Source organism: Lepidochelys kempii, chromosome 3, assembly GCF_965140285.1.
Source record: "Lepidochelys kempii isolate rLepKem1 chromosome 3, rLepKem1.hap1, whole genome shotgun sequence".
Classification (NCBI taxonomy): Eukaryota; Metazoa; Chordata; order Testudines; family Cheloniidae; genus Lepidochelys; species Lepidochelys kempii.
In genome coordinates, this window is record NC_136382.1 from 12,244,702 (window position 1) to 12,305,649 (window position 60,948).

Consider the following 60,948-nt stretch of genomic DNA (forward strand, 5'->3'; position numbering starts at 1 on the left):
CTGTTGGGGGAAGACTTGGCCAATCATGTGAAGCAGGCCAAGAGGGTGGGAATGGTCACCCGCAACCAGGCTAAACAAGCCGTGAGGCCTAGCTCTGTTCCGGAAACTTCTATCAGGACCCAGTCAGAGGTGATGGACCTGGACCCCAGGCCAATGTCTGCAACAGCAGTAGTGGATCCAGTCCCAGAGACCCAGACGGAACCAGTCCCAGAACCGGAACCAGCCGAACAACCAACACCAGACCCCGTGTCAGCACTGAATCCAGTACTTGCAACCTCAACACCAGAGGGCCCCACCGAACCTGAACTGGCAGCAGCCGATAACCCTACACAAGAGGCTCAGCCGGAGCCTGAATCCCAACATAGTGCACCAGCGGAGAGCGGTTCACAGTCAACAGAAACAGCTCCATCCCCTATATCGCTTCCAGAGGGACCAAGCCTAGGTCCACAATCCCATGAGGAACTGATGTCTCCAGGATCAAGGGAACAGTTCCAGACCGAACAGGAAGCAGATGAAAGCCTCCAGAGAGCTTGGACGGCGGCACGGAGCAACCCACCGCCTCTCAGATCTTCTAATCGATCCAGGTTTGTTGTAGAAAGAGGACTTTTATACAAGGAAACTCTTTCTGGGGGACACCAGGAAGACTGGCATCCTCAGAGACAGTTGGTAGTTCCAACTAAATACCGGGCCAAGCTCTTGAGCTTAGCCCATGATCACCCTAGTGGCCATGCTGGGGTGAACAGGACCAAAGACCGTTTGGGGGGGTCATTCCACTGGGAGGGAATGGGCAAGGATGTTTCTACCTATGTCCAGTCTTGTGAGGTGTGCCAAAGAGTGGGAAAACCCCAAGACCAGGTCAAAGCTCCTCTCCAGCCACTCCCCATCATTGAAGTTCCATTTCAGCGAGTAGCTGTGGATATTCTGGGTCCTTTTCCGAAAAAGACACCCAGAGGAAAGCAGTACATACTGACTTTCATGGATTTTGCCACCCGATGGCCGGAAGCAGTAGCTCTAAGCAACACCAGGGCTAAAAGTGTGTGCCAGGCACTAGCAGACATTTTTGCCAGGGTAGGTTGGCCCTCCGACATCCTCACAGATGCAGGGACTAATTTCCTGGCAGGAACTATGAAAAACCTTTGGGAAGCTCATGGGGTAAATCACTTGGTTGCCACTCCTTACCATCATCAAACAAATGGCATGGTGGAGAAGTTTAATGGAACTTTGGGGGCCATGATACGTAAATTCGTAAATGAGCACTCCAATGATTGGGACCTAGTATTGCAGCAGTTGCTCTTTGCCTACAGAGCTGTACCACATCCCAGTTTAGGGTTTTCCCCATTTGAACTTGTATATGGCCGTGAGGTTAAGGGGCCATTGCAGTTGGTGAAGCAGCAATGGGAGGGATTTACACCTTCTCCAGGAACTAACATTCTGGACTTTGTAACCAACCTACAAAACACCCTCCGAACCTCTTTAGCCCTTGCTAGAGAAAACTTACAGGATGCTCAAAAAGAGCAAAAAGCCTGGTATGATAAACATGCCAGAGAGCGTTCCTTCAAAGTAGGAGACCAGGTCATGGTCTTAAAGGCGCTCCAGGCCCATAAAATGGAAGCATCGTGGGAAGGGCCATTCGTGGTCCAGGAGCGCCTGGGAGCTGTTAATTATCTCATAGCATTCCCCACCTCCAACCGAAAGCCTAAGGTGTACCATATTAATTCTCTAAAGCCCTTTTATTCCAGAGAATTAAAGGTTTGTCAGTTTACAGCCCAGGGAGGAGACGACGCTGAGTGGCCTGAAGGTGTTTACTACGAAGGGAAATGTGCTGGTGGTGTGGAAGAGGTGAACCTCTCCATGACCCTTGGGCGTATGCAGCGACAGCAGATCCAGGAGCTGTGCACTAGCTACGCGCCAACGTTCTCAGCCACCCCAGGACTGACTGAACGGGCATACCACTCCATTGACACAGGTAATGCTCACCCAATTAGGGTCCACCCTTACCGGGTGTCTCCTCAAGCTAAAACTGCTATAGAACGGGAGATCCAGGATATGTTACAGATGGGTGTAATCCGCCCCTCTGAAAGTGCATGGGCATCTCCAGTGGTTCTAGTTCCCAAACCAGATGGGGAAATACGTTTTTGCGTGGACTACCGTAAGCTAAATGCTGTAACTCGCCCAGACAACTATCCCATGCCACGCACAGATGAACTATTAGAGAAACTGGGAAGGGCCCAGTTCATCTCTACCTTGGACTTAACCAAGGGGTACTGGCAGGTACCGCTAGATGAATCTGCCAAGGAAAGGTCAGCCTTCATCACACATCTCGGGCTGTATGAATTTAATGTACTCCCTTTCGGGCTGCGAAATGCACCCGCCACTTTCCAAAGACTTGTAGATGGTCTCCTAGTGGGATTAGGAGAATATGCAGTCGCCTACCTTGACGATGTGGCCATATTTTCGGATTCCTGGGCAGACCACCTGGAACATCTACAAAAAGTCCTTGAGCGCATAAGGGAGGCAGGACTAACTGTTAAGGCTAAGAAGTGTCAAATAGGCCTAAACAGAGTGACTTACCTTGGACACCAGGTGGGTCAAGGAACTATCAGCCCCCTACAGGCCAAAGTGGATGCTATCCAAAAGTGGCCTGTCCCAAAGTCAAAGAAACAGGTTCAATCCTTCTTAGGCTTGGCCGGTTATTACAGACGATTTGTACCGCACTACAGCCAAATCGCTGCCCCACTGACAGACCTAACCAAAAAGAAACAGCCAAATGCTGTTCAGTGGACCGGAAGGTGTCAGAAGGCCTTTAACAAGCTTAAAGCGACACTCATGTCTGACCCTGTACTAAGGGCCCCAGACTTTGACAAACCGTTCCTAGTAACCACAGATGCATCCGAGCGTGGTATGGGAGCAGTTTTAATGCAGAAAGGACCTGATCAAGAATTCCACCCTGTAGTGTTTCTCAGCAAAAAACTGTCTGAGAGGGAAAGCAACTGGTCAGTCACTGAAAAAGAATGTTATGCCATTGTCTACGCTCTGGAAAAGCTACGCCCATATGTTTGGGGACGGCGTTTCCACCTGCAAACCGACCATGCTGCACTAAAGTGGCTTCACACCGTCAAAGAAACTAACAGAAAACTTCTTCGGTGGAGTTTAGCTCTCCAAGATTTTGATTTCGACATCCAACACATCTCAGGAGCTTCTAACAAAGTGGCTGATGCACTCTCCCGTGAAAGTTTCCCAGAATCAACTGGTTAAAATCGTCCTTGAGATGTGGAAAATATTGTTAGTCTTTATGTACTTGGTAGTATATTTAGAGATGCATGTGTCTTATTAACTCTGTTTTCCTAGAGCTCCAGGAAGAAATCCCAGCCAGTGTTTCACCCTAGCTGAGATTTGGGGGGCGTGTCATAAATATAAAGGGAAGGGTAAACCCCTTTGAAATCCCTCCTGGCCAGGGGAAAGCTCCTCTCACCTGTAAAGGGTTAAGAAGCTAAAGGTAACCTCGCTGGCACCTGACCAAAATGACCAATGAGGAGACAAGATACTTTCAAAAGCTGGGAGGAGGGAGAGAAACAAAGGGTTTGTGTGTCTGTCTGTAGTCGTCTTGGCCAGGGACAGAACAGGAATGGAGCCTTAGAACTTTTAGTAAGTAATCTAGCTAGGTATGTGTTAGATTATGATTTCTTTAAATGGCTGAGAAAAGAATTGTGCTGAATAGAATAACTATTTCTGTCTGTGTATCTTTTTTGTAACTTAAGGTTTTGCCTAGAGGGGTTCTCTATGTTTTTGAATCTAATTACCCTGTAAGATATCTACCATCCTGATTTTACAGGGGGGATTTCTTTATTTCTATTTACTTCTATTTTTTATTAAAAGTCTTCTTGTAAAACACTGAATGCTTTTTCATTGTTCTCAGATCCAAGGGTTTGGGTCTGTGGTCACCTATGCAAATTGGTGAGGCTTTTTATCCAACATTTCCCAGGAAAGGGGGAGTGCAAGTGTTGGGAGGATTGTTCATTGTTCTTAAGATCCAAGGGTCTGGGTCTGTAGTCACCTAGGCGAATTGGTGAGGCTTTTTACCAAACCTTGTCCAGGAAGTAGGGTGCAAGGTTTTGGGAAGTATTTTGGGGGGAAGGACGCGTCCAAACAGCTCTTCCCCAGTAACCAGTATTAGTTTGGTGGTGGTAGCGGCCATTCCAAGGATAACGGGGGTAATATTTTGTACCTTGGGGAAGTTTTGACCTAAGCTGGTAAAGATAAGCTTAGGAGGTTTTTCATGCAGGTCCCCACATCTGTACCCTAGAGTTCAGAGTGGGGGAGGAACCTTGACATGGTGGCACAGTGGTGGGATTAACCTGAAATCATTTTGAGATCCAGTTGAGATTTTTTGAACTAGAAATACAGATTTTAAAAAGGAATTTTTAGGAAGTCCAGAAGGCAGCTTTGAAACTGAAAGCAGCTTGGTTTCTCTCTGCTTTGTGGCCAAGCAGAGACAAAAGGGGATTATCTTGTGAATTGCAGGTTTCATTTGCCTGGAGGCAGGGTACTTAACTCCTGCAGGGAAATTCACAGTCTTCCAACCCAGAGGTTTGTTTTTTTTTTCTTTTCTTCCTAAAAGTAAATAGGGGGTGTGTGCTCTACCCATTTGCCTGGAGACAAAAGTGGCAGGGTTTTTTTTAGGATTTTGATTTTTTTTTTGTTTTACAAGGAGCACAGGTTTGAAAAGAAATTTTTTTTTTCTTTGGGCTGGGTAAGCAGGTTTCCAAGTAGTTGGAGGTTTTTTGCTTTAATTTGGGCCCAGAGCAGAGACAAGGGAATTGTCTTTTTCTGTAGGCTGACAATCACTATCAGAGAATAGGTATTCTATTCCAGCACAGCAAAATTTTACAGCCAAGTTTTGTTTGTTTATTTCTAAACCTCGGGTGTAAAGTTAGTTAAAAACAGAGAGGTTAGAATGACCAAATCCTCAGCTCGACTACAGCTGGAATTAGCCAAATTTCAGGCTGAGGAAAAACAAAGGGAACATGAAAGACAGATAGAACTCATGCGGCTGGAGAAGGAGGTACAGGAGGCTGCCCACAAGAGGGAAATGGAGGCGAGGAAGCATGTGGAGGAGATGGAGAGAATAAAGGCCCAGCAGAACATACCAACAAACCCTAACAATCCTTCTCCAGGTACCACTTCCCATCCCAGAAAGTTCCCCACCTACAAGGCAGGTGATGATACCGAGGCCTTCTTAGAAAACTTCGAAAGGGCCTGCCTTGGGTACAACATCTCTACTGACCAATACATGGTAGAGCTGAGGCCGCAGCTCAGTGGACCCTTAGCTGAGGTGGCAGCTGAAATGCCTAGAGAACACATGAACAAGTATGAACTGTTTAAATCCAAGGCGAGAGTCAGAATGGGGATAACACCCGAGCAGTCTCGTCGGAGGTTCCGAGCCCTAAGGTGGAAACCAGACATGTCATTTACCCGACATGCCTACCACATTGTGAAACATTGGGATGCCTGGATATCAGGAGCAAGTGTTGAATCTCCAGTAAATTTGCCCTTCCTAATGCAAATGGAACAATTCTTAGAGGGTGTTCCTGAGGAAATAGAAAGATACATCCTAGATGGGAAACCCAAAACTGTAATCGAGGCAGGAGAGATTGGAGCCAGATGGGTGGAGGTGGCAGAGAAGAAGAAAACTGGTCGCAGTTGGAGCGGAGACCAGAAGGGACCACCCCAGACCACACCCTATTACCGGGGGCCGCCCAAAGCCCCACCTACCTCCCAAAGAACCCTCCAGACCCCTTATCGTCCCACCACCCCGTTCTCCAGCAACCCTCCTCGTCCCAGTGACCCGTCAGCTGGACGATGTTTTAAGTGTAACGAGCTGGGGCATGTAAAGGCCAACTGCCCCAAGAACCCCAACAGATTACAGTTCATTGCACCGGAATCACACCAGAGGTCCACAGGCCCAGATACCTCCCAGATACCCTTGGAGCGGAGGGAAACTGTGAGTGTGGGCGGGAAGAAGGTCACCGCGTGGAGGGACACCGGAGCACAAGTGTCAGCTATCCATGCTTCCTTAGTGGACCCCAATTTAATCAACCCAGAGATCCAAGTGACGATTCAACCCTTCAAGTCCAACTCTTTCAATTTGCCTACAGCCAAGTTGCCTGTCCAGTACAAGGGCTGGTCAGGAATGTGGACTTTTGCAGTCTATGATGATTATCCCATCCCCATGCTGTTGGGGGAAGACTTGGCCAATCATGTGAAGCAGGCCAAGAGGGTGGGAATGGTCACCCGCAACCAGGCTAAACAAGCCGTGAGGCCTAGCTCTGTTCCGGAAACTTCTATCAGGACCCAGTCAGAGGTGATGGACCTGGACCCCAGGCCAATGTCTGCAACAGCAGTAGTGGATCCAGTCCCAGAGACCCAGACGGAACCAGTCCCAGAACCGGAACCAGCCGAACAACCAACACCAGACCCCGTGTCAGCACTGAATCCAGTACTTGCAACCTCAACACCAGAGGGCCCCACCGAACCTGAACTGGCAGCAGCCGATAACCCTACACAAGAGGCTCAGCCGGAGCCTGAATCCCAACATAGTGCACCAGCGGAGAGCGGTTCACAGTCAACAGAAACAGCTCCATCCCCTATATCGCTTCCAGAGGGACCAAGCCTAGGTCCACAATCCCATGAGGAACTGATGTCTCCAGGATCAAGGGAACAGTTCCAGACCGAACAGGAAGCAGATGAAAGCCTCCAGAGAGCTTGGACGGCGGCACGGAGCAACCCACCGCCTCTCAGATCTTCTAATCGATCCAGGTTTGTTGTAGAAAGAGGACTTTTATACAAGGAAACTCTTTCTGGGGGACACCAGGAAGACTGGCATCCTCAGAGACAGTTGGTAGTTCCAACTAAATACCGGGCCAAGCTCTTGAGCTTAGCCCATGATCACCCTAGTGGCCATGCTGGGGTGAACAGGACCAAAGACCGTTTGGGGGGGTCATTCCACTGGGAGGGAATGGGCAAGGATGTTTCTACCTATGTCCAGTCTTGTGAGGTGTGCCAAAGAGTGGGAAAACCCCAAGACCAGGTCAAAGCTCCTCTCCAGCCACTCCCCATCATTGAAGTTCCATTTCAGCGAGTAGCTGTGGATATTCTGGGTCCTTTTCCGAAAAAGACACCCAGAGGAAAGCAGTACATACTGACTTTCATGGATTTTGCCACCCGATGGCCGGAAGCAGTAGCTCTAAGCAACACCAGGGCTAAAAGTGTGTGCCAGGCACTAGCAGACATTTTTGCCAGGGTAGGTTGGCCCTCCGACATCCTCACAGATGCAGGGACTAATTTCCTGGCAGGAACTATGAAAAACCTTTGGGAAGCTCATGGGGTAAATCACTTGGTTGCCACTCCTTACCATCATCAAACAAATGGCATGGTGGAGAAGTTTAATGGAACTTTGGGGGCCATGATACGTAAATTCGTAAATGAGCACTCCAATGATTGGGACCTAGTATTGCAGCAGTTGCTCTTTGCCTACAGAGCTGTACCACATCCCAGTTTAGGGTTTTCCCCATTTGAACTTGTATATGGCCGTGAGGTTAAGGGGCCATTGCAGTTGGTGAAGCAGCAATGGGAGGGATTTACACCTTCTCCAGGAACTAACATTCTGGACTTTGTAACCAACCTACAAAACACCCTCCGAACCTCTTTAGCCCTTGCTAGAGAAAACTTACAGGATGCTCAAAAAGAGCAAAAAGCCTGGTATGATAAACATGCCAGAGAGCGTTCCTTCAAAGTAGGAGACCAGGTCATGGTCTTAAAGGCGCTCCAGGCCCATAAAATGGAAGCATCGTGGGAAGGGCCATTCGTGGTCCAGGAGCGCCTGGGAGCTGTTAATTATCTCATAGCATTCCCCACCTCCAACCGAAAGCCTAAGGTGTACCATATTAATTCTCTAAAGCCCTTTTATTCCAGAGAATTAAAGGTTTGTCAGTTTACAGCCCAGGGAGGAGACGACGCTGAGTGGCCTGAAGGTGTTTACTACGAAGGGAAATGTGCTGGTGGTGTGGAAGAGGTGAACCTCTCCATGACCCTTGGGCGTATGCAGCGACAGCAGATCCAGGAGCTGTGCACTAGCTACGCGCCAACGTTCTCAGCCACCCCAGGACTGACTGAACGGGCATACCACTCCATTGACACAGGTAATGCTCACCCAATTAGGGTCCACCCTTACCGGGTGTCTCCTCAAGCTAAAACTGCTATAGAACGGGAGATCCAGGATATGTTACAGATGGGTGTAATCCGCCCCTCTGAAAGTGCATGGGCATCTCCAGTGGTTCTAGTTCCCAAACCAGATGGGGAAATACGTTTTTGCGTGGACTACCGTAAGCTAAATGCTGTAACTCGCCCAGACAACTATCCCATGCCACGCACAGATGAACTATTAGAGAAACTGGGAAGGGCCCAGTTCATCTCTACCTTGGACTTAACCAAGGGGTACTGGCAGGTACCGCTAGATGAATCTGCCAAGGAAAGGTCAGCCTTCATCACACATCTCGGGCTGTATGAATTTAATGTACTCCCTTTCGGGCTGCGAAATGCACCCGCCACTTTCCAAAGACTTGTAGATGGTCTCCTAGTGGGATTAGGAGAATATGCAGTCGCCTACCTTGACGATGTGGCCATATTTTCGGATTCCTGGGCAGACCACCTGGAACATCTACAAAAAGTCCTTGAGCGCATAAGGGAGGCAGGACTAACTGTTAAGGCTAAGAAGTGTCAAATAGGCCTAAACAGAGTGACTTACCTTGGACACCAGGTGGGTCAAGGAACTATCAGCCCCCTACAGGCCAAAGTGGATGCTATCCAAAAGTGGCCTGTCCCAAAGTCAAAGAAACAGGTTCAATCCTTCTTAGGCTTGGCCGGTTATTACAGACGATTTGTACCGCACTACAGCCAAATCGCTGCCCCACTGACAGACCTAACCAAAAAGAAACAGCCAAATGCTGTTCAGTGGACCGGAAGGTGTCAGAAGGCCTTTAACAAGCTTAAAGCGACACTCATGTCTGACCCTGTACTAAGGGCCCCAGACTTTGACAAACCGTTCCTAGTAACCACAGATGCATCCGAGCGTGGTATGGGAGCAGTTTTAATGCAGAAAGGACCTGATCAAGAATTCCACCCTGTAGTGTTTCTCAGCAAAAAACTGTCTGAGAGGGAAAGCAACTGGTCAGTCACTGAAAAAGAATGTTATGCCATTGTCTACGCTCTGGAAAAGCTACGCCCATATGTTTGGGGACGGCGTTTCCACCTGCAAACCGACCATGCTGCACTAAAGTGGCTTCACACCGTCAAAGAAACTAACAGAAAACTTCTTCGGTGGAGTTTAGCTCTCCAAGATTTTGATTTCGACATCCAACACATCTCAGGAGCTTCTAACAAAGTGGCTGATGCACTCTCCCGTGAAAGTTTCCCAGAATCAACTGGTTAAAATCGTCCTTGAGATGTGGAAAATATTGTTAGTCTTTATGTACTTGGTAGTATATTTAGAGATGCATGTGTCTTATTAACTCTGTTTTCCTAGAGCTCCAGGAAGAAATCCCAGCCAGTGTTTCACCCTAGCTGAGATTTGGGGGGCGTGTCATAAATATAAAGGGAAGGGTAAACCCCTTTGAAATCCCTCCTGGCCAGGGGAAAGCTCCTCTCACCTGTAAAGGGTTAAGAAGCTAAAGGTAACCTCGCTGGCACCTGACCAAAATGACCAATGAGGAGACAAGATACTTTCAAAAGCTGGGAGGAGGGAGAGAAACAAAGGGTTTGTGTGTCTGTCTGTAGTCGTCTTGGCCAGGGACAGAACAGGAATGGAGCCTTAGAACTTTTAGTAAGTAATCTAGCTAGGTATGTGTTAGATTATGATTTCTTTAAATGGCTGAGAAAAGAATTGTGCTGAATAGAATAACTATTTCTGTCTGTGTATCTTTTTTGTAACTTAAGGTTTTGCCTAGAGGGGTTCTCTATGTTTTTGAATCTAATTACCCTGTAAGATATCTACCATCCTGATTTTACAGGGGGGATTTCTTTATTTCTATTTACTTCTATTTTTTATTAAAAGTCTTCTTGTAAAACACTGAATGCTTTTTCATTGTTCTCAGATCCAAGGGTTTGGGTCTGTGGTCACCTATGCAAATTGGTGAGGCTTTTTATCCAACATTTCCCAGGAAAGGGGGAGTGCAAGTGTTGGGAGGATTGTTCATTGTTCTTAAGATCCAAGGGTCTGGGTCTGTAGTCACCTAGGCGAATTGGTGAGGCTTTTTACCAAACCTTGTCCAGGAAGTAGGGTGCAAGGTTTTGGGAAGTATTTTGGGGGGAAGGACGCGTCCAAACAGCTCTTCCCCAGTAACCAGTATTAGTTTGGTGGTGGTAGCGGCCATTCCAAGGATAACGGGGGTAATATTTTGTACCTTGGGGAAGTTTTGACCTAAGCTGGTAAAGATAAGCTTAGGAGGTTTTTCATGCAGGTCCCCACATCTGTACCCTAGAGTTCAGAGTGGGGGAGGAACCTTGACACCAACCTTGAGTGATGTAGCTGGGACAATCTATCTTTGAAATATTTTGAATCTTTGAAAACTCGTGGCGATCGGGGGAGGTCCCGTAGGATTGGAAAAAGGCAAATATAGTGCCCATCTTTAAAAAAGAGAAGAAGGAGAACCCGGAGAACTACAGACTAGTCAGCCTCACCTCTGTCCCTAGAAAAATCACGGAGCAGGTCCTCAAGGAAACCCACTTTGGAGCAGTTGGAGGAGAGGAAGGTGATCAGGAACAGTAAACATGGATTCACCAAGAGCAAGTCATGGCTGACCAACCTGATTGTCTTCTATAATGAGATAACTGGCTCTGTGGATATGGAGAAAGCAGTGAATGTGATCTATCTTGACTTTAGCAAAGCTTTCAATACAGTCTCCCACAGTATTCTTGCCAGTAAGTTAAAAAAGTATGGATTGGATGAATTGACTCTAAGGTGGATAGAAAGCTGGCTAGATCATCGGTCTCAACAGGTAGTGATCAATGCTTCAATGTCTAGTTGGCAGCTGGTATCAAGCAGAGTGCCCCAGGGGTCAGTCCTGTGGCCGATTTTGTTCCACATCTTTATTAATGATCTGGATGATGGGATAGATTGCACCCTCAGCAAGTTTGTGGATGACACTAAGGTAGGGGGAGAGGTAGATACGTTGGAGGGTAGAGATAGGGTCCAGAGTGACCAAGACAAATTGGAGGATTGGGCCAAAAGAAATCTGATGAGTCTCAACAAGGACAAGTGCAGAGTCCTGCACTTAGGACAGAAGAATCCCGGCTGGGGAGCGACTGGCTAAGCAGCAGTTCTGCAGAAAAGGACTTGGGGGTTACAGTGGATGAGAAGCTGGACATGAGTCAACAGTGTGCCCTTGTTGCCAAGAAGGCTAATGGCATATTGGGCTGCATTAGTAGAATCATTGCCAGCAGATTCAGGGAAGTGATTATTCCCCTCTATTTGGCACTGGTGAGGCCGCATCTGAAGTATTGCATCCAGTTTTTGGCCCCCCACTACAGAAAGAATGTGGACAAATTGGAGAGAATCCAGTGGTGGGCAATGAAAATGATTATGGGGCTGGGGCACATGACTTATGAGGACAGGTTGAGGGAACTGGGCTTATTTAGCTTGCAGAAGAGAAGAGTGAGGGTGGATTTAATAGCAGCCGTCAACTTCCTGAAGGGGGGTTCCAAAGAGATGGAGCTAGGCTGTTCTCAGTGGTGGCAGATGACAGAACAAGGAGCAATGGTCTCAAGTTGCAGTGGATATTAGGAAACACTATTTCACTAGGAGGGTGGTGAAGTACTGGAATGGGCTACCTAGGGAGATGGCTTCAATCCTGAAGCACTTACATGAAAGGAAAGTGATCAGGAACAGTCAGCATGGATTCACCAAGGGAAGGTCATGCCTGACTAATCTAATCGCCTTCTATGATGAGATTACTGGTTCTGTGGATGAAGGGAAAGCAGTAGATGTATTGTTTCTTGACTTTAGCAAAGCTTTTGACACGGTCTCCCACAATATTCTTGTCAGCAAGTTAAAGAAGTAGGGGCTGGATGAATGCACTATAAGGTGGGTAGAAAGTTGTCTAGATTGTCGGGCTCAAAGGGTAGTGATCAATGGCTCCATGTCTAGTTGGCAGCCGGTGTAAAGTGGAGTGCCCCAGGGGTCGGTCCTGGGGCCGGTTTTGTTCCATATCTTCATAAATGATCTGAAGGATGGTGAGGATTGTACTCTCAGCAAATTTGCGGATGATACTAAACTGGGAGGAGTGGTAGATACGCTGGACGGCAGGGATAGGATACAGAGGGACCTAGACAAATTGGAGGATTGGGCCAAAAGAAATCTGATGAGGTTCAATAAGGATAAGTGCAGGGTCCTGCACTTAGGACGGAAGAACCCAATGCACAGCTACAGACTAGGGACCGAATGGCTAGGGAACAGTTCTGCGGAAAAGGACCTAGGGGTGACAGTGGACGAGAAGCTGGATATGAGTCAGCAGTGTGCCCTTGTTGCCAAGAAGGCCAATGCCATTTTGGGATGTATAAGTAGGGGCATAGCGAGCAGATCAAGGGACGTGATCGTCCCCCTCTATTCGACATTGGTGAGGCCTCATCTGGAGTACTGTGTCCAGTTTTGGGCCCCACACTACAAGAAGGATGTGGATAAATTGGAGAGAGTCCAACGAAGGGCAACAAAAATGATTAGGGGTCTAGAACACATGACTTATGAGGAGAGACTCAGGGAACTGGGATTGTTTAGTCTGCAGAAGAGAAGAATGAGGGAGGATTTGATAGCTGCTTTCAACTACCTGAGAGGTGGTTCCAGAGAGGATGGTTCTAGACTATTCTCAGTGGTAGAAGAGGACAGGACAAGGAGTAATGGTCTTAAGTTGCAGTGGGGGAGGTTTAGGTTGGATATTAGGAAAAACTTTTTCACTCGGAGGGTGGTGAAACACTGGAATGCGTTGCGTAGGGAGGTGGTGGAATCTCCTTCCTTAGAAGTTTTTAAGGTCAGGCTTGACAAAGCCCTGGCTGGGATGATTTAATTGGGCATTGGTCCTGCTTTTGAGCAGGGGGTTGGACTAGATGACCTCCTGAGGTCCCTTCCAACCCTGATATTCTATGATTCTATGATTCTATGGTGGAATCTCCATCCTTAGAGGTTTTTAAGGCCCAGCTCGGCAAAGCCCTTGTTTTAGTTCATAGAATCATAGAAGATTAGGGTTGGAAGAGATGCCAGGAGGTCATCTAGTCCAACTCCCTGCTCAAAGCAGGACCAACACCAACTAAAATAGGGATCGGCAACCATTGGCATGCGGCTCGTCATGGAAATCCTCTGGCGGTATGGGACAGTTTGTTTACCTACAGCGTCCACAAGTTCAGCCGATCGCAGCCCCCACTGGCCATGATTCGCCGTTCCAGGCCAATGGGGACTGCGGGAAGTGGTGCAGGCAGAGGGATGTGCTGGCCTTCACTTCCTGCAGCCCCCATTGGCCTGGAACGGCAAACTGCAGCCAGTGGGAGCTGTGATCAGCCGAACCTGAGGACGCTGCAGGTAAACAAACCGTTCCAGCCCGCCAGCGGATTTCCCTGATGGGCCGCGTGCCAAAGGTTGCCGATCCCTGATTTAGTTGGTGTTGGTCCTGCTTTGAGCAGGGAGTTGGACTAGATGACCTCCTGGCATCTCTTCCAACCCTAATCTTCTATGATTCTATGTTTTAGGTGTAGATCAGGCCTCACATTGCATTGTTCCATCACCCAGAAACAGCCCCATTGGAATCGATGTCACAGTTCACAGAGCAAGCACAACTCGTTGTGAGGGAGGGTGGCGGACTCCTCATATCTAGTCATAGTGCATTTTTTTGTGCTGCTGTTGGTGCTGTGGACACAATCTTAGCAAATCCCAGTCTTTCCTAAGCAGAGTATGTGCTGTTAGCCACCAAAGTCATATTCTCCATAGCCCACCTAATGATTATATTATATTGTATTATTATTATATGCAGTGAAGCTACCTGGTGCAGTGATATTGGCCAGTGGGATCTTTTCCCTTCCAATATCCTCAGGAGAAAGGACATTCTTATGCAATGGGACCAGGTAGAGAAAGAGATAGAACTGGTAAGGTCAAGACACAACATCTACTAAGGAAGAGTTTAAAACTCTGTGTAGTTGTTGACTTTTAAATTAGCAAATATTTCATTCAAATGCTTTTTAAGCACTTAGTAGGTTTTTTGAAAACATTCAAGAACTCCACCTCTTCAGTTCAGAGTTAATGAACCCCACAGACATTTCCCTGAGGACCAAAGAGAATTCCAGCAAAAGAAGGAAGACCAGACTTGATTTTCTTGATATTTGTAACCTAAATAACAAGCAGAAGGAAGAAAATACACTTTAAAAACCAAAAACCCTTTCAGGTATCCTAATACTTTATAAAGGGACAAAAAAGAGCACAGACCCTTTGCTATTTTTCTCTTTGCAAGTGCCCTACAATAACCTGGGTCAAATATCGACAGTGAATTAGAGTATTAAGACATGCCTGACATTGTGCATAAACAAGGGTATCAGTAGATTCAATCTCTGAGTGGGGCTGTACAGGCCTCTAAGATGAAGGGAATGGACCACCAACCATCCCTTGGAAAGTCAGGCGGGCAATGGGACATCTCCTCAAAACGCTGAGGGGAAGATGTAGGAGGTGGACAGACCTCCCCTCAGAAACAGAACACAAAGCAAAGGGGAAGTATAGGGCTGTTAGGAGGGATGGTTCCATGATGAGAGGCCTCCGGGAGAGGAGGTTTGATGGGATGTAATAAGAATATTTAATTCCCCTATCTCCCTAAGGAATAGAGATTTGGGCTCTGTGTGTGCGAGTGCCTCTGAGTAAGTGAATCTTCCTCAAACATCGGCCAAGTTTCCCTCCAACTTGTGTTTGGCTCTGAGAAGAGGCCAAAGTGGGGTTCATTGGCAGCAGAAGGGGAAGAGGAGGCATTTATTATTTTTTGCGCAGAGGGGTGTTTCCTATCTTTTCTGGAGCAGGTTGCCCATCCCTACCTGTGACACCCACATTCTACAGCCTCTCCCAAACACAGGTGTTGTCATCAGTGTGACACCCAGCACCAATTAAATGCAGGTCCTCGGGTTCTAGGCAACAGCTGGAGGGAACAATGCTGGACCATTACCGCCTGTGAGGAAAGTGTGGTGCACTGGGACCTATATTAAAAGTGTATGTTATCGCTTTAAATGCTCAAGGTATTGTCTTGGTCCAGCTTGAAGGCTAGGGAAGTGTGTGCTCATGGCTTAGCAGAATCAGCAGCTAGACAGCCTGAAATAAGGTATAGTGAGTTGTGCTCCTCTGTTTTAGGGAGAAGCTTCTTTCTCTGTTTTTGTTTTACAGGGGTTGTGTATTGTTCTGAATTCTAAGAAACAAAGGAATGTTAGGATGTAACCTTCCACCAAGAGCGTTTTTGTTTTTATCTAACTTCTCTGTGGGTATGGTATGAACATAACAGGGAAAGAAGAGTGAGGTGACCAGCCAGAGTGACGTGCCCACTCCTTGTGTCCCCACTGGGTGGGACAGCATCTCGGGTCCCTGTCCTGTCTCTGTGGAGAAAGTGGCAGGTGAGAAGACCAGCACCCTAACAGAAACAATTGAAATACAGGGCAAAGACAATGGAATGAGGGACAAGTCCCTTCCAATGCCTCGTTTCCCTGTTTTTGTCCCACTCTGTGTGGCTGTAGGACTAGTGGATTCTGATACTTGGTCTTCTCCCTTCTCCCCTCAACTTTTTTTTATTTGCTGCCTACAAATAGTGGAAATGGAGGAAAACAGAAGGTGACGACTGGGAAGGAGATTCCAAAGCAGGTTGTTAAACTTTGTGGTGATTCATTGTTTGTCAGCTCTGAGGCTTGGTAACAATGAATTCCCCAGGAAACACTAAGGTGTTAAACTCCTCTATAGAACCCTTAGAAATTTTCCTGGCCACAATTTCAGCCCAATCACTTCTTGTTCTCTGCTCCCTAAGAGAAAGAAACAAATCTTAAAAGGAGCTTAGCACCTGCAACTGCCTTTGGCTTCCACATGTTTGATTCATCAACATTTTATGTCTCTACTTTAGACTGTTCTCATTAAGGCTGATGTTTGTTAGGTGGGGGAAATACAGTAAAGTCATGGTTTTCTCCCATCAATACCTGTACAATTCCTTACTTTAGAGTCACAGGGAAACAAACCAAAAACATAACAATACATTCCTGGCACACAGTATTTTCAGTGTGATTCTCTTTATTTCTTACTTTCAAAAGGATTTTTAACCTCTTTGTAATGGGTTTTAATGCATGAAGTTTGGAAAATTCCTGAAATACATGTAAAATACTGGGGGGGAAATGTACAAAAATATACAAACACGCACATCCTTCTGTCAATCGCTTTTTGGGTGTATTCTAGAATTCCCCTCTACACTAGGGCCCTCATCTGAAGTCAGTGGGAGGATTTCCATTGACTTTAAAGGGCTTTGGACCTGACAGTAGATGTTTGCTAGGTGTAAATATTCATATTGCAACTTTCTCAATGCAGGGATTTGTCAACTGTATTTCCCTGAGATGCTCTGTGAATGTTTATGCTGCTGTATATATAATCATTATAATTAAGAGATTGCAGCACACACTTTATAAATGTCACATGAATCAAAACAAGATTTCCACAGATCAGCATATCATAATCCTCAGTGTCCTATAAATAAATAAACTCCCAGTATCCTGTCTAACTTGCAGTTTTTTCTCCTCAGTGACATTGAGTTCCTGGCCAAACGTTAGCCATGAAGATTCTTTACCTTCTTTTTGCTGTCTTCTTCCTGGTGGCGCAAAGCACTGAAGGTAAGATTTCCATGAATGAAGGGAAAATATAGAAGGACATGTGTGAGCCTGTACTAAGGTTGCCTAAATCTTTGTATCATAGTTTTTTCCAACTCTTCTTCTAAACAGCTCTAGTACTTACAGGGTTTGAAGCAGATATTTGAATTTAGCTGGGGAATAATCCTGGGGTCAGGAAGGTCCCTTTGATATGCCTATGAAAATCTGTACAGATGTGGTTGAACTATAACCTGTAAAAACTTCACCTAAATTCTATCTAGTGGGGTGCTTCTAGGATTGGTTCTTGGTCCTGTCCTATTCAATTTTTTTATCAGTGACCTGGAAGAAAATATAAACTCACTGATAAAGTTTGCAGATGAAAAGAAATTTGGGGAGTGGTAAAAATTGAAGAGGACACAACTCTGATACAGAGTGATATGGATCGCATGGTAAGCAGAGGGCAAACAAACAATACACATTTAAATAAGGCTAAATATAAATGCATACGTCTAAGAAAAAAGAATGTAGACATAGTTACAGAAGGGGGCACTCTATCCTGGGAAGCAGTGACTCTAAAAAAGATTTGGGAGTAAGTGGAGAATAATCAGTTGAATATGAGCTCCCAGTGTGAAGCTGTGGCCAAAAGGGCCAATTCAGTCTTTGGTTGCATAAACAGCGGAATATAAAGTAGGACTAGAGAGGTTATTTTACCTCTGAATTTGGCACAGGTGAGATCGCTGCTGGAAAACTGGGTCTTGCTCTGGTGTCCACAAATCAAGTCTGTTGCACCCGTGCATGGTTTAAAGGATACATTGGGCGGAATGCTTGTCAATCAAATTTGGCCCAGACCATAAGTCATTCAGACGTGAAGGGACTCGGTCAAACCCTTCTGTTCCTAAATGTTGCAACCATCCATCCCAGTGCTGAGCCGGTTCAACCCTGCTCAGCCAACCAGCATTTGTGATATTGCCTGGAACATCACTGTTACAAATAAGAAAGAGTCAGAACCTCAGCAGCAGCCACTAAGGGAAGTTGGCGATTCAGGCAGCTACCTGCTTCCTGTGTCTGCAAGGTGTGGGGCTGTGAAGGACATCCATGCTCAGTGCTGTGGTTCTGAAGTGTGCAGCCGGGGAGCCCGTGCTTCTGCTTAATTAACGTCCTCTGTTCTCTTCCTAGGGGCAGCCATTGAATGGGCAGAGAACTACAGCCATTTAAGTATTATGAACTATCAAGTAAAATGGGGCACAGGAAGATAATTGGGTTGTTTTATCTGGGTCTCAGTGAACGGGAAATTCATTAAATGAGAAAAGCCCATCATGCTACAGCCACAGCTCTTGTTTCTCTGCTGTGTGAATGAAAATCATGATTCTTTTTTTTGTGTGTGTGCAGTTTCTAATCGTGGAATCATTGGCACTGCCATATGCCTAAGTAAGAAGGGTGCCTGCTTCCTTTTCCATTGTCCTCTCAATACAGTGCGTATTGGACGCTGTGGTCTGTTTTGGCATTGCTGTAGGTGGTAAGTTCAGGATTTTCACAAGGGAGATATTGCACTGTGAACAGAACTATTTGTCTCTCTTTTTTATGTGTCCAAGCTATTGTTTAATGCTCTTGCAGGCTTCACACATGAGGCACAGCCCAGGGGCAGAGGGCAATGGAAGATCCTGTACTACCCTGATTCTGAACTGCCTGGGTGCTTCTTTGACCCTTGTTGACTTCTCTTACTTACAGCTGCCTTACTCTGCTGGCCATGGCTGGTCCACAGCCCGGAGCATCTGTCATGCTCAGTGCTATAGAGATTGCTCTGCTGAGATCAGATAACATCCAGCACCATCTCCAGCACTAACCCTAAGACAGTGCTTGCAAGTAGGGCAGCAGAGGGCCAGTTATGTCAACCCTGTTATGCTCGTACATTGGGGTAACTCTCCATCAATCTTTTTATATCCCCTACATGTAGCCAGAACATCATTAAGCACTCACAATAAAGGCAATTTCCAATCTCTTTCCATAATAAGTCCATCCTCTCACATGCTTGACCACTTTTGGAAACACCTCCTCCTTACGGCGTACATCCATGATGTTCTACAACCAAGCGTGGAATATTTCTTGATTGATTCAGCAAAATTCATTCAGGCATTTCTGGTGTTGAATGTGTTTGACACAAGTTCTGTTCACTCCTGAGACATGATCCCTGCCAAAAACAGAGGGATTCTTTGACTTGTAGTCAAGGAATTGTGGGAAATGTTGGCTCCTAATGAAGAATTCTAAATATAAAAGATCTGTTGTCCTCAGTCTGAAGGGAATTGGTAAGACCTGCTGTAAGTCTCTCTGGCAAGCAGGAAAGTGCAGAAGAGCAGTAAGGATGATACAGAGTGATCTGGATCACCTGGTAAGCTGGGCTGAAGCACACAATATGGGTTTTAATACAGCTAAATATATATGTATACATCTAGGAATGTAGGCCATATTTACATGATGGGGTACTCTATCCTGGGAAATGGTGGTTCTGAAAAAGATTTGGGGGTCATGGTGGATAATCAGCTGAACATGAGCCCCCTGCAGTCAAAAGAGCTAATGTGATCATTGGATAAATAAACATGGGAATCTCAAATAGGAGTAGAGAAACTATTTTAACTCTGTGTTTGGCATTGATGTGGAGTCCTTTGTCTGCTTTTGGTGCCCAAAATTCAAGAAGGATGTTGATAAATTGGAGAGGGTTCAGAGAAGAGCCACAAGAATGAATAAAGAATTAGCAAGCATAGCTTATAGTGATAGCTGTAGGCGATCAATATATTTAGCTTAGGAAAGAGAAGATTAAGGGGTAACTTGATTACAGTCTATAAGTATCTACATGGGAATAAATATTTAATAATGGGGTCTTCAGTCTAGCAGACAGAGGTATAGTATGCTCCAAAGGCTAGAAATAGAAGCTGGGAAACTCAGCCTGGAAATAAGGCAGGCATAGTTAAGAGTGACGGTAATTAACCATTGGAAAAAATTATCGAGTATAGTGCAGGATTCACTATCACTGACAATGTTTAAATCAAGACTGGATGTTTCTTTAAAAAAATATTTTCAAGATAATATTTTAGGGGAACTCTCTGGCCTGTTTTATACAGGAGGTCAGACTAGATAATCATAATGGTCTCTTCTGGCTTTGGAATGTATGAAAACTATTGTGCATGAGAACAGCTGAAGGGAAGAGAAGTCCAATCAGCCCCTGAGGAAGCGCCTCTAGCCCAGAAACTTTTATATTTTCTTTTTGATTACTTTCTTGGCCCCAGATTTGGGAGATTTTGGTTCAGCATTGATGAGAAGATAAACTGCACCCTCACAGCATGGAAATCATGATGATTTTCCCAGAGTAAAAAAGTATTTTCAAACCAAATCACCCAAAAATGGCAGCACATTGAAACTCAGTGCATGGCCTAGTCCTCACTCCAGGGTCCATCCAGAATTACTCAATGTGAAAAACTGGAAAATAATGTAATTATGAAGGTGGGAAAATTGTAGCTCCAGTAGGTGCAGGGCAGCATTCTCAGAGCTGTGTTACAGAACATTTGGGTCCAGATCCTGCAAACATGAGGAGCCGTGTTGAGCATAAAGTTGCTCCCACATGACAGCAGGATGGAGGCACTGTCAAGCACCCATGTGTGATGGCTGCCATACCTTCTTTGTCTGCAGTCTGTGGTTTATGCAGAGCCCTCCAGAGCTAAAAGTACAGGTGTCAACAGCTTGAACTACAGAGCTGGCCTCTAGTTGGAGGCACAGCACTTACAGCTTGCACAAAGGGGGATGTGTGGCATGCACTGGCCAGTGGGTGACAGATGCATATCAGAAAATGCCTTCATTCTTCAATGCAATTCAGTCATCACTAGTCCATTTTCAGGATTAATGCTACTTTCATTCCTTAATGCATCTTAGTACATACTCTGAGCATTTGCAGTTCTCGTTTCAGAATTCCAGAGCGATTACAAATCTTGGTAATCTTAGCATTACCATTGCTCAGAATGTCTTTTTAATGCTTTAAACATGACGGTTCCCACAGGAAAGTTAACTTGGCAGCATTGTAGATCTGCAGCCCTTCTTATCCCCGTTCTTCTTGTGAGCTGCTGGATGTACCATAAAAACCTGTCCAGGATGCCCATTCATGTTGCATCAGGGACAGGTCCCAGAGAAGCAGTAGGGAGGAGTCAGAGATTTTTTCCAACCACAAAAACACAAGAGGGTCAGCTTCAGGGCAGGAGTTGTGAAGCTTGGAGCTGCATGAGAGCGACTTCAGCGCTGCTCGCCTGGCTGGTTCACTGGGCATTTTCAGAGCTCCATGCTTTCACCAGGCCAGGTTACTAGCATGGAACTGCCACGAGCATATGGTCAGGCTTTGGGCTGACATGACCTGGGAGGCAGAATAGGAATTGCCAGGCATTCTTGAGGAACAAATCATTGATCATGTAAATAAGTCATTATTTAATTTTTCCCATAGGCAAACGTGTGTGTGTGTGTGTAAGAAAAACTGTATGTGGATGTGAGACACATTGTGGTACACTTTATGTATTTTGATTTTATTTTTCTATATGAAAAAGAAATAGTCAAGATTTTTAAAGGTCACAGGTTTGATTAAATCCCGCAAAGGAATTCCTCCTGTCTTTTTAATTTTGATACAGATTTTTCACTAAAAGGTTCATCGTATTTACAGCAGGTCTAATATTTTTGGGTTTTTTTTAATGTCCCAGACTAATTTATTTTTCTGGTGGTTGCTTTACCTGTGTAGAATGTTAAATAGGAAGGATTTTTTTAAAAAATAAAATTGAGAATCTGCCTTCTTTACTAGAGAGTAAGGGGTAAAGGGAGGGGAAATCCATGTTCAGAAATCTAGTGTATTTACCTGGTAAGCCAAATAGGCAGCCAGTTCACATGTTTAGCTATATCTGACTATCTTCATTGAAACTCTGTAGCAGTATGTTGAATACAGAAAATGACTCTCCTGCTCTGGTGTTAACCAGGGACATCTGCACTCGCTGTTCAGTGATTTGAAAGTAAATATCATAGTTTCCTTGTTTTAATGGATTTAATCACAGAATCTGAGAGTCTCTTTCCTGTTTTCCTTTTTTAGGGCTGAGTGATGGCACCAGAGATTGTCAATGCAGAATCTCTGGGAATCTGGCAGAGGACACCTAGCTTCTAAAATTATTGAAGCCTTTTTATCTGGACTGCAAAGAATCTTGTGACCTGAAGAAAACCCACAAGGGAGCCCTAGTATTACCCATAATGACTTGTTATTCTCCTTTTAATAAAAGTAACTCCTTGTGGCTGTGTATTGTTGAAACATGTGTGAGTGTTTAGATTGGTGCACAGGGGCTGTCAGGTATTTCTTTTCTATTAAAATCCATTTTTTTCCTCTTGAAATTAGTAATAAAAAAATATAAAGGGTCACTATTGCATGCTAAATCCACCCAGTTGTGTTCCTAGACCAGGGAATATTCATATTTTTTTTATGTTTCAGTGAGCTCACATGGATAAATCTTTACCTATTCCTTACACTTTTTACAAATCCATTTCATTTGTGTTGTTGTTCGAGGAGGGGGTCCAGTCACAGTTTGATTATGTGGTGTGTTTCAGAGTAGCAGCCATGTTAGTCTGTATTCGCAAAAAGAAAAGGAGTACTTGTGGCACCTTAGAGACTAACCAATTTATTTAAGCATAAGCTTTCGTGAGCTACAGCTCACTTCATTGGATGCATAAAGTGGAAAGTACAGTGAGAAGATTTTATATATACACACAGACCATGAAAAAATATACATTGTAAGGAGGGTGATCACTTAAGATGAGCTATTACCAGCAGGAGAGTGGGGTGGGGGGAGAGAAAACCTTTTGAAGTGATTATGTGGTGTGTAACGCCCACCTCGGTACTCCATGGCACCTCGACCCTCCTCTGCTCTCTTCTGTTCTGAAACCTTCCCATCACCAGTTCCCCTTCACTTGTGGCAGAACTTCCAGACATGGCTATGTGCAGCAGGTTCTCTTGCAGGAATGAAAATGACAGCACAAATCGTCCAAACATATAATTGTGTAAGTGGGATCTGGAGGAGACTGAGACATTCCCCCAAAACAAATCCACACAGAGAAGAACAGAGGAAATCAGGCCAGGCTTCTTTAAGGGCTGGGGCCTTAAGGCTAAGGGGCAAAGTGGTGACTTAATTACAACCTATAAGTACCTACATGGGGAACAATAGTTAGTAATGGGATCTTCAGTTTCACAGTCAAAAACATAACACAGTCCAATGGCAGGAAGTTGAAGTTAGACAAATTCACATTGGAAACCAAGCGTAAATGTTTATGTTGAGAGTAATTAACCACTGGAACAATTTACCCAGGGTCGTGGTGGATTCTCCATCATGGGCAATTTGTAAATCAAAATTGGATATTTTTCTAAAAGATCTGCTCTAGGAATAATTTTGGGGAAATTCTATGGCGTGAGTAGGAAGTGAGACTAGATGATCACAATGAACTTTTCATGCTTTAGAATGTATTAATCTATTAATCTAGGCATTCTGCTCCCTGTTACACTTACAGCTTAGGTTTACTGGTGCAAAATTGGCATAAGAGAGATTGGAATTGGGCCCATGATATTCCACAAAGAATTTAGAACAGGTTTCCTAAAGGGAAATGTCTGCGCTGTTGCAGCCTCAACTTTCCTAAACGCCTTACCCGATCCTACTCCAACAGTGGTCAGAAATTAACCTCTGCCATTAGATCATTTACAAGAAGTTTAGCAGTGTGGGCTCCAAATGGAAAATCTCATCCCAGACTTAACTAGGCAGATGCTATGGCTCTCCATGATTCTCTTTGTTGCACTGTCACTGAAGTCCAGCAGGCTGAGCTGTGCTGGATCCTGTTGCAAGGCTGTTATTCCAGACGGAGGAGCAGCTTTCCTTAGTCTTGTGGTTAGCACCACCTTGGTCTTGTGGTTAGCACACAGGGATGACTGCTAGGGGTTAAGTAAAAGGCAATTTAAAAGTGTAGCTAGATTCCCCCTCCCTTAATAAGGAGACCTGAATCTCTCCCTTCCCTAGATGTAGAGAACTTCTCAACTCCCACATCGAGTCAAGGGCTTGTCCATGTGGTGAGGTATCAGGAGAGATTTCAGGCCCTGGGGTGTGTCCGCTGTAAATCAGGTAACTGATGTCTTTCCTAGGAGCTTATGTTCATTACTAAAAAAGCTGTGGATTTTTTTAGCTTGGGCTAATTAACACATGAGCTATCCCAAGATTAAACAATGTGAACACTCGGCAATATAGTCTGACCACAAGGTACCTTTGGCAAGATCAGTTGGTTTTCTCAATTGGGCCTACAATTGTACCATAATTGTGAGCTCAATTGCATAAAGTGAGGGAAAGTTTATAGTGTCACAATAACCTATAACAATAAACGTTGATGGGAAAAGCTGCAAAAGGGAGACAGAGACTGAATTAATTCAAACAAAAAGGCTTCCTGATACAACTCAACAACTGTGTTAAGATCATGCCTGGCAAACACAAGATGTCGGATTCGGGAGAGGTCTCAAGTGGGGTTAAACAGGGATCTGTTCTGGGTCTGGTGTTGTTAACATCTTTATTAATTACCTGAATATAGGAATAAAGAGCATACTTATCAAGTTTGCAGATGACACAAAGCTGGGGGTGGGGGGCTTGCCAACACTTTGGAGGATAAAGCTAAAATTCAGAGGGTTCTTGGTAAATTGGAGAACTGGGCTATAGACAACAAAATAAAATTAAATAAAGACAAATGTAAGGTGCTAACCATATGGAAGAAAAACCAAATGCACAAAAACAGAATGGGGGGAAACTGGTTTGGCAGCAGCACTGCTGAGCAGGTTCTGGGAGTTGTGGTGGATCACAACCTCAACATGAGTCAACAATGTGGTGCTGTTGCAAAAAAAAAAAAATGCAATTTTAAGTTACTCAATTAATAGAGGCATGCAAGTCACAGGATGTGATTGTACCACTCTATTTGGCACTGGTTAGGCCTCAGCTGGAGTATTGTGTCCAGTTTTCGTCACCAATGTAAGAAAGGATGTAGAGAATCTGGAATGGAAACTAGAAGTGAGCGACAAAGATGATCAGAGGGATGGAATGCAAGCCATATGAGCAAAGGCTGAAGGAACTGGGTATGTTTAGTTTGGAAATGAGGAAATTAAGGGGGAATATGATTGCAGTCTTCAAATACATGAAAGGCTGCCATAAAAAAGATGGAGAAAAGTTGTTGTCTTTTCCCACAGAGGGCAGGAGAAGAGTCAATGGGTTCAAACTACAGCAGAGCAGATTTAGATTAAATCTCAGGAAAAATATCCTCACTGAAAGAACAGTAGGAAAATGGAACAGACTCCCTAGGGAGGTTGTGGAAGCTCTTTCAATGGAGGTTTTCAAGTGGAGGCTGGATAGCCATCGGTCTTGGATGATTTAGACACAACAAATCCTGCATCTTTCACATCTGCACATTTCAGGAAATTCCGCATGACAAATCCCTGCCTTGAGGAAGCTGCACCTGATAAATTCTACTGCCTGCTCCAGTACCATTTGAAATCAAAGGTAAGACTCCCACTGACATCATTAGGGTTTGGATGAGGGCCTGATTGTGAGAGGAATGCCAAGAAACCGGTCTATCTGGGGAGAGGTATGGCAGTAAGGAGTGTGTCTGTGTGTTTATTCTGAACAAATTGTACCAATATCCTATGTGAATTTAGGATATTTTCCCATTTTTATGATTCCAAACCCAGGGAGATCAAACCTTGCTGCAAGCGTGTGTGCTGGGGGTGGGGAGGGGGACGGGTGTGGTGGGGTAGCAGGGGAAGCAAGGGTAGCTACTGAGATTCAGCAAGAGGATGGTCAGCCAACTCCAGGGTGGGAAATGGGGTCCCAGCAATTCCTGCCTGCTCCCTAGTCTGATCTTGGGTGCCTCTGCAACTGCTCCCCTCCCCCCGCCCCACCGTCCTGCTGTAGTCTCCATATCCTTCAACCCCCATACATATGTGTGGGATAATATGGGGGCAGAGCCTCCGCAATATTTCCATAATTCCAAAATTCTTAAAATGAGTGAGAAACACGTGCCATCTCTCCCTTTTTCTTGTGGTTCTGTTTTGTTGCTGGAACGACCGGCAGCCTTCACAATAGCAGTGAAAAGGGCAGACGCTTTTGGTGCGTTGAACATGTGAGAGTCAATGGCCCCTGCAGATACTAAGCACCTGTTAAGGATTTATCTCATCCACGCTATTCAGAGAAGAGAGAATGAGAAGTGACTGGGCTACAACAGCAGCCAGGAAAACTGAAGAAAATTGCTAAGGCTTCTGTAGTGGAATTGGGCCTATCAATGCAACTAGGTACTCACGGCTCACTGGGCACCCAAGTAGGATGAAAGTGGTCGAGCAGCTGTGCCCTTGATAACAGTTAGTTTTTCACCTAGTGAAGCTAACCTGCTTGTTTTGAAGGGCTCGATTCTGCCACACACAAATCGACACTACAAGTGTTAGAGTTGCTTACAGCAACAAAAGGGGATTGTCTGTCACTGCACTTAATCCACCCCCTCAAGAGGCAGTAGGTAGGTCGATGGAAGAATTCTCCCGTCAACCTAGTGGTGTCTACACCGGGGCTTATGTTAACTTATCTATGTCTCTCAGGGGTGTGAGTTTTTCATAACGTTCAGTGATGTAGCCGGGTCGACCTGCATTTTAGGTGCAGATCAGTCCTTACATTGCATCTTTCCATTGTCCAGAAACAGCCCCATTGATATTGATGTCACAGTTCACAGAGCAAGCACAACTCGTTGTGAGGGAGGGTGGCAGACTCCTCATAGCTAGTCATTGTGCATTTCGTGTGCTGCCATTGGTGCCGTGGACACAATCCTAGCAAATCCCAGTCTCTCCTAAGCAGAGTATGTGCTGTTAGCCGCCAAATTCAGATTCTCCACAGCCCACCTAATTATTATATGAAACTGCAGTGAAGATACCTGGTGCAGTGAAATTGGCCAGTGGGCTCTTTTCACTTCCGATATGCTCAGGTAAACAGACATTCTTATACAATGGGACCAGACTGATAGACACATACAGAGTGAGAGAGAGAACTGGTAAGAACCAGACACAACATCTACTAAGGAAGAATTTAAAACTCTGTGTTTATTTTTTTACAATTAGCAAATATTTCATTCAAATGCTTATTAAGCACTTAGTAGCAAAACATATTTTTATAGATTCAAGAAGTCCACCTCTTCAGCTCAGGGTAAATGAACATCACAAACATTTCCTTGAGGACCAAAGAGAATTCCAGCAACAGAGGGAAAACCGGACTTGGCTTTCTTGATATTTGTAAGCTAAATAACAAGCAGAAGGGGAAAAAAAACACTTTAAAAACCAAAAACCCTTTCTGGTATCCTAATACTTTATAAAGAGGGGGGGAAAGGGCACAGACCCATTACTATTGTGGAAGAAAACTCAGTCTTCACTCTTAGGTTATTTGCAAAAAGTCAGAGACAATTTATTCGTGCAATTGCAGGGAAGACAGCAATTGGACAGAGTGTCTTCCCTTAGGCAAATCTTCAAAGCACAAACAATATAAAACAATATTTATACCCTTTTGTTACATATAGCTGTGTCCTGTTTAAGAGTAACAGCTGTGTTAGTAAAAAGAAAAGGAGGACTTGTGGCACCTTAGAGACTAACCAATTTATTTGAGCATGAGCTTTCGTGAGCTACAGCTCACTTCATCAGATGAAGTGAGCTGTAGCTCACGAAAGCTCATGCTCAAATAAATTGGTTAGTCTCTAAGGTGCCACAAGTCCTCCTTTTCTTTTTGCGAATACAGACTAACACGGCTGTTCCTCTGAAAGCTGTGTTAGTCTGTATTCATCTGTATTGTTTCATGATCTCTGTGTGTATATAAAGTCTGCTGCAGTTTCCACGGTATGCATCCGATGAAGTGAGCTGTAGCTCACAAAAGCTCATGCTCAAATAAATTGGTTAGTCTCTAAGGTGCCACAAGTACTCCTTTTCTTTTTGTGTCCTGTTTATACATTATTCTTCCCATTATCTTTGTCAACATTGCATTCCATTCTTACCTTAAAGCAAGGTCCCTTGTAGTTTTCCCATCCACCTTGCACAAACCCCACTTCTACAAATCTTGCATTATTAGGGTTAAGGTTGGCCTGTTTCTTGCTCTGTCTCTTAACCAAACTAAAATAACTGCACTCATATGCTCTTTTCCCTTTCACACTTCCACACTATTTTCTTCTTTGCAAGTGCCCTACAATAACCTGGGTCAAATATTGACAGTGCATTAGAGTATTAAGACATGCCTGACTTGGTGCATAAACAAGAGTATCAGTAGATTCAATCTGTGAGGTAGACCTCTAAGATGATGGGATCGGGGAGTGGGCCACCAACCATCCCCTGGAAAGTCAGGTAGGCGATGGGCCATCTCCTCAAAATGCTGAGAAGATGTAGGAGGTGGACAGACCTCCCCGCAGGAACAGAGCACAAAGCAAGGGGATAGGGCCATTAAGACGGATTGTTCCATGATGAGGGGCCTCCAGGAGAGGAGGTTTGAGGGGATGTAAGAAGAATATTTAACTCCCCTATCTCTCTAAGGAATAGAGGTGGGGTTAATTGGCAGCAGAAGGGGAAGAGGAGGCTTTTTGTTTGTTTGTTTGTTTGTTTGTTTGTTTGTTTGTTTTTGTTCAGAGGGGTATTTCCTATGTTATCCGGAGCAAATTGTCCATCCCAACCTGTGACACAGTCTACAGCTTCTCTCTATGATGGTGTCCCTTGAATAGATATGTGGACAGAGTTGGCACTGGGGTTTGTTGCAGGGTTTGGTTCCTGGGTTGACAAAGGAGGTGCTGTAGTCAACATGAATAGGTCGGAATATGAATGAGAGGCTGCTAGGCAACTCTCTGACACCACATTCTACAGTCCATTACCCTTTGATCCCACTGAGGGTTACCAAAAGAAACTAAACCATCTGCTCAAGAAACTCCCTGAAGAAGCACAGGAACAAATCTATACAGACAAACCCCAAGACCCGCAACCAGGGGTATTCTATCTGCTACCCAAGATCCATAAACCTGGAAATCCTGGACCCCCCATCGTCTCAGGCATTGGCACCCTGACAGCAGGACTGTCTCCTCAGGCCCTACGCTACCAGCACTCCCAGCTATCTTCGAGACACCACTGACTTCCTGAGGAAACTAAAATCCTTTGGTGATCTTCCAGAAAACACCATGCTAGTAACTCTGGATGTAGAAGCCCTCTACATCAACATTCCGCACTAAGATGGAGTACAAGCCTTCAGGAACAGTATCCCTGATAATGTCAAGGCAAACCTGGTAGCTTTGTGTCATGGCAAACCTTTGTGACTTTGTCCTCACCCACAACAATTTCAGATGTGGGGACAATTTATACCTTCAAGTCAGCGGGACTGCTATGGGTACCCGCATGGCCCCACAGTATGCCCACATTTTTATGAATGACTTAGAACAACAGTTTCTCAGCTCTCGTCCCCTAATGCCCCTACTCTACTTGTGCTACACTGATGACATCTTCATCATCTGAACCCATGGGAAGGAGGCCCTTGAGGAATTCTAGCAGGATTTCAACAATTTCCACCCCACCATCAACCTCAGCCTGGACCAGTCAACACAAGAGATCCACTTCCTAGACATCCCGGTGCTAATAAGCGATGGTCACATAAACTCCACCCTATACTGGAAACAACTGACCGCTATACTTACCTACATGCCTCCAGCTTTCATTCAGACCACACCACACGATCCATTGTCTACAGCAGGGTTGGCCAACCTATGGCTCGGGAGCCACATGCGGCTCCTCAGAAGTTAAGATGTGGCTCCTTGTATAGGAACAGACTCCGGGGCTGGAGTTATAGGCACCAACTTTCCAATGGGCCGGGGAGTGCTCACTGCTCCACCCCTGGCTCTGCCACAAGCCCTGCTTCCACTTCACCCATTCCTGCCCCCTCCCCTGAGCCTGCTGTGCCCTCGCTCCTCTCCCTCCCCACCCAGAGCCTCCTGCACACCATGAAACAGCAGATCGGGATGTGCGGGGAGAGAGGGGGAGGTGCTGATGGGTGGGGCTGCTGGTGGGTTGGAGGTGCTGGGAGCTGATATGGGGCTGCTGACGTACTACTGTGGCTCTTTGGCAATGTACATTGGTAAATTCTGGCTCCTTTTCTGGCTCAGGTTCACCACCCCGGTCTACAGCCAAGCTCTAATATACAACTGTATTTGCTCCAATCCCTCAGAGACAAACAGCTACAGGATCTCCATCAAGCGTTCTTAAAACTACAATACTCACCTGGTGAAGTGAAGAAACAGATTGACAGAGCCAGAAGGGTACCCAGAAGTCACCTACTTCAGGACAGGCCCAACAAGGAAAGTAACAGAATGCCACTAGCCATCACCTTCAGCCCCCAACTAAAACCTCTCCACCGCATCATCAAGGATCTACAACCTATCCTGAAGGACAATCCCTCACTTTCACAGATCTTGGGAGACAGGCCAGTCCTCATTTACAGACAGCCCCCCAACCTGAAGCAAATACTCACCAGTAACTACACACCACACAACAAAAACACTAACCCAGGAACCAAATCCTGCAACAAACCCTGGTGCCAATTCTGTCCACATATCTATTCAAGGGAACCATCATAGGACCTAACCACATCAGCCACACCATCAGGGACTCGTTCACCTGCACATCTACCAATGTGATATATGCCATCATGTGCCAGCAATGCTCCTCTGCCATGTACATTGGCCAAACCAGACAGTCTCTATGCAAAAGAATAAATGGACACAAATCTGACATCAGGAATTATAACATTCAAAAACCAGTAGGAGAACACTTCAATCTCCGTGGACACTCAATAACAGATTTAAAAGTGGCAATTCTTCAACAACAAAAAAACTTCAAAAACAGACTCCAACGAGAAACAGCAGAACTGGAATTAGTATTAAGACTAGGAGTGGATGGGTCACTACAAAAACTAACTTCCCCCTGCTGATACTCACACCTTCTTGTCAACTGTTTGAAATGGGCCACCTTGTTTTACATTGGCCTCATTAGCACTACAAAAGTGATTTCAACCCCTTCTTGTCAACTGTTGAGAATAGCCCACTTCCACCTTAATTGAATTGCATCGTTAGCACTGACCCCCCACTTGGTAAGGCAACTCCCATCTTTTCATATGCTGTGTATTTATACCTCCTTACCTTATGTTCCTCTCCATGCATCTGATGAAGTGGGTTTTAGCCCACAAAAGCTTATGCCCAAATAAATGTATTAGTCTCTAAGGTGCCACAAGGACACCTTGTTGTTTTTGCTGATACAGACTAGCATGGCTATGACTCTGAAACCTGCTTCCAGGAAGAGTGTTTTTGTTTTTATCTAAATTTCTCTGTGGGTATGGTGTGAAAGTAACAGGGAAAGAAGAATGAGGTGACCAGACAGAGTGACATGCCCACTTTTTGTGTCCCCACTGGGCGAGGTAGCATTTAGGGTCCCTGTTCTGTCTCTGTGGAGAAAGTGACAGGTGAGAAGACAAGCGCCCTACATCCACACAGAGACATGTGAAATACAGGGAAAAGATGAGGGGATTAAAGGGACAGGTCCCTCCCAATGCCTCATTTCCCTGTTTTTTTCCCACTCTTTGTGGCTGTAGGACTAGTGGATTCTGATACTTAGTCCTCTCCCCTCTCCCCTCGATTTTTGTTTTTGTTTTCATATTTTCTGCCTACAAATGGGTGGAAATGGAGGAAAACAGAAGGAGACGACTGGGAAGGAAATTCCAAAGCAGGTTGTTAAACTTTGTAGTGATTCATTGTTTGTCAGCTCTGAGGCTTGGTAACAATGAATTCCCAAGGGAACACTGAGGTGTTAAACTCCTCTATAGAACCCTTAGAAATTTTCCTGGCCACAATTTCAGCCCAATCACTTCTTGTTCTCTCCTCCCTGAGAGAAAAAGACAAATCTTAAAAGGAGTTTAGCACCTGCGACTGCCTTTGGCTTCCACATGTTTGATTCATCAACATTTTATGTCTCTACTTTAGATTGTTCTCATTAAGGCTGATGTTTGTTAGGTGGGGGAAATACGGTAAAGTCATGGTTTTCTCCCATCAATACCTGTACAATTCCTTTGTTTAGATTCACAGAGAAACAAACCAAAAACATAACAATACATAAAAATACATTCCTGGCACACATTCCTGGCACAGTATTTTCAATGTGAGTCACTTTATTTCTTACTTTCAAAAGGATTTTTAACCTCTTTGTAATGGATTTTAATGCATGAAGTTTGGAAAATTCCTGAAATACATGTAAAATACTGGGGGGACAATGTACAAAAATATACAAACACACACATCCTTCTGTCCATCGCTTCTTGGGTGTGTTCTAGAATTCCCCTCTACACTAGGGCCCTCATCTGAAGTCAGTGGGAGGATTTCCACTGACTTCAAAGGGCTTTGGACCAGGCAATAGATGTTTGCTAGGTGTAAATATTCATATTGCAACTGCATGAAGGCAGGGATCTGTCAATTGTATTTCCTTGATGTGCCTTGGGAATTTTTATGCTGCTGTACAGATAATAAACATTATAATTAAGAGGTTACAGCACACACTTTAAAATGTCACTTGTATCAAAACAAGATTTCCACAGATGAGCATGTCACAATCTCCAGTGCCCTATAAATAGAGAAACTCCCAGTCTCCTGTCTAACTTGCAGTTTCTTCTCCTCAGTGACATTGAGTTCCTGGCCAAACGTTAGCCATGAAGATTCTTTACCTTCTTTTTGCTGTCTTCTTCCTGGTGGCGCAAAGCACTGAAGGTAAGATTTCCATGAATGAAGGGAAAATATGGAAGGACATGTGTGAGCCTGTACTAAGGTTGCCTAAATCTTTGTATCATAGTTTTTTCCAACTCTTCTTCTAAACAGCTCTAGTACTTACAGGGTTTATAGCAGATACTTAAAATTTAGCTGGGGAATAATCCTGGGGTCAGGAAGGTCCCTTTGATATGCCTATGAAAATCTGTACAGATGTGGTTGAACTATAACCTGTAAAAACTTCACCTAAATTTTATCTAGTGGGGTGCTTCTAGGATTGGTTCTTGGTCCTGTCCTATTCAATTTTTTTATCAGTGACCTGGAAGAAAATATAAACTCACTGATAAAGTTTGCAGATGAAAAGAAATTTGGGGAGTGGTAAAAATTGAAGAGGACACAACTCTGATACAGAGTGATGTGGATCGCATGGTAAGCAGGGGGCAAACAAACAATACACATTTAAATAAGGCTAAATATAAATGCATACGTCTAAGAAAAAAGAATGTAGACATAGTTACAGAAGGGGGCACTCTATCCTGGGAAGCAGTAACTCTAAAAAAGATTTGGGAGTAAGTGGAGAATAATCAGTTGAATACGAGCTCCCAGTGTGAAGCTGTGGCCAAAAGGGCCAATTCAGTATTTGGCTGCATAAACAGGGGAATCTTGAGTAGGACTAGAGAGGTTATTTTACCTCTGAATTTGGCACCGGTGAGATCGCTGCTGGAAAACTGGGTCTTGCTCTGGTGTCCACAAATCAAGTCTGTTGCACCCGTGCATGGTTTAAAGGATACATTGGGCGGAATGCTTGTCAATCAAATTTGGCCCAGCTGCCCCTCCATCATTTTGGGGGACCTCCACAAACTGCCTCTTTCATTCTTCCCCACCCCAGATAGCCCTGAGGAAAGACTGACCTGAATATCTGTGTGGACACAAGATATATCCTCTTCCTTTGGCCTGATCCCATGAAAATACAGTTTGTTCTAGTGAAGGGTGAACTAAGTTGGGAATCAGGAGAATATGAATTCGAGTCTAACTTCTGCTCACAAATGTTAATTATTCAGGGCTTTGATGTCCCTTATTATTAAGTGTTGTCTCACTCCCAGGAGAGAATACACAATCTGGGACTAAAACCCCAATCTTTAATGTGGCAAATCATTTTCTCAGTATCTTAGCAACACTGTCTCCCAGAAATAATCTGCTATATCTGTGTTCTGGGCTAGATTACTGCAAATGCCATTGTGCTGAGTTGTAGCAGTTTCTGAAGAAATGACATTGCATCCGTATACATTATTATTATGTTATTAATGAATTAGCACCTAGGAGCCCCTGGTCATGGATTTGGACCCCATTGTGTTAGGTGCTCTACAAAGTACAGCTAAGACATACTCCCTACACCAAACATGTATAAAATGAGAGAAATTACATACAAATAGGGGGAGCTCCAGGAAGCAATGAGACATTACTGTTTAGGTCTTGAGTTTATGCCTGTGGGGATTGGATACTTTAATGAAAGCATAGCTAAAATCCAGTTTAAAATAGTCTAATCTAAATATCCCAAAGGGTGAGGTGATGGCCATTTGGGCTACATTTTCCAAAAGTCCAGCCTCTCTCATATGACTATACCTGGCAACTGGGCAGGAAGAAACTATTCCTGAGTGCTGAGCTGTCACAGAATGTTTCTGCAGAGTCTCCCAGACCATAAGGCATTCAGACGTGAAGGAACTCGGTCAAACCCTTCTGTTCCTAAATGTTGCAACCATCCATCCCAGTGCTGAGCCGGTTCAACCCTGCTCAGCCAACCAGCATTTGTGATATTGCCTAGAACATCACTGTTACAAATAAGAAAGAGTCAGAACCGCAGCAGCAGCCACTAAGGGAAGTTGGCGATTCAGGCAGCTACCTGCTTCCTGTGTCTGCAAGGTGTGGGGCTGTGAAGGACATCCATGCTCAGTGCTGTGGTTCTGAAGAGTGCAGCCAGGGAGCCCGTGCTTCTGCTTAATTAACTTCCTCTGTTCTCTTCCTAGGGGCAGCCATTGAATGGGCAGAGAACTACAGCCATTTAAGTATTATGAAATATCAAGTAAAATGGGGCACAGGAAGATGATTGGGTTGTTTTATCTGGGTCTCAGTGAACGGGAAATTCATTAAAGCCCATCATGCTACAGCCACAGCTCTTGTTTCTCTGCTGTGTGAATGAAAATCATGATTCTTTTTTTTGTGTGTGTGCAGTTTCTAATCGTGGAATCATTGGCACTGCCATATGCCTAAGTAAGAAGGGTGCCTGCTTCCTTTTCCATTGTCCTCTCAATACAGTGCGTATTGGACGCTGTGGTCTGTTTTGGCATTGCTGTAGGTGGTAAGTTCAGGATTTTCACAAGGGAGATATTGCACTGTGAACAGAACTATTTGTCTCTCTTTTTTATGTATCCAAGCTATTGTTTAATGCTCTTGCAGGCTTCACACACAAGGCGCAGCCCAGGGCAGAGGGCAATGGAAGGTCCTGTACTACCCTGATTCTGAACTGCCTGGGTGCTTCTTTGACCCTTGTTGACTTCTCTTACTTACAGCTGCCTTACTCTGCTGGCCATGGCTGGTCCACAGCCTGGAGCATCTGTCATGCTCAGTGCTATAGAGATTGCTCTGCTGAGATCAGATAACATCCAGCACCATCTCCAGCACGAACCCTAAGACAGTGTTTGCAAGTAGGGCAGCAGAGGGCCAGTTATGCCTGCTGCGTGTTGGTCGTGCATTGGGGTGACTCTCCTCCAAACCCTTTTAGAGCCCCTGTGTGTTGCCAGAGCATTGGTAAGCCCTCTCAACAAAGACAGTTTCCAATCTTTCTATAATAACTCCATCCTCTCACTTGTCCATTTCTGGAACAGCCTCTTTCTTAGGGGAACATCAATGAATGTTCTACAAACGACAATGGGGTCTCTTTTTTTGAGTGTTTGAGCACAGTTCATTCAGGCATTTCTGGTGCTGAATGTGTTTGACACAAGTCCTATTCATTCCTGGGACATGGCCTCTGCCAAAAACAGAGGGATTTTTTGACTTGTAGTCAAGCAACCATGGGAACTGTAGGCTCCTAACAAAGCATTCTGGAAGGCCTGTTTTTCTCAGTCTGAGGGGAATGGTAGGACTTGTTGTGAATCTCTCCGGTAAGTAGGAGTGAGGGAAAGAGCAGAAGTGCTGATACAGAGCAATCCGGGTCACCAGGTAAGCTGAGCTGAAGGACACAATATGGGCTTTAATACAGCTAAATATAAATGTATACATCTAGGAATGTAGACCATACTTATAGGATGGGGTATTCTATCCTGGGACACAGTGACTTGGAAAAAGATTTAGGGGTCATGTGGATAAACAGCCTAACATGAGCTTCCACTGTGATGCTGTGGCCAAAAGAGCTAATGTGATCACTGGATGAATAAACATGAGAATCTCAAGTAGGAGTAGAGAGGCTATTTTACCTCTGTATTTGGCACTGATGTGCCTGTTGCTGGAGTCCTGTGTCTGCCTCTTGTGCCCAAAATTCAAGAAGGATGATGGGTTCAGAGAAGAGCCAGAAGAACGATTTAAAAATTAGGAAGCATAGCTTATAGTGACAGACTCCACGAGATCAATCTATTTATCTTATCAAAGAGAAGATTAAGGGGTAACTTGATCACAGTCTATAAGTATCTACATGAGGAGAAGTATTTAATAATGGGCTATTCAATCTAGTAGACAATAGTATAAGATAATCCAAAGGCTGGAAGTTGAATCTAGGAAACTCAGACTGGAAATAAAGTGGACATTGTTGGTGATGGTAATTAACCTCTGGAAAAATTTACCAAGTATAGTGCAGGATTCTCCATCACTGACAATGTTTAAATCAAGACTGGATGTTTTTCTAAAACAATCTGCTCCAGATATTATTTGGGGAAAAACGGTAAGGCCTGTGTTATATAGGAGGTCAGCATGCTCAAATTAATGTTGCGGGAAGGACAGGACCCACAGAAGCAGTAGAGTGGGGGGTGAGATCTTCCCAGCCACAAAAACACAAGGGAGTCAACTTGCTGGGAGCTACATGTGAGCAACTGCAGTGCTGCTCTCCTGGCTCATTCGCTGAGTATTCTCAGAGCTCCATGCTATCACTAGACCGAGCTGCTAGCATGGAACGGCCACCAGCATGGTCAGGCTTTGGGCTTCCATGAGTTGGGAGGCAGAACTGGAATTTCTATGCACTCTGAAGAATAGAATTGATCGTGTAAATAAGTATTTGTTCTTTAAATGTTGCTATAGACAAAGGTGTATTTGTCAGAAATATTGTACATGGATGTGAGACTTTATGTATTTTTGTTTTATTTTTCTATATATAACAAAATTTGTCTTTTTAATTTTGATAAAAGTTCAATGAAAAAATCTTTGCAGCAGTTCCAGTATTTAATTTGATGGGTTTTTTTAAATGTCCCAGATGAATTTATTTTTTCTGGTTGTTGCTTTGACTGTGTAGAGTGTTAATAGTCAGGATTTTTTAAATAAAATTGAGAATCTGCCTTCTTTACTAGAGAGTAAGGGGTAAAGGGAGGGGAGATCCATGTTCAGAAAGCTTGTTTATTTACCAGGTAGGTCAGAGAGGCAGCCAGTTCACATGTTTAGATATATCTGACTATCCTCATTAAAACTCTGTAGCAGAATGTAAAATACAGAAAACACCTGTTCTTGTGTTAGCCAGGAATATCTGTACTCACCATTCAGTGATGGACACAGTCCTGCTGTGCCTTTGATTTGAAAGTAAATGTCACATTTTCCTTTTTTAATGGCTATAAACACAGAATCTAAGAGTTTCTTTCATTTTTGCAGCAATAAGCTTAATTGATGGCTCCAGAGATTGTGAATGCAGGATCTCTGGGAATCTGGCAGAGGACGCCTTGCTTCTGAAATCATTGGAGCCTTTTCATCTGGGCTGTAAAGAATCTTGTGACCTGGAGAAAACCCACAAGGGAGCCCTAGTATTACCCATAATGACTTGTTATTCTCCTTTTAATAAAAGTAACTTCTTGTTGTGGCTGTGTACTGCTGAAACCTGAGTGGTGTGCAGGGGCTCTTTAGCTATTTCTTTTCCATAAAAATCCATTTATTTTTTTCCTCTTGAAATTAGAAATAAATAAAACAAAGGGTCACTATTGTATGTTAAATCCACCAGGGGTGTTCCGAGACTGGGGAACATACATATTTTTATGTTCAGTCAACTCACTTGGGTAATCTTTACCTATTCCGTACACCTTTCACAAATCCATTTAGTTTGTGTTGTTGTTAGAGGAGTTGGGTCCAGTTACAGTTTGATTGTGTGGTGTATGTCCACCTCGGCACCTCAACCCTCCCTCTGCTCCGAAACCTTCCCATCACCAGTTCCCCTTCACTTGTGGCAGAGCTTCCAGACACGGCCCTGGGCAGCAGGTTCTCTTGCAGGAAAATAACAGCACAAATCCTCCAAACATTTCACTTTGCAGGTCGGACCTCAAGGAGACTGAGACATTCCCTCAAACAAGTCCACACAGAAGAGAACAAACGAAATCAGGTCAGGTTGTTTTAAGGGCTGAGGCCTTAAAGTTAAGGGGCAAAGTGGTGACTTGATTACAATAGATAAGTACCTACATGGGGAACAAATAATTGGATCTTCAATCTCGCAGACAAAGCTATAACAGAATCCAATGGTAGGAAGTTGGAATTAGACAAATTTAAATTGGAAATAAAGTTTTTAAAAAGAAAAGGAGTACTTGTGGCACCTTAGAGACTAACCAATTTATTAGAGCATAAGCTTTCATGAGCTACAGCTCACTTCATCAGATGCATATCGTGGAAACTGCAGCAGACTTTATATATACACAGAGAATATGAAACAATACCTCCTCCCACCCCACTGTCCTGCTGGTAATAGGGTGAGAAAACCTGGATTTGTGCTGGAAATGGCCCACCTGATGATCACTTTAGATAAGCTATTACCAGCAGGACAGTGGGGAGGGAGGAGGTATTGTTTCATATTCTCTGTGTATATATAAAGTCTGCTGCAGTTTCCACGATATGCATCTGATGAAGTGAGCTGTAGCTCACGAAAGCTTATGCTCTAATAAATTGGTTAGTCTCTAAGGTGCCACAAGTACTCCTTTTCTTTTTGCGAATACAGACTAACACGGCTGTTACTCTGAAAGTTTTTAAAGTTGAGAGTAATTAACCACTGGAACAATTTACCCAGGGTCGTGGCAGATTCTCCATCACGGGCAATTTTTAAATCTAGATAGGATGGTTTCTAAATGATCAGCTCTAGGAATTTTTTGGGGAAATTCTATGGCCTACATTATACACAGAGCTGTAACCAGGGCAGGGTATGCGGGGCAGCTGCCCATGGCTCAAAGCCACAGGGGCGGAAAAATGATGAAAAGAACTGGTTTGGCAGGGAAGCAAATATGCTTGGTCTCCCCCTGGGTGCTAAATGCCTAGTTACGGATCTGATCGTACAGGAAGTCAGACTAGATTATCACAATGGACCTTTCTGGCCTTAGAATTCATGAATCTATTAATTCTGCTTCCCATTACGCTTGTATCGTAAGTGTACTGGTGCAAAACTGGCATAAGAGAGGTCAGAACTGGGCCCATGATATTCCACACAAAGAGGTTAGAATAAGTTTACAAAAGCGAAATGTCTGCACTGGTTCAATCTCAAATCTTAAATGCCTTACCCGTTCCTGCCCCAACAGTGGTCAGAAATTAACCACTGCCGTTAGATCATTCACAAGAAGTTTAGCAGGGTAGGCTCTATGTGGAAAATCTCATCCCAGACTTAACTAGGCAGATGCTATGGCTCTCCATGATTCTCTTTGTTGCACTGTCACCGAAGTCCAGCAGGCTGAGCTGTGCTGGTTCCTAGTGCAAGGCTGTTATTCGAGATGGAGGACCAGCTTTCCTTAGCCACCTCGGTCTTGTGGTTAGCACACAGGACTGGCAGCCATGGGTTAAGTAAAAGGCATTTGAGAAATGTATCTAGATTCCCCCTACCTTAATAAGGAGACATTAATCTCTCCCTTCCACAGATGTACAGAACTTCTCAACCCCCACATCGAACTGGACATTAGGAGGGCATGGTTGGGGGGGATAAGAGGGGCTGGGCAGTGGGAAGTGTTTGAGTCCTTTCTTAGAGTTAGGGAGGGTTTGATAGCAAGGAGGTGGGAGTCAGGGGCGTGTCCGTGGTGTGAGGACTCAGGAGAAATTTCAGGCCCTGGTTGTGTCAGCTGGAAATCAGGTGACAGATGTCTTTCCGAGGGGTTCATGTTGATTGCTAAAAAAGCTGAGGTTTTTTTTTTTTAGCTTGGAGTAATTAATGCATCTGAGCTATCCCAAGGTAAAACACTGTGAACACAAGGCAATATACTTGGACCACAAGGTACCTTTGGCAAGGTCAACCAGTTGTCTTAACTGGGCCCAGAAGTGTACCTTAACTGTGAACCCTACTGCATAATGTAGGGAAAATTCATAGTGTCACAATAACATATAACAATAAATGTTGATGGGAAAAGGTGTAAAAGTGAGATAGACAGTGACTGAATTACTCCAAAGAAAAAGACCATCTGATATAACTCAAGGACTGTGTTAAGATCATGCCTGGTAAACAAAAGAAGTGTGGGACCAGAAATCAACGAACTGAAAGTGATGTGTTGGAGACTACATCTAATTGATGGACAAAACAAAAAGGGGATGGGCTATTCCACCCATCACCATATTGGGTTTTTTAAAAGGCAAAAACTTTTGGAGGAAAATTAGCTGAAGAAAAAACAGCTGCCCGCCAACAGCCACTTCTGCAAGCTTTCCTATCTTGGCTGCCTACCCCCACCATTTCCTGGAACCTTGGGTTCGAGCATGACACCATTGTTCCTTCTTCGGCTTATCCTGAGAGATATTTTGACCAGACCAGGCCAGAGAGAGTGATTCAGATGACATCACCATCTCCACCAGCTCCAGCTAAATCCCAGATAAGAGATTTTGTCACCCCCACCTCTGTGGTTGTTTCCTTCCCCACTTTCTTTTTTCTCTTTCCTGACCCTCGTTTGCCATCTGTTTAATAAGCATCTGGCTTAGCCTGTCAAGACCGAATATTTTGCAACACAGCTTTGAGTGTGTGACCGGAAAGAGGCAGTAAATCAATGCCCTAAACAGCCCGAGGTGGTATAACTTCACCAGGTCTCTGAGTGGCTGATGAGACCATGTGTTTTGCCGATGTTTCTCTAGCAATGTAGCTGCAAGTGAAAGTCTACACCAGAGACTATATTTTTTTATCTTTACACTTCTTTGTTTTTTCCATCTTGCGTGTGTTTGTCTTTTTTTTTTTCTTTTAGGAAAAGAGATTGGAATTTAACAACAGTAACAATGACAGCTCCAGCTCATCTCAACTAACTTCTGCTTTCCCCAAAAGAGCAGTTTTTTCCATCTTTAATACCATCAAAGAGACTGTTAAACAAGTGTTTTTATTTCCTTTCTAAAGACTTTCTCCATCTAAATGGAAAGGGAACAAGGAATGTTGCTAAAATGGAAGCCTTAGTTAGTGCTTTACATTTCAAATATTTTACCTGTTTTTCCTTCTTTTCAGTATCTTTCATACTGAGTAAAATAAAATAATAATGGTGTGCTTGTCATGGTCCTAAGCAGGCTGTGATCTCTGTATACCAAATCTCAAACTTTGTTTAACAGTGTTACATATTGAACAGTTACTGGGTCATGTTAATACCTTTGTCTCTTTGGGCCCATGTATTCCATCTACATTATCCGTGACCTTGGTGAGTTTACCTCACAGTAAAATTAAAGTGTTTTGTCTTCACTGTGTTTTTTTTACCTTGAAATAGCTCATGTGCCTTCGTTACCCTGAGGTAAAATACAACTCTTTTAGCAATGAAGATGAGCCCTTAATTATATCTCATGCTGACTTTGGGGGCACGGTCAATGAATCCCAGCCCATGCCAAACACAGTGGGTACAGTTAGGTGATAACTGCATTGTTCTTGTGAGAGTTTGTTCTGTGGGCCTCTTCCCAAGGACCTGCCAGCATGCAGCTTCTTCTGCTCAAGGACTGATTTTTGTGCTGCTCCAGAGTCCTTTATGTTAAAACTCTGGTTTCCACTATTTCTTCTTCTTCTTTTATTATTAATTAATTATTAATTATTAATATTATTATTATTACGGTTTAGAGGCATCCGACTTGATAAGAGCCCCATTGTGCTAGGCACTGTACATTGTAAATGAAAGTCTCTTCCACAAAGAGCTTACTGTCAAGATTGACAAGACAGGCAAAGACAAGATCATTATCCTCCTTTTACAGACAGGGAACAGGGGCCCCAGGGAGATGAGGTGACTTGTCTGACATCACACAAAAAGTCTGTGGCGGAAGTAGGAACTGAGCCTGACTTTGTCTGTCTCAGTCTAATAGGTGAACCTTAAGATCATCCTTCCTGATGATACTTGACACTGTGGCCATTACTGTCCATGATGTCTGACCTCAACCCTGGCAAATCAAAGAATAAAAGCAGAATCTCTGTGGAGAGGCTAATGGAGCCACGGGCAGGAGCAGCACATGGGTTTGGCGAGAACAAGCCCTGCCAGACACACCCGACTGTGCTATTTGCAGAATTATATAATTAGTGGCTGAACAGCATGCAATAGATGTCACGTGGTTGAATTTCTCCAAAGCATTTACTACAGTCAAAAGGACACTGTCTTTTAACTTCGGTAGGCACTGGAACAGACCCAGATTTAGAAGGTGTAGTCAGAGTGTAGCTTGCTTAAAGCCAGGACTTGTCCAGGGTAATGATGGCACAGAAATTATGGAATTCATTAGTACTAATAATGTCATAGACATCCATGAAGAGGCCAGAATCCTTGGTGTAACTTAGGCCAAAGACTTTAAAACACAGCAAGTGGCAGAGGTTGCTTCTAAATGTATCTTTTTTTCTTCTTCCATATTATAAGCTTTGTGCCTGGAAGTTCATAATAAAGATACAGGTTTCAGAGTAGCAGCCGTGTTAGTCTGTATTTGCAAAAAGAAAAGGAGGATTTGTGGCATCTTAGAGACTAACAAATTTATTTGAGCATAAGCTTTCGTGAGCTACAGCTCTTACTTGATATGACAGTGTAATTTATCATTTTATTAAAGGGGAAAAGAAATGTAAATGTTGTCCAATAAAACGTAAGAAACTTTTTAGACATTTGTAAATATGCTGAGGGTTCTGTAAAAAGGGCCTGCAATCTGAGGAAGCCTGAAATTTACCAAAGTGACCTGGCTTTCCAGAGTATTGCAAACACTGAGGACAGGTCTGTCTCTTTAAAACACAATTGTGATTAATTAAAATATTTATGTCTGGTTAATAATTAATAAAAGTATATTTTATTTTTATATTGTTTTATATTGCGGGAGGTGATACACTCAGCTGGTATGTTGAGAAGCCAATGAGAAGTGAAAATCTGTAAGATGAATCCAACTGAAATGTTAGAAAGTCTAAAGGACCATGAGGCCTGATCAGCTGTTCATTTCCAATTGCACAGAGACAGCTTAATATATGAGTTGAACCTACTAATTTACAATGAAAGCATAAAGAGAATTACCAGGTACTAATAGAAAACTACAGGGGGGAGGGATAGCTCAGTGGTTTGAGCATTAGCCTGCTAAACCCAGGGTTGTGAGTTCAATCCTTGAGGGGACCACTTAGGGATCGGGGGCAAAAAAAAATTGGGGATTGTGCCTGCTTTGAGAAGGGGGTTGGACAAGATGATCTCCTGAGGTCCCTTCCAACTCTGATAGTCTATGAGAAGAACATACAGTTCTTTTGTCTTTGTACTCCATTAATTGTTACCCACATTACTGGAGGTGAACCGAGCCAATGAGCCAAATGACTTGATGTTGCTGCCTGATGAGCTGTGGGAAAAAATGACACAATCATCAAGGACTGTGAAAAGACTTCACCTAAAGTTTCCCTCCTGCCTTCAGAATGGACATTTTCACAGACAGTTCAAACTGCTGACAGAGAAACTCCCACTTGGGGAAGGGCAAGGGCACAGGTCTCTACAGCCTAGGGGCTCACTTTCATTTTGTTTTATGTTCCTAAAAGATCATGCTTCGGAGTTTCAGCCAGGGGTCAGGAAAGGGTTTCCCCCCAGTGTACAGTGTGTGTGTGTGTGAGAGAGGGTGTGTGTGGTGGGGGTTTCTTTCCTCTGAAGCATCAGGGTTGGCCACAGCTGGAGATGGGACATTGCGTGAGTGGGCCATGGCTCCAAGGTGGCGCTGAGCATCCTCTTGCTCAGGTCCTTGGCAGGCTGGTTCTTGCTCACATGCTCAGGGTCTAACCGTTTGCCATACTTTGGGTCAGGAAGGAATTTTCATCCAGGTCAGATTGGCAGTGACCCTGGGGGGTTTCACTTTCCTCTGCAGTGTGTGGGTGCGGGTCACTTGGCAAAATTAAATGGATATTCCTCACTTAATCATCTCCCTGCCATTGCGGGGACCTCAGGCATCGGTGCACCTGTGTCCCGCCTATACTCTCCCAATGGCACATGACAGTCTAATCTGCTGTGGGCTGCAATACTTTGATCTGATTTCAGTTGTTGGGGTTCGCGTGCAGGAGCTGGGTTGTGCTGGTGGCCTGCAATACACAGCAGGTCAGACTAGATGATGTAGTGGTCCTTTCTGGCCTTAAACTCAGTGAAGCTTTGATTATTATGCTAGTCCAGGATTTTTTTATAATCAAACCCTATTTCCACCTATTATTATTATGAGAGATTCAATGGGGAGTTACATAATATCTTTTTTTGGACTAACTTCTGTTGGAAGGGACAAGCATTTGAGCATCATACAGCTCTTCCTCAGGTCTGGAGGTAAAGTCACACCCCACCAACACCACTGTACAATGCTTCTGGGCCCAGACCCCTCAAGGAGAAATAGTCTGGGTTTTCCCTAAACCTTTCTCCTCCCAGGCACTAACTATTCCCCAAGACCATCTTCTGCACACTCAATAGGTTGTTTTGATTATTCCAGACACATGGAAATGGGTAACCAGCCTCTCAGGCTGCCCTAGAGGTCCAGTCCCCCACTGCACCATGAAAGGGGGTGGAAGAACTCCATGGCTAGCAGGGCTGGAGATAGTGGAGGTCGATGAAGGGTTAATGTCTAGCTATTCCACCTGGAAGCAGGCGGGGCACACCCTGACTGTTTCCTAGGAGCAATGCACACATTGCTCTATCCAAGGACAAGGGCTAGATATGAACCCTGAGAACTTGATTGTTTGGACAGCAACTGTGGGAGGTTTCTTTAGCCTGGGCTCAAGGCCTGAGAACCAGGATTGTAGTAGTTAGAGGATGGTAACTAAGCATATGAATCAACGTCATACATTCCTTTGTGTAGCAGTGTGTAATGCTTAGGGGGAGAAATATAATAAAAGGAGAAGGTGGAAGGCAGGGGGGGCAGAACAGCCCATCTCCGCTGACCAGCCTGCTTGCTTGCATAAAGCTGTGTTCTGTCTCATCACTGAACCGCAACAACTGGCGCCCAACGTGGGGCCCTCAGCACTCACCTCGCCCGGCAAGGGTTTCAGACGCGTCACTCATCCACTTCGTGGATCCCGGTGAGTATTTTTCATTGTGGTAAGTATGGGAAGCTCCCTCTCTGCTTTGCAAGTGCAACACCGTAATGAGCTGCAGTATTTGCTGCGTAAGGCTCAGCATGACTGCCCGGCTCGAGAACTCACTCTCCTGCTACAGGAGGTGCGTGCCAAGTGCCCGTGGTATCCTGAAGCTGGAAGCCTTAAGCTAGCGGACTGGGAGCGATTGGGCCAGACATTGCACAAAGAGCCTCGGGCACCCGTGCAGGCTTTACATGCCTGGCACCTCTGCCGCGACGTGGTACAGCGTGTTGCCTCGGACAGACCCTCCCTCGCGAGGCTGGTGCTCTCGCCGCCCCCGTCCGCCCCTGCAGCCATCCCCCCTCCTGGCGATGCGACACAGCGTGTCGCCTCGGAAAGGCCCTCTCCAGCCCCAACAGAGGAGCTGCCGATCCTGCCACCCCCGTCCGCTCCTGCAGCCATCCCTCCCCCTGCTTCGCCCCCAGTGCCTCTATTACCACCGCCTCCCTGGCCTTCCCCACCGGAGCCGGTGTGTGATCACCCTCCCCCCATGGGGCCCCCCGGAGAGTCATCTGCATCTGCTCAGAAGCTTTCGCTGGTGCAACAAATGGTTCACGCAGCGAAAGCTCGATCAGATCTTACAGCAGAGGAGCTGGCTGATCTGGTCTCCGTTTGCCCGGTGACCTGGCAGAATGATGACCAGGGCAACCCCGTGGGCACCTGGACCACTCTGCCATACTCGGTGGTTAGAGAGGTAAAGAAAGCAATTCGTGAATTTGGCCTGACTAGCACCTTTGTGCGTGGTCTCATTGAAGGGATGGGTGCTGGGTACTCCCTAATCCCTGAGGATTGGAAAACGCTGCTGCGCATGATGTTGTCACCCAGTCAGTATGTTATTTGGCTTAGTGAGTATCGGCAGATGGCAGAACGCCAAGCCCAGGTATATAGAGAGCAAGGTATCATTTATGAGCATTTGGCAGGGGAGGGCCAGTTTGCTACTATTGAGATGCAGTCTCAACTCCCTCAGGCCGTCTTCCCCATTATTTCCACCTGTGCCCAGCATGCTTTCAAGAAGGTCCCGGATTCAGGCAAGCCTACCAAAAGCTTTGTCAGTATCCGTCAGGGTGCCTTAGAGTTCTTTTTGGATTTTACCAACAGATTGCAGGAGGACACTGACTTTCGGCTGCCAGGGGAGGTCTGTGCCATACCTACACAGGTGACGGGACCTCTCCCTGCCGGCTTTGTAGGTCTTGTTCTCCCTCGCTCACATGCTGGGAAACAGGGCTTTTTTGTCATTCCAGGGGTTATTGATGCTGATTACACTGGCATTATTAAGGTTCAGGTGTGGACTCATCTTCCACAGTCGCTCCCGCGTGGACGGTCAATTGCACAATTGATTTTAGTCCCCTATCAGGTGCCAGCTGCCGAGGATCGAACTCGGGGTGGAGGAGGCTTTGGATCTACGTTGTCTCACTCGCCATCTCACAGCGCGTCTTCTCCACTTGTTGCTCTGACAATGTCAGTCTGCCCCTCGAAACCTCAGTTAATACTTCTCTTAAATGATGTTCCTTTTACAGGGCTGGTGGACACTGGAGCTGATGTTACAGTGATTCGTGATCTGGAGTGGCCGGTTAGTTGGCCTACGGTTCCTTCTAAAGAGTTGTGGGGGATTGGAGGTAGCAAACCCGGGCGCCAAAGTTTGTCTTGGGTCACGGTCTCTAAACCAGGAGGCCGTGCCCTTGCTACAATCCGCCCTTTTGTGCTCCCTGTCCACCTCAATATTTGGGGCCGTGATTTACTTACAAAGTTAGACACCACCCTCGATATTAACATCTGATGGCTCTCCCCACCAAGGTGTAGTCACTTATCAGTTGGGTGACCCCCCTCGTTGGCATTCTCGTTTTACACTGCCTCAGCGTTCTGCACAGCGTTCAGAATTGGCTGCTGTTATTTTGGCCTTTCAACTTTTTATTGATTGTCCCTTTAATTTAATTGTGGATACCCATTATGTTTATCAGGTACTTGATCATTTACCCCTTGCCCTCATTACCCCTCAGGTTGATGCAGACCTCCTTCGCCTGTTTTTGTCTTTACAGCACCTTCTTGCCACTCGTTATTTCCCTTACTTTGTTGCTCATATTCGCAGTCATATCCCTCTGCCTGGGCCACTCACTGAGGGCAATGCACGCGCCGATCGCGCGTTGCATGGTCAGGTAAATTCCCTTTTTTCTGACCCCATTGAAAGCCATGCCTTTTTTCATCAGTCTGCCTCTGTTTTGGCCCGGCAGTTTCACATTCCTGCTGATCATGCACGTTCCATTGTTCGTTCCTGCCCCCACTGTGCTGCTGCTGCTCCTACTTTTTCTTATGCCGTTAACCCCCGAGGTACCGCAGCAAATCAGCTGTGGCAAATGGATGTTACTCATGTACCACAATTCCGCCCCTATTCATTTTTACATGTTTCCGTTGACACTTATTCAGGCTTCCTTTGGGCAACCCCACAACGTGGGGAAGCCACTAACAAAGTTATTCACCATTTGCTGGCCTGCTTTTCTGTTATGGGTCGCCCTTGCCAAGTTAAAACAGATAATGCCCCAGCCTACTGCTCTGCAGCCCTCTCCACCTTTTGTGCCCGCTGGGACGTCCGTCTTAAACACGGAATCCCTTATAATTCCACGGGCCAAGCCATTGTTGAACGTGCCAATCGCACACTCAAAACCTTGCTAGATAAACAATTAAAACAAGGGGAGCTGCGTCTCCGAACCTTAGGAGACATTCAACAACAGATATATATTCTCTTGTTTACTTTAAATAATTTAACACTGAATGCAGATCAGCAGACCCCTGCGGATCGGCATTTTCACAAATCTGAGGTACTGGAAAGACCGCGTGTCTTTTACCGTCAGCTGCCCGATCCACAGTGGCTGGGCCCAGCACCTCTAATCACTTGGGGTCGGGGATATGCTGCTGTGTCTCTCCCTGCAGGACCGTTGTGGGTTCCAGCCCGGTGCGTGCGACCAGCACTTAAACAACATGGCATGGCACCAGGGGCTGTCGAATCCCATACCAGAGTTTCAGCTGACCTTGGAGGAGACCGCGTTGCCCCCCGAGTCGACAACGGCGGGACGGAAACGGAGGAGGCGTAACGTCCCAAGCCAGCCCGTGACAGGGGGAGCAGTAAAAGCATTGGTCGCCACGGCTCAACGAAAACTGGCAGCAGATCAGCAGCCAGAAACTCCTAAGACTTTGTTTGTGGCGATTCTCGCCCAAATCACTGCTAATTCTGTGATGATTGTGTGCCTTTTGTGCCTGCTATTTTCTGTGGGGGTTGGCTCGGAAGCGCCTCCCCCGTTACAAGCCCGAAGGAGAATAAGATACTGCTCTTTGCTTATGCTAATCTTTTCTCCCAGTACTTTAGCATGGCTAATTGGGGCCCGGCCAACTATACTCTGCCTCGCACGGCTATATCCCTTCACACACCGTACCCGGCCGGGGCTCACAATGTCACCTGTGCGCGTGTAGTTAACTGCACTAGTACAAAGGTGCCATTGGGCTGTCAAAAATTTCTCAATCCCTTTTAAATTGTTCCCATGCTGTTAATGTTTCATATAATTATGGCCATATCATCCTACCATCAGGATGGGTTTTTACTTGTGGTTCATGCACCTTTAATTATATTCCTGCAAATTTAAGTGATGGCACCCTTTGCTGTCTTAGTAGAATGATACTTATATTGCCTTTTGCTGGTTACAATTGTAGTAAAAGAAGTGTACCCCTTTTAGATGATTATATTGCAGATGTTAAGCTTTTGGTTATTTTGTGTTTGTAATCATTGGGCTTATTTTTTGTTGTTGCTGTGTACAATGTATTCCTTCCTTGTTAAGACTTTGTAAAATTTTGCCCTGGAAAGCTCCCCAGGTTATGTCCTTGTCTGTCTGGGAGTTAAATAGCATGATAAAACAAATTGGCGGCTACCATGAGATGGCCAACTATCAATAAACAAAAAAAGGGGAGATGAAGGGTTAATGTCTAGCTATTCCACCTGGAAGCAGGCGGGGCACACCCTGACTGTTTCCTAGGAGCAATGCACACATTGCTCTATCCAAGGACAAGGGCTAGATATGAACCCTGAGAACTTGATTGTTTGGACAGCAACTGTGGGAGGTTTCTTTAGCCTGGGCTCAAGGCCTGAGAACCAGGATTGTAGTAGTTAGAGGATGGTAACTAAGCATATGAATCAACGTCATACATTCCTTTGTGTAGCAGTGTGTAATGCTTAGGGGGAGAAATATAATAAAAAGAGAAGGTGGAAGGCAGGGGGGGCAGAACAGCCCATCTCCGCTGACCAGCCTGCTTGCTTGCATAAAGCTGTGTTCTGTCTCATCACTGAACCGCAACAGGTCAGCCCCCTGCAGGCCTGGGCCTTGCCAAAAGGTGGGGAGTCTGCATCACTTGCCCCTACTGATCCTGCTGCTCTGTGCATTGGGGGCCCCAGAGACTGCAGATGGAGGTCATACAGGGGCTAAGGGGGAGAGGGAGACTATTGTGGCCTCTGATAGAAGATTAAGGTAAGAGAGGAACCAAGCCTAAGAGTTTGGTGTCCGGGGATGGGGGGAAGAGTCACAGGGACATGGAGGGATGGAGACAGGCGGGTAAGATGAGGCCAGAATCAAATGTAAAGGACAAGGGATTGGGATCCCCTGGCAGCCATCACCTTGCGGGATTGAGGATGCTACAGGCCCTGACCTCAGGCAATAAGTAGGGCCCGCCTGTGGGAACTAGGAATGTGGGAGGAGTGGGGAGGTGGGTGCTGGAGATCTGGAGGAAACCAGGCTGAGCTGACCCCTTAGTGTGGGGATAAAGTGGGAAGCTGGGACTTTGAAGGTGGAGGCATATGACTGTCTGACAAGGGAAATAGGAGTGAGGCGTTAGAACTGGGCAGGCTTGCCGACAGCAATTCTGGGCCCCAGGGCAGAACAGTCAATGGCCCCCCTGGAAAGGGATGGCTGAGGTTTACAACACTGCTTTTTATCCTCTTGATAACACATCAGAACTCACTATGCGTCAGTTTTGGCATTGCCTGATCTAGTTAACTTTTCTTTTTTCCAGTTACAGCGACGGTATTAAACAAATTGTGAGCCTAAATGTAAGATGTAGAATTTCATAGAATCATAGAATCATAGAACATCAGGGTTGGAAGGGACCTCAGGAGGTCATCTAGTCCAACCCCCTGCTCAAAAGCAGGACCAATGCCCAATTAAATCATCCCAGCCAGGGCTTTGTCAAGCCTGACCTTAAAAACTTCTAAGGAAGGAGATTCCACCACCTCCCTACGCAACGCATTCCAGTGTTTCACCACCCTCCGAGTGAAAAAGTTTTTCCTAATATCCAACCTAAACCTCCCCCACTGCAACTTGAGACCATTACTCCTTGTCCTGTCCTCTTCCACCACTGAGAATAGTCTAGAACCATCCTCTCTGGAACCACCTCTCAGGTAGTTGAAAGCAGCTATCAAATCCCCCCTCATTCTTCTCTTCTGCAGACTAAACAGTCCCAGTTCCCTCAGCCTCTCCTCATAAGTCATGTGTTCCAGACCCCTAATCATTTTTGTTGCCCTTCGCTGGACTCTTTCCAATTTATCCACATCCTTCTTGAAGTGTGGGGCCCAAAACTGGACACAGTACTCCAGATGAGGCCTCACCAATGTCGAATAGAGGGGGATGATCACGTCCCTCGATCTGCTCGCTATGCCCCTACTTATACATCCCAAAATGCCATTGGCCTTCTTGGCAACAAGGGCACTCTGCTGACTCATATCCAGATTCTTGTCCACTGTCACCCCTAGGTCCTTTTCCGCAGAACTGCTGCCTAGCCATTCGGTCCCTAGTCTGTAGCTGTGCATTGGGTTCTTCCATCCTAAGTGCAGGACCCTGCACTTATCCTTATTGAACCTCATCAGATTTCTTTTGGCCCAATCCTCCAATTTGTCTAGGTCCCTCTGTATCCTATCCCTGCCCTCCAGCGTATCTACCACTCCTCCCAGTTTAGCATCATCTGCAAATTTGCTGAGAGTGCAATCCACACCATCCTCCAGATCATTTATGAAAATATTGAACAAAACCGGCCCCAGGACCGACCCCTGGGGCACTCCACTTGACACCGGCTACCAGTAACAAAATTTGTTACTTTGAATTATATTTAAATTAAATAAATACATTATAGAATGAAATTAAATAATGTATACAACATTTAAAGAACCACAAAGTACGAAAACACCTAAAGTATCAAGTAGGCTAATTAAACACCTAATCGTGATTCATGTGTAATCTAAAATCAAGGAAAACATGGATATACAAGATGTCACTGAATATGACCAACAAAGTTAAAATATACTATATTTGTGCTGCTGGTACTGTGGGACATCAACACCCAGAGCAATGAGGAGGCAGTAGGCATGTTGCACCACATCTACCAGGAGATCTCCAAGGAGGCGGCCAGGTGTGAAAGCAGAGGGAAAACCCATGCCTCGTTTCCTGACTGAGCGGTGGAGGTGACCTTTCATCCTGTGCTCGTTATATCAGCTCGTCAGCCAGTGGAGTAGTATGTCCAGAAATGACAACGCATCAGTTTAAGGTTTTATATCTGTGGGTTGCCCTAAAAGCAGTGGGAAAGTAAATTTTTTTTATGATTTTGAGTGCATGCAGGAGACCAGTGTGCACATACCCAATGACACCTTTGTACTGTGCTTAAGCACAAAGCAGAACTCATGGGATTTTAAGGTGAAGAATGTATTTTGGCTTCTCAACACCATTATAGCTATATAGTTTCAGGAAAAAGAAAAGGAGTACTTGTGGCACCTTAGAGACTAACCAATTTATTAGAGCATAAGCTTTCGTGAGCTACAGCTCACTTCCTCAGATGCATATCGTGGAAACTGCAGCAGGCTTTATATATACACAGAGAATATGAAACAATACCTCCTCCCACCCCACTGTCCTGCTGGTAATAGCTTATCTAAAGTGATCATCAGGTGGGCCATTTCCAGCACAAATCCAGGTTTTCTCACCCTCCACCCCCCCACACAAATTCACTCTCCTGCTGGTGATAGCCCATCCAAAGTGACAACTCTTTACACAATGTGCATGACAATCAAGTTGGGCTATTTCCTGCACAAATCCAGGTTTTCTCACATCCCCCCCACCCCCATACACACACAAACTCACTCTCCTGCTGGTAATAGCTCATCCAAACTGACCACTCTTCAAGTTTAAATCCAAGTTAAACCAGAACATCTGGGGAGTAAGTGTTCATAACGCCCAGCTCCAAAGGTTATAAAGTTTACTGTGTTAGACAATTGTTAATGGAAAAATTGAAAATAGACCTGATGGTTCAGAAAGTTAGACTATGAGTGTGATGGTGAAAGCCTTGAACCAATATTTTATTGACTGTTTAAACTTTTTACTCATGAAGTTCAGTAAGATGCTTCAGACCATGGGTTTTTAGGGTTCCAAAGACTGTTTTCCGCATTTCTTTAACATTTTAAACAAAAAAAAAATGTGATGGGTGTATTGGGGAACAATTGAATACAACTGAATACCCTAAACTAAACTGAAGTACTAAGCACTTCAAAATCAAAATTACTAACAAGGCTTTTAATGATTTTCAAACATGATGCTGGACTTTGAATAAAAAGTCACCTGAAAACTCAAAGTTGGAAAAGATAAGGAAATGCTGACACTAAAGTTCATGGTGTTCCCCCAACTCTCCTATTAAAAAAATGAATAAGGATGGTATCCATGTGTCACTGTGCCTCATATACAGCATCACAACCCGATACACATAAACTGAATTATGCTATTGAAATATGAAGATGAAGAATTGCAGAATGGTAAAAAGCAGGGTTTTTGTTAGTTTAATAGCTCATAATTATGGACAGTGAATGAGTATGAGTAGGGTAATACTTATGCCAAGGCCTTGGCCTACCTTTTGCCATACATGAGTGTTGTCTTGCCTATCTTTTTCTTTTTATATAGACTTGTTTAGATAATACTCACAGCGGATAAGACAAAGGTGATGTTTTCTTACTATGTTGGAAGACTGGGATAAGAGCAAGTTAATTAGTCTAATAAAATTCACAAAATATCACACTAAAAGTCCCTGTGTTGGGAAAAACAGGAGTGAGTTGACATGAAGACATAATGATATGAAAATACTATAGATAGCAAAAGCTGTGTAAATTGAAGCTTGTGCATGCCTATTGTATGGGGTACAGAAAACACATGTTAATGTTGATTAGAGGGAAGGTAATGAATATGTAATGTGAAAAGGTATAAGAAACCGATGAATAAGGACCCAAATTGGAGAAATACCAGACCGGAAACTGAAGGAATGAGAGTAAAGGACCAGATGAGAGGCTAGGATGACCATCATGAAGTGCAGAACAACTACTCAGTATCTCGGAACTTGATAATTTGGGACCCTACCTTTTCTGCCTTTTCTGTTTATTCTCTGTCAAAAATATACAATCAGACACTATAAATGACAATAATTCTGTCTGAAAATTTATAAAGAAAGCTGAAAATTAAGCCTAAATCGGGTGGACTCATTACATAGCTCTGGTCTACACTACAGAGTTAGATCAATGTAAGGCATCTTACATCAACCTAACTCTGTAAGCATCTACACTGAAATGTTGCTCCTGAAATGTAACTAGCCCGCTACACTGACTTAATAACTCCACCACCACAAGAGGTGTAGCACTTAGATCAATGTAGTTAGGTTGATGTCATGTTAGTGTAGACACTGCATAGCTTACATCAATTGTTGCTGCCTTTCAGAAGCTATCCCCCAATGCCCCACACTGATAGTTAAATCAGTGCAAGAGCTCCTGATGAGGATACGCACCACTGACACAAGGAGTGCAGCATGGACATGCACAAGCAATTTAATTACTGAGGTGGCTGTATGTCGACGTAACTTCGATCAACATAATTCTGTAGTGTAGACAAACCCCCAGTTTCCCACTTTACAGGCCTATGCCTAAAGTGGAGAACTATGGGTTGACTATATGCTGCCTGAGGAGAAAGCAGAGTTTCTGGAGTGGTATCAAATTAATCAAGGTCACACATTTGACATACGAAAAAGCTGATACATTATTGTTAGGAGGATGTAAAATTTTGAGTCAAGCCTGCATCCTCTACAGACACAAAATTACAGAGATGCCTGTGATGGAAAGTCTTAAAGAGCAGGGTGATGGTTTCATTTTGGTTAAAGAGTCTATAGATCCAGTGGGCCTCAGTCTGCATGGCTATGTACAGGCTTCGATTTTTAAAGTCCTTTACCACAGGGCTTCACCCTCCAGACAACTACCATAGGCCAAAACACAGATATTCTACCCAGCTGTCTAGTGGCTTATGTATACAGCCCATAAAGAAAATATATGTATTTGGTATGCAGTAATTATGGGGAGTTTCAAGAGGGCCCCTACTTTCTGGATGGCTAAGCAGTCATCAATGGTATATCCACGGCTTTGGATTTTAACAGCTGTTTTTTTTTTCATGGGGGTGCCTTGGGGGTGCTATGGGTGTGCAAAGGTGCAGAGCCCTCAGGTCAGCCAACCTTTAGTCAGCTTTATTAGCAGATTCAGTTTAGAGCAGACTTTCTGGAAAGGCCAGGGTATGTAATCAGAACCCTAGGGGAGCACCAGTGGACAGCCATGGTGGAATCAAACAGGGAGTTTGTAGAATTCCTAACCAACACACAGGTGCCTCAGCCTCTGGTGCTGAGATGCTCTTTTCAGAAGAAGGACTAACTACTATCTTTGTAACATTGTAAGTACATCTGTCTATATTATAAACCTGAGGCTGGTGAGCAAAGCCACTATTATGAATGTACCAGTCTGTACCTGTGTGTAAACAAGACCAAGGAATACCCTATTGGAACCCCCAAATCCTTTGTGACAAATTTGGCCTGAGCTCAAACTGTTTTGGAATTGCCAAGGTAAAAATATCCTCCCAGAGTACCCTGTTTCCCAGTGTTACCTGTCAGGGCAGATGGCAAACTCGTGTTCCCTCGCGTTCAGCCTGGCATGTGCTAAATCCAAATAGCAGCTGCCTTGCACCCATGGTAATGAGGAGAGGGCCCTCATAGGCTGCTGGCACACAGTGGAATTGAACCTGGCTATAAAGAAGGCGTACAGGTTGACCACAAGTGACAAAGTCTGGTATTTTTCTAAAAGTTCGGACAAGTTATTTCCGGAGCAAATTAAATTACACCTCTGTCCAAAATAAGAGGTGTCAGGGTTTTGCATCTTGTGTATGGACATGGAAGAACAAAACCAATACATTAATGATTTCTATAAGAAGGAAGCCACTCTTTTACACAGAGATGAAATTACTGTGATCCTGGCTAAAATGTGAATTCCTAAATTGGCTCTAATCTCCTTATGGATCTCCGAATACCAGTCTTGTGAGATCTTGACAAACATTGTAAGTATGTCTTTTCCCCATTTTATGAGGTTTCTTCCTATGTATTTATGAATGATGAAACAACTTGTGTGTGTTGGAGATATGTAAAAAAGCATTATACAACCTCTGCAGACACCAGCATTTTCATACCTGCTTTCAGAACTGCTTTCAGAACTAGAGCTCTACAAGCTGTTAGTTAAGTTATAGGAGCACTACCCTGTACCATGACACAGAATGTGATATTTGTGAGTCATGAGAAGGCGGGGAAACCTCCTCTGGGTGATTACTTAAGGGATCTGACAAGAGAGATTCTAACGGCTCAGCACATCACAGGGTTTGTTTCAGCAGGACCAAAAACCTATGGGTACAAATTGTCCAGGGGAAGGTCTGAACGAAAATTAAAGGGGTTCGACTGATTGTGGAGAATAATGAAAAGATCAGCTTTGAGAGTTTGGACCCCACACCAGAAGTTAAGGACAATGAGAAGGAGTTTTTAAAGTATATTAGGCCCCAAAAGAATCCTAACTGTGGTACTTGTCCATTGCTTGATGGAAATGGTAGAATTATCAGTAATAATGTAGAAAAGGCAGAAGTGTTCAATAAATATTCCTGTTCTGTATTTGGGGGGAGGGGGGAAAAATGATGTCGTCATATCATATTATAACACTCTTTATATTCCACTAGTATCTCAGGAGGCAGTTACACAATAGCTACTAAAGTTAGACATTTTTAAATCAGCCAGTCCAGATAACTTGCATCCAAGAATTTTAAAAGAGCTCACCAAGGAGCTCTCTTCCGGTACAATGGAAGAAAGCTAATATTGTGCCAACATTTTAAAAGGGTAAACTGGATGACCCAATTAATTACAGGCTTATCAGTCTGAAATTGATCCTGGACAAGATAATGGAGTGGCTGATAAGGGACTTAATTAATAAAGAATTAAAGAAGGGTGTGACATTCCCCTCTGGTGTTATCTGGACCGGTGATCTGCTAGGTCACTCCAGTCCTTGACTCTGGGAGCCAGCCTTACCCTGCTTTGCTGTGAGAACCTCCACTTCTGGGCTGTTCACGCACAGCCCCTGGCATGTAAGCTGCTCCTTGGACTGTGCAACCGAATGACACTACCCAATATCTCTGGTCCCAGACAAAACCCTAGGAACCTCCATCTTGCAGGATCCAGTTATGCCTGCTGGACACTGCAAGCTTAGATGAGTTCATCAATTTAACAAAGAAATTGATATGTACTAGGCTTGTTCTCCCAAGGGGAGTCTCTGACATGCTTCAAACCAAACACACTGCTTCAGGTAGAATAAACAAACAAATTTATTAACTACAAAGATAGATTTTAAGTGATTATAAGTCAAAGAATAACAAGTCAGATTTGGTCAAATGAAATACAAGCAAAATGCATTCTAAGCTGATCTTAACACTTTCAATGCCCTTACAAACTTTGATACTTCTCACCACAGGCTGGCTAGTTGCTCTTCAGCCAGGCTCTCTCCTTTAAGCAGTGATGTAGCTTCTCCACTCCTGTCTGTTTCTGGCAAGTCTTTCAATGATTCCCCAGCTGTGCCCCAGGTTTTTCAGCTCAGCTTCCACAGCTCTTCGCCATGTTGTTTTCTGGTGACTTAATTTTCACTTGCCTAAATATATGAATGTTTCTACATTGGTGAAAACATGATCCTCTATCCGTACTGGTGATGGCGAGGCAAGATTAACGGTCCTGATATTTATCTTATAGTGGCTGATTTTCAGTCCAATTTGCTGGCTGAATGTAAGACTGAATTAGACGGATTTAAATGGCAGACACACAGCACTGCCAGTGTTACATGGGACATTCTCACCTAATTAGGAATAGTATAATTATTAGCACCTTCCCACCAGGAAGATCCAAACTCTTCCCACACATGAATTAACCTCACAATATCTCTGGCAGGCAGATAAGCAAAATACCTACTGTTGTAATTAAGCCATGTGCTGCATCCCAGAATTAATTGTAACCCTATAATTACCAAGTGAAAATGGAAATTAAAAGCAGATAAATAATGTATCAGAAATAAACACTCATTGCAGAACTTCTGGGAGTCACAAACCTCTTCCTGCATTGTGACCATTCCTTGTTAGGCAGCTGTCACACAGACCTGAGTATGCAATATGATATGGCAGCAAAAAGGGCCATTGGAGTGCTGGGGCAGCATTCACAGCAGCATCACATCTCGGTCCCTCCATCTGGAATATTGAGTTCAGGTCTGAACCCTGCCTTACCTGAGAGATATTGACAAACTGGAGAGAGTTCAGAGATGACTGAAAAATGGAGGGGTTGAAATGGAATTTAAAACAGAGACTGTACATGTATCGCTTGGCAAGTCAACCACTAAAGCAGGGTGGGGCAATGCTAGCAGCCTATAGATATTTAAAGGATGTTAACACCAAGCTGGGAGAGGAATTATTTAGCCCAATAGAAGGATGGGGTCTACTGAGAAGCAGTGGGTTGAAATTAAGAAAGAGAATATTTGGGCTGAATCTCAGTAAGATCTCATTGAGCTTGGTGACATCTGGGAGGAGGCAAAAAGAGTCTCCACAAGGCAGACCCTGGTACTGGCTCCCTGGCAGCTGTGGCAGCCAGGCCTTATGGTCCCTAACTTTATGTTTCATGCCCTCCAGCGCTCAGGGCCCTCAGCACTCAATCACTGCTGGATCTTACTCCATGTGAGCAACATTTTTGACAGGAGTCTGTTTCTCTGTGTATCTAGGCCATGGACAAGTGCCCAGGGGATCTCGTTTCATGCAGGCGTGGCCCTACCCTGATCTCTAGGCCATTGGCAACTATTGAATATCTAGCCTTACATGTGCCATATTAAGAGGCATTCACCATTTCCTGGGAGAGGGGAGTGGGAGATCATGCATCCCCTCAAGAACAGAACACAAGGGGAAGGGGAAGTGTGGCCTGTTGGGGAAACTTGTGTGAGTAAGGTGAGCAAGGTTTGGCCCTTTCAGGTCTGGAGAAATTCAAACACTATGTCTATCATTCGCTGCTCGGCCACTAAGGTTATAACTGTACCACACAAAGCAGTCAGGGGTGTCTAAAAAGGGTTCTCCTTTAGAAACCAGGTGCTGCTCCAGCTTGGGATTCCATTATCCTCTCTCTAGATTTAATTTTTTTTACAATTTGATCTACTTTGGTAGAACTTACTTCTCGGATACTAATTGCCAGAATCATTCCTCTTTTCTTTTCTGTGAAGCTGAACCAGGAAGGATGGTCTCATGCTTCAGTCACTAGACAGGACTGAGAAATCTGGGTTTAGTTCCCAGTTCTACCACAGACTCCATGTGCGGCCTTGGGCAAGTCACCTCTTCTCTGTGAGCTTTGGCTACTTGTTTATACAAATGGGTTAATAGCACCTTTTTCTTGTCCGTTCTATTTCAATTGTAAACTCTTTGGGGCAAGGACCATCTGTGACCCGGGGTTCTTTCAACCCAAATCTCTTGGTAACTTTTACTGTGTGCGAGGTGGTGTCAGGAAATAAATCAGGGGAGATGCGGCCGTCCGACCGATTGATGGCTGGCACAAACAAGACAACACAAGAGTGCTTTCACTTAAAGCTAAACTTTACTTAGTCTCAGGAACTTATACACACGTCCGCAAGAGGATAGTAAAACACCCCCAACCCTGGATAATTACCAAAGCTGAGTGTGGCTCTCGAATGGCACAGCGGTAGCCCGTCTGCCGCTGGGAAACACAAGATGCATCCAGAGAGAGAGAGTCCAGTCCTGAAGAGTCCCACTACCTCAAACTTTTTCCCCTTATTTATACATTAGTAATAGAATGACATGTCCCTTAAAGCAAACTTGTTAAGTAAGCAGCTGGTCAAGAGAGAGGTTCCTTCTGATTATCGATTAACCAGGTGTGGGTTTTTCCAGAGTTTGCAGCCTTGAGGCCCCAATAGACATTCCTGGGGCTCATCCTGCTCTTCTAAGATGCATGTATCAGCAACTTCAACACAATTCTTATTAGGAAGGACGCAGGGTCAAGCTGCCCTTTCTGTGGCACCCAAAAAACCCCTTCCCCTCCTGTCTTGGTTAAGCTAAGCCTGCTGACTTGGCTAATTTACAGCCTGCTGACTTGGCTGCTTTTAGTAATAAGCCATAGTGGTTTCAGGCACTTTACTGGTTTGCCAGAGTCTCCCTGTACACATCCTTTACTATGTACAGTGCCTAGTCCTACGGGGCTCTCATCTAGGCTGAAGCATGTAACCATGACCATAATAACAACAATTGAGAACAGGGTTTGATTATAAAGGACCTCAGACCAGCATAATAATCAGCCAATGACTATGACAATCTACACCATGGCAGGGCCTTGAGCCAACATAACGAGATCGTGCAAGGAAAATATGAACTTATTAGTTGACTTCACCACCTGGCAGAAGAGGGAATTCACTGATGTTGTTCCTAATCCCGCAAGGCACATGCATGTTTCAGCAATATGATCTCACACCAACTTGCTTTCATTAAAAGGAAAGTAACAAATCTTTTACAGGTGATACAAGGGCTTCCTTCAGGAATTTCTCCAGCTGATGAGGTACTTTACAGGAAAACTTAACAGCGCTTCTGACTTCCACTGAAGCAGGAGCCAATGAAGGAAGGGATGTCTCCCAGATTCCCAGAGCTCCTGCCTAAACAATCAGTCATGCCTTCGCCTGCACAAAGGAAAGAATAAAGGATTCATTGATGTGATTAAGAACAGGGATAATATAACATTTGATTTGAAATGAAAGGCACAGCAGGAATTGCCCAGTCATTGAATGGTGAGTACAGATTTTCCTGGTTAACTCCAGAGCAGGGAATTCATTTTCCCGACTGCAACATTCTGCTGTGGAGTTTTTGTGAAGATAGTCATATATATCTAAACAGGTAAACTGGCTGCCTACCTGGCTTAACAGGTAAATGGCAGGCTTCTGAACATGGGATATCCTCTGTTCTCCCCTCTAACTTTCTAATAAGGGAAACAGGTCCTCTGTTTTTGTTTTAAGAAAAGGAGTACTTGGTCACCTTAGA

General features: G+C 44.7%; 1 protein-coding gene and 2 long non-coding RNA genes across 3 annotated transcripts; all 3 read left to right on the forward strand.

The window, feature by feature from the left end:
• The first annotated feature begins 16,863 nt into the window (after positions 1 to 16,863).
• On the forward strand, positions 16,864 to 22,228 carry LOC140908109 (uncharacterized). The gene is made up of 2 exons (XR_012157758.1): positions 16,864 to 16,929; positions 22,016 to 22,228. It is a non-coding gene; the product is annotated as an uncharacterized LOC140908109 (long non-coding RNA).
• Positions 22,229 to 35,918: 13,690 nt separating this feature from the next.
• Positions 35,919 to 37,834, forward strand: LOC140908110 (uncharacterized). Its single transcript, XR_012157759.1, has 2 exons — positions 35,919 to 36,003; positions 37,633 to 37,834. It is a non-coding gene; the product is annotated as an uncharacterized LOC140908110 (long non-coding RNA).
• Positions 37,835 to 44,964: 7,130 nt separating this feature from the next.
• LOC140908369 (uncharacterized) lies at positions 44,965 to 50,551 on the forward strand. The gene is made up of 3 exons (XM_073335346.1): positions 44,965 to 46,178; positions 48,410 to 48,751; positions 50,534 to 50,551. Exons 1-3 carry the CDS (start codon positions 45,453 to 45,455, stop codon positions 50,549 to 50,551), a joined length of 1,086 nt encoding a protein of 361 aa, XP_073191447.1. The 5' UTR covers positions 44,965 to 45,452.
• Positions 50,552 to 60,948: the final 10,397 nt, after the last annotated feature.

Bases quoted from the DNA above. Each gene is read 5' to 3' on its own strand.
- LOC140908369 (XM_073335346.1), top strand. From the start codon at position 45,453: ATGGGAAGCTCCCTCTCTGCTTTGCAAGTGCAACACCGTAATGAGCTG. The intron at 46,179-48,409 runs GTAAAGAAAGCA...CTCTCCCTGCAG, and splicing joins CATACTCGGTGGTTAGAGAG to GACCGTTGTGGGTTCCAGCC.